Source organism: Cyprinodon tularosa, unplaced genomic scaffold (genome assembly GCF_016077235.1).
Source record: "Cyprinodon tularosa strain WSP-4 unplaced genomic scaffold, ASM1607723v1 ctg191, whole genome shotgun sequence".
Taxonomy (NCBI): domain Eukaryota; kingdom Metazoa; phylum Chordata; class Actinopteri; order Cyprinodontiformes; family Cyprinodontidae; genus Cyprinodon; species Cyprinodon tularosa.
In genome coordinates, this window is record NW_024038682.1 from 347855 (window position 1) to 417500 (window position 69646).

The 69646-nt window shown below is 37.0% G+C and overlaps 6 protein-coding genes across 10 annotated transcripts in view; 1 reads left to right on the plus strand and 5 right to left on the minus strand.

Moving 5' to 3' along the window:
* Positions 1-661: 661 nt before the first annotated feature.
* LOC119782296 (immunoglobulin-like domain-containing receptor 1) lies at positions 662-2733 on the plus strand. Its single transcript, XM_038283196.1, has 4 exons — positions 662-874; positions 1264-1434; positions 1923-2072; positions 2433-2733. Exons 1-4 carry the CDS (start codon positions 826-828, stop codon positions 2603-2605), a joined length of 543 nt encoding a protein of 180 aa, XP_038139124.1. The 5' UTR covers positions 662-825; the 3' UTR covers positions 2606-2733.
* A 3612-nt stretch (positions 2734-6345) lies between these two features.
* Positions 6346-27382, minus strand: LOC119782334 (immunoglobulin-like domain-containing receptor 2). 5 transcript variants are annotated; one of them, XM_038283264.1, is made up of 11 exons: positions 27229-27382; positions 23086-23460; positions 18357-18476; positions 15576-15632; positions 12520-12666; positions 12246-12413; positions 11036-11173; positions 10355-10700; positions 9368-10097; positions 6744-6776; positions 6346-6474 (listed from the first exon to the last, which is right to left on the minus strand). In XM_038283264.1, the coding sequence occupies exons 1-10, from the start codon at positions 27257-27259 to the stop codon at positions 6744-6746; spliced, it is 2145 nt and encodes a 714-aa protein (XP_038139192.1). In that variant the 5' UTR covers positions 27260-27382; the 3' UTR covers positions 6346-6474. The 5 variants fall into 5 exon arrangements, with proteins under 5 accessions (XP_038139192.1, XP_038139191.1, XP_038139194.1 ...); XM_038283263.1 differs by lacking the exon at positions 6744-6776; XM_038283266.1 differs by lacking the exons at positions 6744-6776; positions 18357-18476.
* A 7892-nt stretch (positions 27383-35274) lies between these two features.
* On the minus strand, positions 35275-51354 carry LOC119782315 (protein PRY2-like). Its single transcript, XM_038283236.1, has 2 exons — positions 50593-51354; positions 35275-35563 (listed from the first exon to the last, which is right to left on the minus strand). Exon 1 carries the CDS (start codon positions 51350-51352, stop codon positions 50642-50644), a length of 711 nt encoding a protein of 236 aa, XP_038139164.1. The 5' UTR covers positions 51353-51354; the 3' UTR covers positions 35275-35563; positions 50593-50641.
* On the minus strand, positions 35557-36177 carry LOC119782327 (polyribonucleotide nucleotidyltransferase-like). The gene is made up of 2 exons (XM_038283257.1): positions 36104-36177; positions 35557-35930 (listed from the first exon to the last, which is right to left on the minus strand). The coding sequence occupies exons 1-2, from the start codon at positions 36175-36177 to the stop codon at positions 35579-35581; spliced, it is 426 nt and encodes a 141-aa protein (XP_038139185.1). The 3' UTR covers positions 35557-35578.
* On the minus strand, positions 41187-60365 carry LOC119782328 (cell surface A33 antigen-like). Its single transcript, XM_038283258.1, has 7 exons — positions 60215-60365; positions 59127-59265; positions 45217-45223; positions 44921-45143; positions 44222-44386; positions 41400-41516; positions 41187-41308 (listed from the first exon to the last, which is right to left on the minus strand). The coding sequence occupies exons 1-7, from the start codon at positions 60243-60245 to the stop codon at positions 41187-41189; spliced, it is 804 nt and encodes a 267-aa protein (XP_038139186.1). The 5' UTR covers positions 60246-60365.
* Positions 60366-62941: 2576 nt separating this feature from the next.
* LOC119782313 (cell surface A33 antigen-like) overlaps positions 62942-69646 on the minus strand; it is a 13264-nt gene continuing 6559 nt past the window's right edge. Inside the window, exons 5-7 of the mRNA XM_038283234.1 lie at positions 68214-68330; positions 67990-68122; positions 62942-64288 (exon numbers count right to left, since the gene is read on the minus strand). Coding sequence (XP_038139162.1) covers positions 63913-64288; positions 67990-68122; positions 68214-68330 — 626 coding nt within the window. The 3' untranslated portion in view covers positions 62942-63912. The remainder of the gene's footprint in view (positions 64289-67989; positions 68123-68213; positions 68331-69646) is intronic.

Consider the following 69646-nt stretch of genomic DNA (forward strand, 5'->3'; position numbering starts at 1 on the left):
AAAATGTTTTCCTTTATGGCTGGATGTAAGTGTTGGCTTGGTTTCTGGTAAGAAGAAAATAGAACTTTTTCTTGACTTTGCATATAGCATAAAGTGTAGGTTTTGGATAAATTTGTTTTTACTGACTCATAGAATTGTGGAAGTGCCAAAATATACTTAAGTAATTTAATATTTAATCAAACAATTTTTAATCAGCACTTTTTTTCATGTGGATACCAGCCCAATATTGTTGATTGTATTAGACAAATTAATTAAAAAGTGAGCTTAGCACTGACAGTCTTGATAACAGCAAACTCTGCACATATATGAATAGGTTTACAATTATTCTCATCCGAATGTATGTAGCCTTTGATAGAAACAATTCAGCCCCAAGTTGAACAGTGAATTACTATTTAATTTGCCTGAAATAATTTGCATTAAACTATCAGGAAAAACAGATAATTCAAGAAAATGACTTATGAAAAAAAAAAAACTAAACAAATACTTTAAAAACGAAACACATTTTATTCAGGTCAAATATTTGTTTATATATTTTCGCATTTCTATGGGTTTACCTTCCTAAGGAGAATGTTGAGAATTCAATGTATCTGTAAATGTCACAGCTTGAGATGAGTTCACCTGTTTTGGGGCGTGGCCAGGAAAAAAACTCACACACAATCATAACTAGCTCGGCAGCTGAATTTCAGAGTGAGTGTGGAAGAACAACTAGCTGGTTTATGGTCAAGGTGGAAACAAAAGTCAGGTTTGTTTAATTTTCAAATAGACTCTTACAAATTTTATGGCTTAGGATCGGTCCTTCGGATTAGTTTTTTTGTGTCTTTTATCATGATGCAGAAACTACTTGGATTAGTTGTCCTGCTGTCACTGCTGAAAGGTAAAGAACATCCTTTGCTTTGGTTCTTTATGGTGTTTTATGACTAAAATAATGAAAAAACCCTGCAAATAAACTGGAGTCATTCGTCTATTTGTGCACCTTTTGTAAATAATATTTACAATTCCCTGCTTCTTGACCTCGATTAGATTTAAATCTAGATAATTTTTGTTCCACCGTTTTGAATGATGAGTTTGCATTTTTGCTGAGTTACTTTTGTCTGTGCTACTCGTCTTTCTTGTAAAGCCAGTTTGAGATGCACTGCTTCTTTGAGAGAGACGCCCATATTGTTTCCCTGTTACAACTTCCACACTGAAAAAGGAAAACCCAGGTCTCTGAATTAGCTTAATGTTCTATACTGTTTTTCATCTGAAACAGCTGTTTCTCCACAGGGTCTGCTTCTATCATAGTGACTGTACAGGAGACACAGCAGAACGCCACTTTGTTTGGCTCAGTGATTCTCCGCTGTGATTACTCCACCTCTGCAAACCCCCAGGAAGTTCTGGTCACATGGAGGTTCAAGTCCTTCTGCAGGGATCCTGTGCTGGAGTACTACTCCACAGGTAAAGCTGTGGAGCTCATTTCAACCCAACCTACTTCCAGTTATTATCTGTTATCAAAATATTAATGGCCATGTGCTTTACCAACTTAGATCAGTATATTTCTTTTCAGTATTTTGATAAATCACAGAGCCTGAAAAACAAAACAAATCTGGCATTCATACTTTAAACTCAAATGATATTTTCCAAGAATTTTCATCAACCTTAATATCTGGTTGTTGATCATTTAAATATGGTTCTAATATTTACACCCTGAAATGAGTGTAAAAACATTTCTCCTTTTGGAACTCTGTCTTATCTTGTGAGCTGTAAATCATTGTAAACAAATGTTAGTTAGTGACTGATTTAACCAAATGTGATCTTATTTTAAATGAACAGACAATTATGTCAATACATTAATCATGAGAGAATGGAAGAAGCAATTGCTTTTGTTATGACCTAAACAGTGTACACACATATAATGGATTTGATCAATTTTTTGTTTTTTACAGCTTACCAGGCTGCGCTGCAGCTGGGACAGGACCCATCAAATGATTGTCCTGACGATCAGCGGACGGTGCGGACGGTAATCCAGAAGAGAGGAAGCAGTAAGCCGACCCTTGGATCTGAATATCGGGAGCGAAAGATCACCATCCAAAACAGTGCGTACATGCAAGTACAGGCATAATGTCAGTCAGCTTATTTTAAATAGAAGATTATTTCATTTTCCAACTTGTGCTAATATTTTGCAATTTTTTCTAAATAACAAATTTTTCCATCAATTAAAATTATTAAAATACTTGTGAATACAGCAGGTTAACCCTTTGGCTATATATTATTCATTTTCCATATTTTAAGAACAAAGTTTGTCAGACAAACAAGTTAAGTATTGGACTTTCTTCACAATAGTTTAAAGCCCTGCTTTAACTGAACAATATAATCCAGAAAGAAGGTAGAAATTTCTAAAAATGTTTTTGTAACAATTGCACTATAATTGGGGACATATTTTTGTGTTTGCACAGAGGCAGACTTGGTGATACACGAGGTGATGAGGAGGGATAACGGGGTTTATTTTTGTGCTGTTGATGCCCCCGGGGACACCACTGGTGTCAGTTTGAAAGAAACCAAGCTCATCGTCTACCGTAAGAAGCAGAGAATGTCATATTGTGACCCTCCAGCAACCTTCTCTCCGTAATGTCTGTGCAAATTTTACAGGTCGTGGCATAATCTTCATAATCTTATGGTATTTGAAATTAGTGATGTCATTCACTTCAACATGGTCTGACATTTTGGAAGGTCCCAATGCATAAAATCATAAATCAATCAATTTGTTTTGTTTTTTTGTATTCGTGAATTTTCTGAAACACAAAGGTTGTGGTTTTTCTGTCTGAAATTTCTACTTCAATAAAATACACATTTATTTTAAGACTTGTGTGCTTCTTTACAAGAGATATCAATATGTTTTACTGAAAGCATATTTCTATTCTGTTTATTTGTCAAAATTTTTTTTATGGCCTTCCTCCTTAAATACATATTTTTAATAAATATAATAATAATGCATAAGTAATGAACAATGTGGCAGACATTTGTGCTTGGATGGCAAAAGAATGCGTGACTTTACACACAGCTGTGTAGTCACAACACAGGACTCCGTCATAATAACAAAGGACAAAGGACATGAGTCACACACTGCTTCTTTTTCAGAAAAGTAGAGTCATTTCTCTCTCCTTGTTGCACACACACACACACACAAAAAAAAACATACAGACACAGAAGTCAGAACTAATAGAAAGTCAGTACAAACAGAACATGTCATGTTAAAGTTATTCCACTTGTCTAAAGATGATCTGATTGGCATGGAGGAATTATTGCATTGATACAAACAAAAATAAAAGGCAATTCACCCAGAGGCAAAATAATAAAATAAAAATATCCAGTTATCCAGGCATATACCTACGGAAGAGGATAAGGGGCAATGAAAAAATAACAAAAAGTTGATTTTTAAATTTTATTTAAATTTGGTTTTAATTTTTTGATTTTATGTCAGTTTAAATGGGGGTAAAAAAGTCAGAGTACTGACTTTTCACATGGGTACGGCTAGATACTAACATCTTTGTTACCTATCAGAATTCAGTCAGAATTCTGAGATTAAATTCAGAATTCTGAGAAAAAAATCATAATTCTGAGAAAAAAAATCATAATTCTGAGAAAAAAATAATAATTCAGAGAAAAAATTCATAATTCTGAGAAAAAAGTCAGAATTCTGCCTTTTTTCCATGTTAAACTGAAATAATATTTAAAAATCTGTAAACTTTTTAATTTTTTCAGTGGCCCTAATCCTCTTCCATATATGCCTAATGCCAATCGACACATAAACACCTATCTCATCATTATTCTCCACAAATTGTAGTTAAAACCAGTTGCTATGAGAAATCTGTAACCCATTAAGTTTTTCTTCTGCTTGCCTGGTTTTCAAATAACAGAAAACGCCCCCTAGTGGGGATGCTAGGGAATAACGGGGGAAACCCAAGGGTTTTGCTGTGAAATTAAATCAGGTATTATAACTAAAATGAGAACATTATAGTTTTTATATATTGTTCCTTCCTGAGTATTGAATGCAGGGGTGTTAAGGGCTAAAACCCTTTTATAATGCTTTTAATGATATATAGTTTGTAATATATGGCAATGTTAAAAAAAAACAACAACAAAAAACTGTTGTTGCAAACCAATATTGTTATAAATCCCATTTCACTGTCATAAAATGTAAAGATTTTTGACCCATTTGTTGAGATGAGGGGAACTGAACTTCTTTTATTTTTTAAATGGGAAACGAAAGAGAAAATATCTGAGAAGCACAGGCATAACTCAGCCTGTTTCATAACAACCAAGTACTGAATAGAATAGAATTCAACTTTATTGTCATTACATTGTCACAAGTAAACAAGTAATTCACTCTCTGCATTTAACCCATCCCTTTGGGGAGCAGTGGTCTGCCATTGTGCGGTGCCCAGGGAGCAGCACATGGAAAAATACACTGAAAGCAAATCGTTTTTTTTTGTAAAGTTTAATTTCACTTCCAAAATCTAGATCTAGATCAGAAAAATGGCCAGACCTGTAAAAAAACAACAACACTAAAATATAACTTGTTTAACAAGATGAACATAACAAACAACACATCATGCCCTAGTCGAGAGCTTTTTAGAGATGAGAAATGCCTTTGAAATATTTCTGTCTACAAAGCGTAAAAAAGGTAGTTCAGTTTTTTATGACTCCAGTTAATAGCAGTGAGTGCAGTTATCCACTGATTAAGAAAAGATAGAAAGTGTCGAGCTTTTTTCAGAAGTGACTGGCCTTAACAAAATTACTCCAAGAGAACACTGATGATTCAGACAGGGGATCATAAGAGAAAATAACGCAACATCTAAAGCACCTAAGCTGTCTCAGTTTATTGATTGTTCATGATTCTTTATTAAAAAATTGCCTCTGTGGAAATTTTTAGGAAGGAAACCCCTTCTCACTGCTGGAAAGTTTGCCTCCTGCTACATCGGACCTAAAACTAACACAGTGTTGAGAAATATAACACCATACCAACAGTGGTTTGCTGCTTCAGCACCTCAATGACTTATAGCATGACTTCAACAGACCAATAATAAAAAAAACACACACAAGTTGAAGCAGAGTGGTCAAAAATACCAAGAATGTATTTCCAGTGTATTAGTGGCTGCAAAGGGTGGCACAATCTGTTAGAGGGCAATACCTTATTTTCATAGGGCCTTGCTGATTTAAATCTTTTCTATCATAATAGACACAACATTTCCCATTTTGTTATGTTTCTGTTTTATAATGCAAACAAGAATGTTTTAAATATACAAACATTTATTAGAGTAACAAACAAAATCATAACCATAACTTAAAATGTGCTCTGCGTTTGTGTATTTTCTATTTTTTTCTTTTTTGCAGTTGTGATTGAATGATACGCATCCAGTCATTTATTAGCTTTTCTAGTGATGCAATACAACATGCTCCTCTTTATTATTTTGCTTGTGTTAAAGCCTAGGTGATGTGTTAGTGGATAAAAGTACAGCACAATGCAAACCTCTTCTTTTGCTCTTGACTTTTTTTTTCTTCCCAGGGAAATGATTTTTATTTGTAAAGAATGACATAATTTATCACTTGCACTAGTTTTCATCAAAACAGTTAATAAAGTTTTAGGAATGAAACATTCTAAATGTTTATCCATGTCTTACAAAGATTATTTAGCTATTCTAGTAGTTTATATATAATAAAGAACTCTAAAACTCTTTAGTAGATGAATAGAAATATATGTACTGAGATGAAAATAGCTTCCTTGGAATGAAACTGCAAATAAACAAGAGATTTGCCCAGTGCTGTGATGAATTTATTAATTCAAGTGTTCATTAATCAAACATTTATAAAGGTGTTGATGTTTTTCTATGTAAATTAAGAATCTCACAAAAAAAATCTCTCAAACGTAAGTGCTTTAGTTGTTGAACGGTAATAAATTAAATCACGCCCATTGTTTTCCGATGCAGAGACAGAATATATTTTTTACATTGAGTGTTGTCATTTTTATCTATTATACAAGTGGACTCTTCAACTCCCATTACTCATTAAGTAGATATTAAAGCACCCATTGTGACTGAATGGTAACAAGTATTTCTGCAGAGCTTTTCTAAAGCGACAAAGGGGATAAAAACTGCATCTGAAGGAAAGAAACAGTCCAGGCCATTGGTCCCGCTGACATCATGTTAGTGCAGCAGAGATATACATGACACAGCCAGTGACTTCATCACATGGTTATATCACAACTGCAGTGCCACTGTCATCCTTCACTGGTTGAGCTGTCCTTGTGTTTCTCCCATGCAGCTCTTTCAGTAAGGCTTGGAAAACGCAGACCTAAAGTGCGTTTCATCGTTTTTTTTTCAGCTGATGTGTGGTTCCTGTTGGATTTCACAGCTGCAGTCTTTCTCTGCTTGATTCCTTTCGCTGCCTTTGTCTCCGACTTGGTCAGACGATAAGTGAGTCTCGGCTGAGAAGAGTGTTCTGGTAGAGACAACAGCAAGAAAACAAAAGTGAGTGTGAGCAGAGAAACAGTGAGAGCAAATATTAAGTAGATCTTTCTGAGTAGAGTGGTGTGGGGTTAATATGGTGAAGAACCTGGGACAAACTGCTCTTCAACTGTTGATTTTTCAATGAGGATTTAATTGAAGGCCAGAAGTTGAACACCAGTCTGTCCCAGGTTGGTCTGTAAGTCAACAACCAGTTATAAATGTTATGGGAAAAAAAGTAGAATACAGAACAGAGGATTCTACCTAGTTTTCATTCTGGTAGCTTCTGAATCTGACCTGTCAAAGGTACAACAACAACACTTACAGTAGGCTTGATAAAACATCTAACTCCCCATCCATCACAGAATCAAAGGAGAGTACACTTCAAAAGATTCCTTGACTTTTAAGCATTTGTGGAAGATATGTATTAAACTTATAGCAAGGAATGGGAATTGTGCCAAAAAGAAAAAAACAAAATAATGGTTATAAGTGTCAAAGAAGCATTCTGACCAGTCTTGCAAACTTGGCCAGCATTTACAGTAAATTGATTCTCTTACTTGAGTAATTAGGGGACTTCATTAACTAGCATATCTTTGATGCAGTGAAGAAGCTCCCAATTCATCACAGGGTTTTTATTGGTCTTTCTTTCAAAAAGGTGCTTTCTTAATACGGGGTGAGCTTGATGAGTATCAGCAAAACTCACCACATTAACCTATTTAATGCTTGAGAATGTATATGTGTATATGAGGCAACAAAAAAAAATACCAGCTGGAATAGCTCCCTGGAGTAGTCAAAAGGAATATTGGTACCTTACCTACAACAGACAGAAGGATTATTAAAGTGGGTTTGCATGATTACGGGGGATCATGCAAACATTTTACTGCAGTGGACTCCTTCCTTGTATTAGTAGACTAAACTGCTGCTTTCCCCTCTTTTGTTTGTTGCTGTTTTATAAGCAGAACACATATCTAATGATATTACTACAAAAACAAAACAGACCATGAGCTGCATTTTATGAGGAGATACGAGGATCTCTGCTTAACAAGGATATGAGAGGGGAACCGTGGGTAGATCGAAGGACAACAAGACAAAACGGATAAAGAAAAAGTCAGTGTGGAAGCTCCGTAAAGGGCAAAACTCTTCATTATTGTGCAGATTTTAGATTAGGCTAGTTTTGCACTCAGTTATCAAACCTGAAAAGATACTAAAGCTTATTTGTTTCAATGTTTCTAAATCCTCCTGTTACAACAGTTTTCTTTCTTCACAGAAAAAAATAGAGAAAACCCCTGACACTAAAGGTGCTCTGCCCAAATGTTACTCAGCTAGTCAACTTGGAGCCCACTTAAAAGAATGGTATATTCCAACTGATCTCACTGACAGAGACTCCAGAAAATATTGATTGATTCTATATCTGCAGCATATGGGTTACAACATACTGATATTTAACTCCACCTCATTTACTAAATAACACCTCATTTACTCAGACTGTATACCCAACAAGCAGAGCCAGATTATTGAAAGCCATTGTGAGTGAATGGCCAGCGTTCCTTCTTTGAATGTCTACCTGATCTCGGCCTCCATGATTTCTCTGTTCTGCATTGCCCTAGTTGGATATTCTCTTGGCTTCTGATCTCTGGATATCAACCTTGTTTCTGCCTCCTGACTGCCGCCTACTTTACTAATCCACAGATCCTGTTGCCCATTTCTGCTTCTATGGATTTAACACAGTTTCTATCTCCAGATCACTTACTCCTGCCAACCTCCTGGTTTGAGGAATCTGAAGATCCTTTCCTGATTGTTCCTGTAGTTTTTTTTTTTTTGGATCAAACCCTAATTCAAACCAATGTTTCCTATTCAGAAGATACACGTCCACAGCGATGCCACCAGCCTGCTATAGCGAGGAGACGAAATTCAGCATCCCTACTAACACAGATTCTGAGAAGAGGTTCCTAATCTTGCCGCTGGTGTATGAATACATATTTCAAGAAATCTTTAGGCATTTATCTGCTGTGTCCAGCTAAACTTTTGGGTCCACTTTGCTATCGTTACAGTCCCTTAATCTTCATCATGAAGTTTGCTCACTTGTTTTCTCTAACAAACTTCAAAGGCCTTTAAAGATCAGCTGGATTTATAAAAGTTGGCTTTTTTTTGGTAATGAATGTCTTCTGAAAGCAGGTTATGTGATGACAGCAAAGGGGCTGAATACATAAGCTACACTTTTCTCTGTGTTTTTATGGTTAAACATTTCAAAACCACTTTTTTTGTCTGAACAAAAAAGTGCAAATGTGTGAAATATCATTGATAAGTTAAAATACAAACCAAACCTCCTGGCACAGTATGAATACATTGCAATTTTTTTTATAACTTTCACAATAGCCTTGTCTGTAATTTAAGAGATGATCCACTTGATTAACTATCTAATATCCAGAGAATAATTATCTAAAGCAGGCATCCCCAAACTTGGTCCTCGAGGGCCGCTGTCCTGCAGGTTTTAGAGGTTTCCCTGCTTTAAAACAGCTGATTATAATGATTGCAGTAGAGCAAAAGCCTGTTAATTAGCTTTTAATTAAAATCAGCTGTGCAAGGAAACCTCTAAAACCTGCAGGACAGCGGCCCTCGAGGACTGAGTTTGGGGATGCCTGATCTAAAGTAAATTATCTGTCTCACATAAAAAATATTAAATTTTAGGAAATTTTATCTCTTTGTGAATCTGAAAGGAAATACATGATAAAATGCAGTAACTATCACTGTTAGATATATAAATAAATATTTCAGGTTTAAATCAATAAGAATCTTCAAATTGAATTCTAACCACATGTTGTACTTCTTGTTTTTAATATAAAAACATGTGGCACACAGAAACCTTATTTGTGTGTGATTTTCCTCACCACTTTCCGGGACTTGTCCCGCTGCTCCTCCCTATAAGCAGGCAGGGAATGAACAAGTGGGGAGGAGCGAGCGTTTGCTGGAAGCATTGGTGGAGACAGTCTTTCAGTTCTGGTTCTTTCTGAGTCAGATGGAGGCAGCGAGTCTGCCTCAGGCCTGTTACTGGGAGAGCGGCTACAGAGCCGACTGGATTCCCTGCTGCTCTTCTTTATGCCCCCCCTTGAAGGTGAATCTAAATCTTCCTCACACCGCGCCTCATTCTTTCTCTGGGAAACTCCTCGTAGTTTCTCCTTACGCTCCAACAAGCTATTCAGGAAAGTGGCGTCGTAGTCCCTGTCCTGAGAGGACTTTGATGGTGGGCTCATTACTAGGGGTGGTGGCTCAGGCCTCTCCCTTTCCCGTGTGCCCCCCTTCTTTTTAGGAGAAGGAAGAGGGCTTATGTTGTATCTGCTGTTGTTGTTTGCTCTGGTATAACCTTCTTGCACACTGTTATCATCAAACTGATCCTCATTGCTGTAATAATGCTGAGGAGGACCTTTGCGATGGGAGGGGTATCCATTGTACTCCAGATCCTCCATCTCATACTCCACCATTTCTTCCCCTCTCCTTTCTTTTCCTCTGCTTTCTCTCCGTTTGTAGGAAGCAGCAAACTCCTCCAGCTCATCCAGGGAGCCCGTCCGTCCAGAAGAGCGATAGGTCTTTCTCTGCAGATTTTCTGAACAAGGGTTCCATCTACAAGATATCAAAGAAGGTGTTTTAGACTTAGACTCAACTTTATTTATCCCTTGGATTACTCCTTCAGGGAAATTCTGGTTCCAGTAGCTCATATACGGTACAAAGAGTTAAAGCAAGATGTCATTAGACATAAAAATACGACAGACAATACAAAACAGTGTATATAGTACTATAGCAATTGTACCAAGTAATTGTTTTGCATTGTTATTATTAATAATAAACCCAAATTCAGAAATATTAACAAACATCAGCACCTGCCGTGAGTGTCCTCATCACTGGAGTTCTGTTGTCGCTTACTTCGACCGATCCTGTGTGAATGAGAGGAAGACGGAGGGTCATCACTGTATCGTCGTGGAAGTAGAGGCTCATCCTGGCTGTCAAGGTGGTCTGAATCTGGGTGATGGTAACGATGTGGTGATGAGGGGTTTTTACGGTGACGCTGCAGCTCTGGACTGCAGTTCTCACGGCGGCTCTGGGGTTCCTGACAAGAGGAGTCTTGATCAGGGATGGCAGGTAGGGCTTTCTTCTGGACGTTTCTATAAGTTTGGCGAAAGTTGGTGTCTACTTCATGGAGGGAGCTCAACTCTGACTGACTGCAGGCTGGATATGTAAAAAATGGATAGCAGATTATTGAGAAGGCAACCACTGAAAATAGTATCTTATAAGGAAGACACAGGAGTAGAATCCAAAGCTTGGAAACATAACCAGACATTTAGAATTACATTTGTTAAAACCAAGTAAATCAAGCTGGCATGCATATCTGCTACATGTTCATGTGTGAACAACAGGAAACCCAGCAGGCAGAAAGACTTAGAGCAGAGAGGCATGCTGTGATAGGCTCAAGAAAATGGGAATGCTAAACGGAAGCATCCAACCAGCACATAGCATCAGCAGGCTTCAGTAGCGAAGCTACAGAGCGGATTTATCAAGCTTACTCTGTCTGCTGCTGGACCTTGAAGGGTTGAAGTGAGCCAGCTGTTTCTCTACATACTGTAGAACCCTTAGAGAGTTTTGATCCTGTGGTGAAGGAACACGGTAGGGCATCCCCACAGCATGCATTGGCACTGGAGATACTGTAACAGTCATAATTGTAAAAGGACAGCTGAACGGTAGAAATACCAGTGATGCCAGAGGAGGCTTCTGATCATTACAACAAGTTAGTACCAGTACAATAAACTGATAACTCCAAAAACTGTCTGCAGTAAACAACAGATCTGTTTCAGTGAGTATATAAATTTCTTATTGCATTATTTCCAACCGGTGTCCAGAATCAGACCAATTTCAGCTTGAGGTGTTGCTGCCATTCAGCAGATCAGTCTCTCATACTGAACTTTAGATAAAGGACTAATGTGCATGAGTATTGGTACATTTTGATGAAACAGTTATTACTAATAAAGTAAAGAAATAAAGCTATTTTAAAAAAGTAAAAAAAAAAAACAATCCACTGGAGTTAGTTTCCAAGTTTGAAGACGTGTCGCTTCCCATCCAGGAAGCTTTTTCAATTAAAAACGTCAGAAATAGCTTTGAGTTCAAGGCTTTATAGAGTGGACCAAAACAACGCCTTGTTTTGGCTTAGAAAACATGCAAATTGAACCGGAAGGCATGTTTTCTATGCATGTTTCTTGTTCTTTGCATGTTCTTTGTTCTGTGCAATGAAAAACCTTCCTGGATGGGAAGCAAAACATCTTCAAACTTAGAAATTAAGTCCAGAGGATTGTTTTTTTTTTTTTTACTTTTTTAAAATGACTATGACCTGGATGACTGAGAATCTTCACCAGCATAAAGAATCAAGGGTTACATTACGCATAAGTTTAGCATAAACGTAGACTAGGATTTGCTAAAATCTGATATTAAAATCACTCTGGTAAGCTGCAATAAATTAATTTCTAATTGATCCAACAGCACAGAAAATAATGACTTCTTAATCTGGGTCATGTGCCTTAGCTAAATTTAAATTTTACATTAGTCAATAAAGGGGAGTATATTTATCAAAACATATCCTAAAAAGTGAAGTCATGGCTGCTTTAACTTGCTGTTATAAAAGAATATATTCTTAAATGTTGATCAGTTTTTATATTTGGTCTTTATCCAGCAATAAGGCTAATGATGCTCTTTTTAAGTAGAATAAATAAAGAAAGACTTTACCTGCTGCAACCAGGGTGCCATCTGAGGGGGGGGCAGAAGACACCTTGTCTACCAGTGATGGCGGGGCAATGGGGACCATGGCTGGAAGTCCAGACACAAAGTAGGGAGGGTAGGCTGGAGTTTGAAGGGTGGAGGTTCCAGTCTTTATGCCTTTACCTGCTTCGTACACTAAAAAGAAACCATTTCACACATCTTCAATACAACCAAATGATCATACATCACCAATAATCCTAGCCTGAAGCATTTTCCACTCTAAGTGTGTGTTAATCCTCACAGTGTCGGGGGCAGCAGCACGTGTCAGGGCAACACCAGCAGCTGACGTAGCAGCAGCAGGAGTGGGGACAGCACTGACACCAACAAACTCCAACCAGCAGCAGGAATAAAACACTGCCGAGCACCACAGCCACCACAAACACCCATTCTGCAAGGACACACAGCATAGGGGAAAAAAAACAAGCAGATTTCTTTTTTTTGCAGCTCGAACGTGCACAAGCAGATACATGATACATGTTTGTGCGAATGCTTAAATGAAAATCTTGTAAATGTAGTTGCTCTTCTATTAAAACTGCCCAAATATTCACCATCAGCTTGATCTTTCACACTGCTGTGGACAGATAAGATATCAAATGGAGCAGCTTTTAAAGTCTTGTCTTACTTATCAGCTTAATTATTTGACCTTTAACACATTAAGTTGAGAACTGAGCTAATCGCAGCTGGTTATTTGACAATATAAGAGCATGATATCTTTATTTGTCTGTAAAAAGCATGTTAGTTTATCACAGCTGATTTATTAGCTCCGCCAAGGAGGTTATGTTTTGTATCGGCGTTGGTTTGTCTGTCTGTTTTCAAAATAACAGATATAGATGAATTTTTTCTGAAATCTGCAGAGAAGGCGCATCTTGTGACTCTGTGAACACAAGTATTAACTTAAGGCGGAAGTCACAATATGTTGGAGGAAATGAGCTGCTCGGTGGAGGTCTGCACTCTTCCAGTGCTTTTCTAGATTTAATGTACAGTATGATCCTGTCCAGAACATGCTAAAGCTACTACCCACTTCTTACTCGTTTTATTCCGACAGATACTGTCGATGTTCAAAACTACAGTATGCATAAATCCTCACACAAAGCAGACCAGCAGCAATTTTGCAAAATACCACAGCACAATGTTGTTTACTCCCATTTATAGACACTGTTTAACCTATATGATTGGTGTCAACAAGGCATAACACTCTAAAAAACAGATAATTTTCAAGGTGACAGAATAGTGTGACAAATACCTTTTAAAATATTTCTTTTTAATTCTATTTAGCTTTTTGAATAACACAGAGTGAAAAAAACTGATTTGTTTTTTAACTGTGATCAATTGCGAAAATATCAAGCGGGAAACAAAGGATTAACACAAAAGAGAGAAGTCATTAACCTTAAAATAACTTAAATGAAAACATGTTTGCCTTTTCCAGCTTTTCTAAATATTTTATCAGTGTGAGAAAACGACAAAAAGGTGATAATTTTGCACAACATATTATGAAGAACAACAGATAGGCCCCCTCTATAACCTCTGTTTATGGAGACTACACAAAAAAGAGGGAAGGAGAGGAGAGATAAGGAAACCTTCAACAATGTTATATACGGCACCACATTCTCTCTGTGTCTCATAAACACAGGCCTACAGACTCAGACACCAAATACACCCTGGCAGGAAACCTGGCCCTGCTGCAGGAAGGAAAAGGTCCGTTTATGCTGCTCTCTACAACACTGAAAATCTGGCTGTTACAGCTAAATAACTTGTAATGTGATCTGATCTGCAGCCAACATGACTCCTACAAAAATACACAATCTTTCTTAAGTATTTTAGACTCCGGAGGAATGTTTGTGAGTCAATGCCACTAACGCTGAAGCAGCTGAAATGAGCAACTATCAACCACTCAGCCTCAGTGACGTATTGCATCACATCGGGATTATTTTAACACAATTCCTGCAGATTGTCTTTAATCTGATTACTAATATGTATGACATAAACACCACCTCCTTTAGAACTGCAGGCCTTTAACCAAATACTGCTAAATGACATGTTAACCAGAGCCATAAATAACTATAATGACCATAATGACTGTTTTCCAACACAGCTCATCTTAGCGGGAGCAATGGCCAGCTCATTACTTGATGGGTGTGGATCGGCCTGTTATCTACAGAATGACTCTGTTAAAGCTTCCTTAGAGCTAATTTACAGACATATGTTGTATTCAATGCATTTGTGTTACAATAAATGAAGTAAAATTGAAGAAAATTGCTCACCAGAACAATATATCACCAAGGAAAATGTTAAAAATCATGTTTTTGTTTCCGCCAAGGTGGCCCATTTAAAAGTTTGAATATACAAGATGTTCTCTGGAAGATAAAATAAAAGTGTGGGATATGATATAACCCAGTGGTTCCCAAAGTGTGGGGCGCGCCCCCTACGGGGGGCGCAATGCCATTGCAGGGGGGGGGGGGGGGGGGCGCGGGAAGCGGTATGGATGAATGAAGAAAAAAAAAAAAAAAAAGCGCTTGCTTGACTGAGCATAATGGACAGTTGTGACACTGCAACCCAGATTTGAGAAGATCTACAGCAAAAAGCAGGCTCACTACAGCCCCTGAAAAGATGGGAGGATTAAAGTACAAAGAAAAAACTCTCAGGGAGCTGTTAAATGTTTTCACTCCATTTTGCACAGAGGCTTTTTTAATGTATAGATTATAGCAAAGTTAAATATTGTTACAAATAAAAAAAAAGAAATATGTTTAAAATAACACAGACAAAAAAGAATCCTCTTCTAATCTACAGTATAGAACTATGAAAAAAAATACAGTTACACAAAAGTGTTCCACTGTAAAGATGGTGTAGTTTGTTTTGTTGCAACCTGAAGTGTGAAATAAACTTCAGTGGAGTTTGAAAACAAAATATGTGTGTAGATTTATTATATCTGGTTGAACGATGTGTGTGCCCAGTTGATTTTTTTTTTTTTTTTTTGGGGGGGGGGGGGGGGTTATGGGGGGGGGGGGGGGGGGGGGGGGTTATGGGGGGGGGGGGGGGGGGGGGGGGGGGGGGAGGCGTGGAAATTTTATTGTAATCCAAAGGGGGGCCCAGAAGAAAATCTTTGGGAACCACTGATATAACCAATCTGAACATTAACTTTTAATTTTTATTTGGATTTAATGGATGCTCCAGGTATGTTTGTTTGCCTGTATTTCTTCAGCAAAACTGCCAAAGAAAAACTCAGATGTAGTTAGCGGAAGAGTTAGTGGAACGCAGGAAAGCAGATACAGAGTAGAAGGCATTATGCCCCAACTGTACCTGGCATAATCTTCAAATCAAAGTCAGGAAGGAGATCTTCAGGCACACCTGAGAAACCTGGAGAGAGACAGAGCAAAGGTGACCAGAGCAAAGGAGTGCTGATCAAGATGAGCAAACTGAGAGATGGATATACTGAGGTGGAAGCCTGCATGCACGCTTTAAGGTGAGAAAACACAGCAAAGCAAGGAAAAGAAGAACAAGATGAGAGGTCAAAGCATGAAGATAGGATTCGTTTGTGATTTCAGAAAGTTATCATATCAGAGCTGTGCAACGACCATGAAATTTGTGATTTTAGAGGTCTGGAAATATTATCTATCTGATGATAGCGAAGACTGAAACTTCAAGTTATTCCCATGAAGATAAAAAAAACAGGCCATGAGAAACCGAATGTCCCAGTTAAGGATATATTTTTTTAAATTCTGGACAAGCAGTGAGGACAGTTTGATTTATTAGGCACTCCCAGAGTCTGATCAACATCATTAATTAAGTGCATTTAACTTGTATATCTTTTAAGAGAGGGTGGATGGTTTAATAGTCGTCTATGACAGTAGCTAGTGTACTTTTTCTATACCCTTGAAAGGAAGAGGTTTGATTAAACCAATATTGAGGATTATACGTTTTCTTAAATCATGTGCACACATAAACAAACTTCAGCAAGTTAAGAGGTGAAACCCCCACCCCCCCCACATATCCCTGTGGCGTAAACAGAACCTGTGTTTAGCAGTTGAGAGTGTGATTATTGGCAGAAAGGAGTGAAGCTATGCCTGCCGAGCCAAAAGCAAGGCAGCACAAACAGTGTGTAAGCTGAACTATTTTGGCCTGACTCCAACTGACAGCACACATACCTTAGTTCAATCTCTGTGGAGGATTAAAACTGGTCTTTGCTGGGTTGGAAAACAAAACATGTGTTTCAGTTAATGCAGAAAGATTTCATTAGGAAGATTTCAATAAACAAGATTTGTTCTCTTATTCTTTTTTTACATTTATTTCAGGAATACTTTGTTTTATTTTGTTATTTTTTTATTGCTTAGTTATTTTGGATGGACTCTTTGGGAATGTTTTTTGTAATCCCATATAGGCTGATGTATACAAACTGCTTGACTTAGTTTTTCTGTTTCCAGAAAAACCTTAAATAATGAAGTGAGTCTAGATTCAATTCAAAAGGCTTATAATTCCAGGACAGGTGATTTTTGAAAACAACTACAATTGATATCCTTCAGCTTAATGCAATCAAAAACATTTTTCTTTAAAGGTATGGTGGAGGGTGTTCTTTTTCCGGGTGGATCATCAAAATAAGTGGTCCTCCCAATTGTCAATCATTCTGCTGATATGTTTACGTAAGGCCGTCCTACGTGCTCGTCCCCATTTTCACATACCGGTGGTGAGTCTGACATAGTGGAAAAATTGCAAATCTTCATTTGGAAAGTAAGCTTGTATGAGCGAGTGAAACCAGCGAGTGTGCATGAGGAAAAATGGGCTGCTGCCTGCTCTTGCACATGTTTAATAGGTGTTTCCTCTTGGTGCCGGGTACAGGGCTGTGCATGTGCATTTTTTTTTAAGTGGAGGCGGCGGTTCTTTTTAAAAAAAATTGCGAAAATCCTCCAATATACCTATGAATGTTTAACCAAAAGCCAATATTTATATTTATGAGGCATGAGGTCACGGTATTAAACTAGATCATATGACTTAAAATAAAGGATGTAGCAGAGCAAAGGTTTAGTTCTAGTGTTTGGATGCAGAGTTTTCACCTATTTCTCTAAAATACCAGTGAAGTGTCTCGCATGGCATTACTCTGCACCTATTGTATCACTGTGCTCTGCCCTGCCTCCTCCACATCATTAAATCTTCCCTGCCTTCTTTTCTGTGAAGCCATTTGCTGAAAAGACAAAAGACACCCTGAGCGTGGCCTCAGCTGTTGTTATGGGAACACAACAAGTGCCTCAAACGGTGAAAAAAATCAGGAAATAGACAAATTCTGTGCCTATGATGGATTAATATGTAGATCCAATAACATATAAGGTCTGCTTATTGCTTGTTATAACCTGAATGTATTAGCTTTACACTTCGAGTCCGTTGGATATTAAACAAACAGAAGTTCAGTGTTCAGTGATGTTGAGGGCACCTTAGAGGTCAAATGGTGTCTCAGCAGTCTCTGTGGTAACGTTTACAACTAAAATGCACATACAACTCACACTCCTCATTGACCTATTAAAGTGTTGAAGTCTGTTTAGCACAAACTACATTTCAAAGCCCAGTAACATACTGTACAGCTGAACACAGTTGCTCTGGTTTCAAATAAAAGAAGAATGTGCAGGAAGAACTACTGGTTGTTGTAAATCAGCTCCACAATGAGCCACAGCTGCCCATTTTAAAAGCTCTGATATGCAGAAATGTACAATTTAAAAGTTTATTTTACAGTCATTACAAAAAGCACTTACAATAAAGCATAAAATATTTTAAATGTGTTAATGAAAGTAACCACAAAGAACAATCTGAAGGTTTAATGAGGGTATATTCATGACAAAAGTCAGTGACTCGCTCTGTCAGCAGATATGTGTGGTATATCTACTTACAGCTTAATTTCACAACCTCTGTTTCTTTTTAAGTATATATATATATATATATATATATATATATATATATATATATATATATATATATATATATATATATATATATATATATATATATATATATATATATATATATATATATATATATATATATATATATATATATATTAGTGCTAAAGGATAGAGTAGAAAAGTAGAAATGGCTTACCAAGAACCTGCAGCTCCACCGAAGCTTCATTCTGTCCTTCTATGTCATCAGCGATCGTCACTTGGCAGAAGTAAACACCACTGTCTCCCCACTGCACCTCTCCTATACGCAGATCTGCAGCTAAATGAACGAGTAAGTCAACGTTTTAAAGCAGCTCTCCCTGTTTTTAAACACACTTTATGTTTATATGGAGTGTTGAAAATAACTCCAGAATACAGTGTTAATAAATCATCTTCTCACTTCTTTTTACATAAAAATAATTAATTTAAAACCAACAACTAAGAAATATGATCGATTTGGAATGTTTAAAAAATAAACTGACCGGTAGGACTACCCCGTTCAGCAGGTATTATCATGTAATTGAATAAATGGTACACACTTATATCAAATTCTGTATTGCTTTGTATTGAAGGTACTTGGTTCTGATCCTCATTTGGAGTATGAAATTTTATAAATATAAAATATTATGACAACATACCAACCCCCTTATTTTCTGCTGGAAGATATTTATTGGAGCTTTTTGATACCAGTTACAGCAAAATACTTCGATCCCAAATAGGGAGTACTAAATTGCTTGCGAAAACCAAAAATTGCGTATGCTGTGAATGATGTGTTGGGAGTGATATGCTGAGTGTGTCTATGGATGATAACAGGTTCTGAAGAATTTTGCTTGTGCTACTGGCTGACATCACAGAGAGAGCAGGGTGGATTTATTTTGCCAGTGTGAAAAGCGGTGCAATTTTCAACAGCACTGAGCACAGATAGTAGGAATGTGGAAAAAATGCAGGTAGAGGAAAAGGAAATGACCTTGTCTGTTTCTGTAAAATGAAAGAAAACCAAGTGTTATGACTTGGAGGAACAAAAATAGTAGAGCAGCTTCTGCATCTGCATTATTCCAACTGTGACAACCAGTCTGAGCCATTGTTTCAGGTTTTGAAAACAATGAGTATCAGTAACGGCCGTCACATCATCTTTCTAGACACAGCGACACAATAAAACAGAAATATTTCATTTACTGGAAAGTTTCCTCAATTTTATTTTTTTTTATTATATATGAAAGTTTTTCATATAAAGAAATGGAAAAAATTGTGGTCCAGCAGAAGCTCTCAAAGAAAAGCTGTTGAACAATTGCAAAACAATAAAACATAGGACCAAACTTTTATTTGTCATCATGTCAATCGCATAACCTAAGTTACAAGAAAGACAGGCTAATATAATAACTGGAGATTGAGTGTTAACAGCACCACAGATGTGTGAACAGTAATAGTAAGATGTTAACATACTTTTATTTTAGAATTTATTAGCACATTTTGCACAAAGTTAGTCTGATTTTCAGATGTGCTAAATTTAGACAGAAACTACACCTGCAATCAGTTTTAAGTTGGATAAATCACACTGGAAGTTATTACACTAGCTTTACCTTCTCTGATTTTGCCACCTCTGTAAATTTATTAAGGGAAAAATACTTTTGCTTGCTGTTCTACTTTCTGTTCCACACCTCACAACATGTGGTTAGGAGATCTGCTTTCCTCACGCTATCAAGTTTTTTAATGTATGCAAATCTCAGGTAGATAAGGCCTATGGGAAAAAGATACAAAATTACCCAATTAATGAAGGTCAAAGCACACATGTCATTACTGTGTATACCAACAGAAGCATGGTCAGTAAAAATATCATTTTGCACTTTAGAAAAAAAATGAAGCACCACAAACTGACAAGACACAGTACAATGCATGATGGGAGGAAATAACGGCTGATAAAAGCCTGCACCAAGAAACGTCCTTTATTTTGTCAACTTTTTTAATTGCAGCTTAAGAAGAAGCAATATCTTGGGTCATCCAATAATACTTTCTTTACATTTTGCAATATGGACACACACCTTCTAGATCAATAGTTCTCCAGGCTTATAGAAAGTCTAGCATGCATTTCTTTAGAAGTTGACTCATATTCTACAAGTTATCAGGCTATTTATTAGAAACCAATCCAAAAATAATTTTTCTCCCTGATATTTTGTCAAAGAAATAGTTAATGAAACCATGTTGTTATAACTTTATGGCATTGCTCATTTACTTGATATGCATATCTTCTCTACAATGGGCAAGGGGTGCAATTTCAAACCCCACTTGCAAACACTTGCTGCAAGTATCATAGGAAATGTAAGCTAAGAAAAGATGCAAATGACCTCGGAATAACGGAAGTGTTCGGCACCACTAGGAAGAGACGACAAACTGGGATAAAATAAAGCCTTTATTATAAATGAATATCTGTGGACCAGACCCTTGGAAAAAACTTAAACAGGATGTTGTTGAGAGGAACTTGGAGGGAAGAAACATCAGTACATTTTCCTTTAAAGATTTTGAAAATGTAATATCTTTGAGCATCTGGTTTATTCCATTTTTAAGGATCGGGTGCTGTATAAGTTGAATTGTCTCATTTTTGTGGTCTGATCCAATTTTAAAGGTCATTTTTCAGTTTTTCTCGATTGCAATTGTTGAGCAGCATTTTCCCTTTGTAAGTGTTGTATGTGTTAGCATGATTCCTGTGTTGTGCTAGTTTTGTTGTCTTTGCTTGTCTCAATATTTTGTTTGCAATAATTTATAGAGTTGTAATGGTAATTGTACGGTAATTGTTTTTAACACTTTTTCAATGAAAAATAGAAAAAAACAAACAGGCATTCACATCTAAAGACTGCCTGAATAACACACGGGATGGATAAAATGTAAAAGTTCTCCTTTTTGGGAGAAAATTACATCGATAAAAAGAAACAGGTGTGGGTGGATATTTATTTAGTTTGGATGGGTACAGTTGATTCATTGATCTATTCATTTATTTGTAATATTAAGCAGTTCAAAAAATGTTGAGTGAGTTCCTGCTTAAAACAAACTTCATGTATTTTTTTTTGTGTTGTCATTTTTGTAAATTAAAACTATGGAAAAGCATACATATAAAAAAAATGAAAAAACATCAAATATAGGAAGGGACAGAATTCAGTCTATCTTGATGTATGAACGAGTCGGGCTATGGGTTAAACTTTAACAGGTCGGGTTTGGTAGTAATACTGACGGTTCGGACGGGTGCGGGTTTGTGAAACTGGAACCGTGCATTACACTGACTGTGTTCCTCTAGCTCAACGAGCTAACAAGCCAGGTTGTTATAAGTTAGGACAGGACGGTTAGCTCACTGCGTCAAGTGGAGGTGAAGATTCACCAGTCCAACATTTAAATTTGTCTGGTGGGATGAAAAAAATGTAATGAAGCCAGAAACTGCTACATAAACGAATCTTGCATCCAACAGTTTGGTACTCAATTGCGGCGAACAGAGAGATGCGTTCCCTTGGATTCTACACAAATCTACATACTATTACAGCCATAGTAATTTCTGTATTTGCTGTGTTTATGTATTTGCAATAAGTTTGCACCTCTAGACCACCATACTTTGACTTCCTAAACATATAAACTCCAGATTCTAGTGCTATAAAAAGCAGATATTCTTTTTTTAACCCTGAAACTTCTTTTTTTTCTCCACATTTTTTTCCTGCTTTCCTCGTGCTTAAGAAAAAAAAACAAAAAAAAAACAGCCAAGATCCAGAGGAAAATAGGATGCCCGAAAGCTCGAAGAGTTACAGACAAACACATCATCAGAAGATTTTAAAGGCAGCTGATTAAGTCCAAATGATCTTGGGAGTGGTTTAGAACGTTAAAACATTTGCTCAATAGTTTCATAGATCTCTGTTGGAATGATGGAAGTAGAAATGTTGTAGCTAATGTGCACGTTGTTTTGCAAACTAGCCTACTCTTGTGAACTCAACACAATATATAAACCTAAACTTCAACAAGTTATAGATGCACACTTTGATTTAAGTTGTGTGATAAAAATGTGATTTGAAGGGTTCAAATCTAACTGGCTTGCTGACAACCCTGGGTCAGTAACTCTATTGTAAGAGGGTCACATGCATAAATACACCAAGCAGGAAACACTTAGTAGAATTCCCTTCCTTTTCCTGTTAGGCAAAGATAGACGCAGTAGGACCGGTCTCAGATATTCTTGTAAAAGCTGTAAAGCAAAATCTCCTTTGATTTCCTTGGATTAACCTTTATATAATGAATCGTCTGAGATGTGTATATGTGGACTGTGAAGTGTTGAGCGTGTTAGCCATGTGATTACCAGAGCCCCCCTGCATAGAGCCTAGTCAGAGAGACTCCAACCTCACTGCGACCTTGAATAGGATTACATGTGTATGGATGACTGGATGTCTTCAACAGCAACATAGATTTTACTTTTTTCTGTCAGTTTACCAGATCTCTAGTACGCTTTAAAAAAAAAGAGTGGGAGAGGGAAAAAGACAGCAGTGTTATATTGAGGGGGGAGATGAAGGGGTGGACACTGAAATACATCAGAGGGAACAGAGCAGAGGTGGAGATGAATGAGGTACAGTGTGGAAGACTTTTCTTTTGTCCAAAATCCTGGCTCAAGGAGAGAGTTAGTGCTCCATAAATCTGAGACCAGCAAACAAGACCACCCTTCAGTGCAGAATAAGCCTTTCAAGACACACATGCATGGAAGAACAGCCTGTCTCTTAAGGTCTTTGAGACATTAAAGCAACAAAGCAGCGGAACATAGAAAACTAAAGGCATGTTTACATGGAGGCTGAAATGTCACCAAGCAAGAAAAGCAGACAGGGTTTACTGTATATGAGCACAGTTTTGATCTGCAGAGGAGAAATGCTTACTATTGATGATGGTAACATCTCTGTTCTTGTAGAACTCAGAGAGAGTGACCGAGGACCCAGAGATGGAGGCCACGTTCCTGACAGTCCTCCTGTTGTCAGAGCAGTCCAGGTGGCTGGCAGTTGTACCCGTCTCGTAGCGTCTGCCCGTCCCTACATTTCCACCCTGCAGCCCGCCTCCACTCAAGCTGTCTGGGAGGTTAAAGGAGTCCCTTGTGCGGTCCCTGCAGTACGATTTGTAAATCCACTTCACCATAGCTGGCTGTGTGGAAACGCTGGTGTATTGGCATGGTAGAACCACTGACTGGAACAGGATCGCATACCTCTTCTCATCCCTCACCATCACATGAAGGCCTAAGCCTGACGGAGGGAAGACACCTGTGACGAGCAGAGGGATCAGTGAGAGGATGGGAGGGTTAAAACATTAGATGGATGTTTATTGAATTTTATGCATATTCACCTAAAAGAGGAGTTTTTCTAAAATTATATTAGGGAAAATTGGCAAGTAAAGATGCGTTTCCGTGGACGCATAGTTTTCTGAAATTAGATATTGTGCCAAAACAAAAAGGTAACACTTTTTATTAAGTATTTCTTAAAACCCAGACCTTTGAGTCTTTTAATGAATTCTTTGATATCTTGAAACTAGTGCGTTCACTGAGTTTTGTAGCCACAGTTCAGTACAAGACAAAGCATTTTCTCTATATTCTGAAATAAAACTGATACTGAAGCTGTTTGCAGAGAATGGAGGAAGATTTTGAGCACTGAAAGCAAAAAATGCAAAAAAAAAAAAAAAAAATGAACAAGAGCAATATCTGTAGAAAAAAAGAAAAGAAAAGACTGTTGCAACAGTTAGAGCTTCTTGTGCTCCCAGAAACCCAGCAGGGGTTTATTGACCTGTTCTTTGCTTTCAAGCTCCTGAAGCCATGGGGGCTCTAAGTCTCAGGATGACCTGGAAGCTGTACTAACATGCTAGAAACTACGGTGAAGCAACAATAAGTGGAAAAAAAGAGAAGAAAGACAAGAAGCAAAACATACACACCCAGAAACATCTGTGCATGCAGCTCTGTTCCTTTTACTATTTGTGAGGCCAAACTCTAGGAGGAGGAATGATCTCCACCCGTAAAAATGACTGTGGGGTGAAGAGGGGATCTTTTGAGTGGGTGGGGTTAAAACAGACTACTTACATTTAGGATAGTTTTTTTTTCATGTTATCATGATTTGAAGATTAATCAGTTTAATCTACTTCTACAACATGTTTATCAATGATTTCCGTTTTTCTTTGAGTATAAATATGGGGAATAGAAAAGGCCTGTTTTAGTAATGCCAACAATAATGGCTTTAATAAATTAAGGCTTTCACAGTGGTGGCAGTATCTACAGTAAATTTAGCCATTAACAAACAATAATGTTAGTATTCCATAACAAACCAGGCTAAGCAAGGATGCAAGTTTATCCTGCCCTAAGCAGAGGTAGGTAGAGTCCCCAAAAATTGCACTTAATTAAGCGTAGCACTACTTTAACATTTTTTTACTCAAGTAAAAGTAAAAAGTAGTCATCCAAGAAATTACTCATGTAAAAGTAAAAAAGGATTTGGTAGAAAGGCTGCTTGAGTACTGATTAACTGTTGGTTAATAACATCAAATGTAATGTTTATAAATGATGAAACAAACAGGCTTTATGTATAAGATCTAGTATTTATAGACTAAAATGACTAAAGAATAAAAAATAAATGTCTTGAAAATAAAAGAAGAAATTTGTTCAGAAGAAATACTTTTTTTTTTACTTAGAAAACCAATCCTTACAATGAGAACTGTATATTTGTTAGGACATGCTAACAAACTTCCAATGTTAATATCTATTGTTTATTGAATGTTTAGCTGATTTTGGAATTGTTCAAATTCCTCACAGAGGTCAGAGAAATCACAGATACTTTAATAGCGAAGTAGAGATACTTCACAAGAATATAACTCAAGTAAAAGTAAAACGTTCAGCAAAGTAAATTTGCAGCTAGAAATATTTAAAAAAAAAAGTTTTACTTTAGTAAATGTAAATGGAGCCCAGCGGGAAGTTCAACTGAATAAACTGATTACTCGCCTTCATCCGCCTACAACACAGTCAATCAGCTTGAAACACGCCTCCATGAAAGCCAGTCAGCATTCCAAGGGAATTTTAAAAGGCCTCCGATCCGCAACTTGTCTACTACCTAGAAGTGGTTCCGCTGTCTGACTTCCTTCAAATGACCCGTTTAAATCCACCTTCAGCCCCTTTTCCACCATTGTAGCAAAAACTTCATCAGAGTTTTATTCCTCCCGGACTCTTAATGCATTCCGTGAGCCTGGTTCTGCCAGACGTTTCTTCCCAATGGGGAGTTTTTCCTCTCCACTGGCGCTTCATGCTTGCTCATCATGGACAGGTTCTCTAAACCTGTGTTATCCAACTGGACTCCCATCTTCCAGGTCCTTAAGTGAAGCTCTAGTATCAGCTCACACAGTCCACTGGATCTCCCCATAAAGCTCAGCATACCGTCTCACTAACCAGCAGTCTACAGACTGACCCTGTTCTTTGCTCCTGTTCATGCATATAAATAAAAAAAAATCAGCAATGTTTCCTGCCAAGGTCTGAGCGCCAAAGACTAAGTAATTGTATCAATAAATTATTTTTAATTGTCTTTTCTCTCCGTGTGAGTTTTTCAGATTGAATGGACTAAATATGACCAATTACTACCCACTTCTGACCCTAAGGCGCAAAAAAATAAACTATTTAAAAAAAATAACATGTCAACCTACTGTAGTTTGACAGTTTGCTAATAATCATGGGAGTCTTTACATTGTTTACATTAAATAAGTGATCTAAATCAATTCAACTAATGGCATATATACTCTGTTCTGAAGAAAAAAAGCAAATAACCAGATGAAGCTAATAAAACATTCAGAACTCAGAGTTTCAAATCAAGTTTTAAGCACATTCACATGATTGGCAAAACAGAACGGTGAGGCCATCCTGGATTTAACAAATACCTGAAAATGAAAGAAAGAGGAGGGTAGAAGACCAGACAGGGAAGCAATGGATGTTATGAAGGTGAGGTGAAGAAAACTTAATGCTTGTTTTTTTTTTTTTTTTTGTCCTTTTTTGCTGCCTTAAAGCTGCAGTCTGTAACATTGAGGAGAGAGCAGACTTCGACTGAAAATTTGAAGAAAAACAGGTTTCACGCCACTCCCCCACCCTCTCTGCTTCACTCATGCCTCACCTCCAAGCTCCACCCCTCTCACAGCATCTGCGCGGCTACCGCATGCGACCAGAAGGGGGGGGGGGATTCAGCGTGTGTGAGCTGTGATTGACACTCCATCAGACGCTCCTCTGGCTGTGATTGGTTGTTTTGACTCGTCCCGAATTATTCTTTCCAGATTGAAATACAGGCAGTATGCGGGACCAATTGAAGCAGTTTTTTTCACAGGTTACATATCACATGTACTGCTGTCTGGGCATAGGGACAGTTTTAGCCAATATGACAAAAAAGTGATTTTTAAAAACTTACAGACTTCAGCTTTAATTCTCTGGCGTCGAATAAAAATAGTTTTATTTTTTGACAAAAAATGACCACACTTTGCATGATGTAGAAATAACCAATTCAAGAATCTATTTATACCAGCAGTTTTGATATTTTAAATTGAACTGTGGCTTGTTTTCTGTATTTGTGTGTAACTGTTGGCTTTACTTTAATCCCCATAATATTACATGGAGTATTAACTTTCTTTACTCAGTTTTAAAATGTTGTTTCTAAATAAGATGAGTTCAAATAAGTTGTGAGTATCTAATTTTAACGCTCAGTGTTCTTGATTAATAATTTTTTTTCTGTTAGTCTTTTAAGAGTTTTTATGCTTGTTTTTTTTTTTTTTTTTTTTTTTTTTTTTTTTTAATGAAATATTTCTCCTGTCTGAAAAGACAAGTTAAAAAGTAAAAAAACAAACCCTGATCCCCAACCCCCAAAGCTTCAAGCCGGATTATTCATACATGACTCAATCCAACGGAAAAAAAATAGTTTTAGGACAGAAAACAGCGAGACTGGCCCCTAAATTCCCACCCTGCCTTTACCAATCTGTTTCCGCAGGTTGGATAACTGTTCCAGATTTAGCGCAGCTTCTCCTACCTGTCAGAAAAACTAGAGGAATCCACCACATTTCGGATCAAATCAGCTTCCAAATCCAGCCGGTGAATTTAATGAACATTTCAGGACACTCTCCTAGTTCAGTCCTGCTCCGTCTCATCCCTGGCTGGTGCTTCAGGATGGCAGAGGCAGCTTATAACGGGACACCAGCGCACGGGGAGAGGGAGATGCGTAAAGCTGCGTACATTTCAATGACTTCCGGCTTTTCCCTTCATAATAAACCATTCACTTACGCAGACAGTAAAATAAAAGAGAACATGTTAACACAATAATACATTTATCGAAATAAATAATAAAAAAATCTCAAAATTATTAAATTGGGGTCTAACTTGAATATTGACAAAAAAACTTCTGATCAGTATAATATGAGAAGAAAGTTAGAATTCTGACTTTTTCCTTAGAATTCTAACTTTTTTCTTGTAATTTATTTTTACTTTAATCTCAGATTTCTGACTTTAAAGTCAGAATTATGAGTTTAAAGTCAGAATTCTGAGATTTTTACATTTTATTTCAGTATAATATGAGAAGAAAATCAGAATTCTGACTTTATTTCTTGTAATTAATTCTTACTTTAATCTCAAAATTCTAAGTTAATCTCAAAATGCTGACTTGGAAGTCATAATTCTAAATTTTTAAATTTTATTTCAGTATATTATGAGAAGAAAGTCAGAATTCTGACTTTTTCCTCAGATTTCTAACTTTTTTTCTTGTAATTAATTCTTACTTTAATATCAGAATTTTGAGTTAAATCTAAAAATTCTGATTTTAAAGTCAGAATTCTGAGATTTTGAAATTCTATTTCAGTATAATATGAGAAGAAAGTCAGAATTCTGACTTAAATGTAAGAATTCTGACTTTACAGAATTGCTAATTCAGAGAAAAAAGTCAGAATTCTGAGAAATAAGTCAGAATTCTGACATTTTTCCCCTTATTAAACTGAAATAATATTTAAAAATCAGTTAACTTTTTATTTTTTATTTTTTGTGGCCTTAATCCTCTTCCATATTAAAGCTGAAGTCTGTAAGTTTTTAAAAATCACTTTTTTGTCATATTGGCTAAAACTGTCCCTATGCCCAGACAGCAGTACATGTGATATGTAAACTGTGAAAAAAACTGCTTCAATTGGTCCCGCCTACTGCCTGTATTTCACTCTGGAAAGAATAATTCGGGACGAGTCAAAACAACCAATCACAGCCAGAGGAGCATCTGATGGAGTGTCAATCACAGCTCACACACGCTGAATCCCCCCCCCCCCCCCCCCCCCTTCTGGGCGCATGCGGTAGATGCTGTGACCCCCAGATTCCACTCCGCTCCGCTCCGCCCCGCTGACGTACGTCGTGCGGAGCGCTTGTCTTTCATGGAAATCAATGAGAACGGTTCCACACCCACCGCTACTCCTCCGCACGTCTTCGTCCACGTACGTCTTCTCCGTCCGTCACCGACAAATTACGGAGCCGAGCTATTTTTTGCTCCGCTCCGGTCCGGCCAGGTCAAGATCCGCAATTGCAATCGCACCAAAGAGGAAAAAGAACCTCGACAAATTCCGGTTCGTCAAATTAAAATATAGTAGCAACAGATTGGTGACTTTGCGTGGAACTGTTAATAAAGCCGTATGTTCGGAAAGGAAGCTCGAGGCGGAGAAAAAGCTAGAGAATATATATAGCCTACGTATATATATATGTGTGTGTGTTTACATACATACAGGAGTCATGGAACTCTGCTTACAGCTCCTTCATATTTCATGTACACTAATAACATTTGTACATGGTTCTTGTTGATGGCATTAAAATCATTTCTAATAGCATTAAAATAGCATTAAATTAGAGTCACTCATTCCTGTATGAACCCTGTGAGCGCTTGATTTAATATGACATATTAAAAAAATCCCACCATCATCCAGCATATGTTCAGTTTCTGCCCAAATATATAAATATATATTTGTAGATTTTTGTAACGGGGATAAGGATAATTCAAAACTGCTTTTTTTTTAATGAACTTGTTCACTACTTCCAAACTCAGCATCTCTTTTCATTCATGTAATAAGAAGTTTCTTTTGAATGGATTTGATTAAACTTTAAGTCCCTCGGTATAAAATAAATATTTTAATGGAGATGAGAAATCTGCTTCCTCGTTGGTGAATAACCAATAGTTTGGATCCAATCATTAAAATAAACGGTGTTAGTTTTTTTTTTTTTTTTTTTTTTTTTTTTTTTAGATATTTATATATATTTATGGATATTTTTTAGATAATATCTGACGAAATTGTTTTTAGAAGCATTTTTATTAAAGAATCATAAATGCAACGATAAACATATTTAATTAATTTTAGTGCCAATTAAGGCCTTGATTAAAAAAAGAATTATGAATTGTAATTATTTTTAATGATCCGCGGAAACCCTGGTTCATCTGGCGCATGCCCTCTATGATCTCCAAGGAACTCAGAGCGGAGTGGACGGAGCAATAGCGGCGGCTGTAGGCTTTGCTTTGTGCAGGCGGTCTGGAGCGCAGCGGGGCGGAGCGGAGCGGAGCGCAGACGGAGTATGTGGGATTTCGGGGTGAGAGGGGTGGAGCTTGGAGGTAGGGCATGAGTGAAGCAGAGAGGGTGGGGGAGTGGCGTGAAACCTGTCTTTCTTCAAATTTTCAGTCGAAGTCTGCTCTCTTCTCAATGTTACAGACTGCAGCTTTAAGTAGATGGAACTAGATGAGTAGGACTGAATTTTTTAAGGTCGCCTTTGTTTTATTTTGAAATGTTGGTAACCCAGTCAGCTCCGTAGCTTGCTGCAGCAGAAACTCCCTCCTTTATATTCACACACAGTTGTGGGGTGGGGGTTGGAAATAAGGGTCTAGACCGGAGATTCCCAAACTTGCAAGCCTTTAACCCACAAAATTATGTCAGAGTTGACTCAGGACCCAAATAATTGGGTGACAATGCAAATGTTTCTACAAATTAACAAGCTGTAATAATAATGCATTGAAATCCTCAAGATAAATATTTTAGTTTAGCTAATTTTCATGGTGAATCTCAAGACTCCATCCTGATTGATCAAGGACCCATAATGGAGTCCCAACCCTAACTTTGGGAATTATTATTCTTAACTAAAACTCATTATTGCAATCCTACTTGGCAATAAGTTTGCACTGCTCCACTGAGTTTCGTCTTGAAAAATATATTGCAGCCTTCTTTCCTCCAATAGTCCGCCTTTGGGTTTTTTAGGATTAAAAAAAAACATTGTATAAACATGTATAAAATTTTTTTTTTTTTATGAAGTACATTTGCTTTGGTTTTAGAAGACATATAGGAAACAAGAATAGAAAAATCTGTTGCAAAAAGGACAAATATTGTATTGGTTGAAATAAAAAAAAAAAAAAAAACAGTTAAGGGAACCCCGTATTGCCATCTTGTGTCAATATTTAAAATTGTATGTTGATTTCATTTTAAGAAACATTCCCAAAGCTGAGGGCTTATTTAATATAATCTTTAATAAATGCTATTAAAAGCTATGTAGCACTTTTTGACATGGTGCTGCAGGTGGTATTTTGAGTTAATTTTCCATTCAAAACGTTGCAATGAAAAGATTTTTCTGTAAATTGAATGTTGGAATCTCAAACAGAAAAAACAACAAAATCACAGAAAAAATTAACAGGATAAGAGCGTAAGGATAATTTCAACATTCAGATGAAGATATAGTTCCAATTTTTATAGCGTGGTTAAAGAGGGAAACTGCAAACACCAAGAGCATTAAAGGTTACATTTGTACATGATACAAAGGGCAATACCCATGGTCTAAATAAAACAACATTTAAATGCACCAACATAAAGCCTTTATCCCTGCTGTGAAGGTAGCCTTTAAAATAATTCTAACTTAAAAGGTACCTTCTTTAACACCCAGTAGCAAAACGAAAAAAAAACAAACAAACAAACAAAAAAGTAACTTAAAATGCCAAGTAAGTAGTCACATACTGTACATCCTCAACTATTGCAGCATTTTGTTACAGCCTTGGTATTTGTACACAATGCCTCTGACAGGGAAGTGATAAAATATTAAATTTAGTTAGAACCCAAAGAAAAAAACACGGCCCTATTTAAAAAAACAACAAAAACAAACAGAACACATTTATATCACTCTGAAATAAGGTAAGCATCAAAGCATATTCAGTGAAAATGTATCTTTACAAATAGATCCTCAAAAATAAAATCCTGTGAAGATCAGTTAATATTTCACGGTCTAGTTACCTCACATGTACAGTCATGGCCAAAAGTTTTGAAAATGATCCAAATGTTAATATTTAAAAAGTCTATTGCTTCAGTTTTTATAACGGCAATTTGCATATACTCCAGAATGTTATAAAGAGTGATCAGCGTAACAGCAATTAATTGCAAAGTCAATATTTGCCTAGAAAATGAACTTTATCCCCCAAAACATATTTCAACGTCATTGCAGCCCTGCCTTAAAAGCACCAGCTAACATCGTTTCAGTGATTGCTTCATTAACACAGGTGTGGGTGGTGATGAGGACAGGGCTGAAAAAATAATGCAACAGTTTTTGGAATTTACTTAATAATATTTAGTTACTTTAACACAATTGTGACCCCGCCCATGAGAACCCGGCTTAAGTCGCAACGTCTAATTATTCAATAAAGGTCGTCAAAGCTGTCATATCGATAAAAATGTCAAACTTGTGCTATATGAGATTATTGCTGTAAATGATAGATTAAGTACTGAGGTTTATGGATGGCTTGTTTAAAAGTCAATTTCTAACATGATAAATATCGTATTTTGTGATTTTATAAACCTTACATCGTGTTGTTTTTGCTAAAAATTTCCGGAAGTTTGATGCATTCGCGCTGCTTTTTCTATGATCTTTGGGATTATTTTATGTGTACAAACAACGGTTAAATAGGGTGTGGTTTGGTTTAGGCACTGCATTTCTATCGAAAGACTTGTGTTTTCTATCATTAAAAAGTGTACAAACTTTGAGATCAATGCGCATCTGTTACGATGTTTCATGAAGAGGAAGCAATAACTTCCGATTTTAGCCGGTGCCACTTTCCCAGCTGTTTTGACTTCATTACGTTACGTACTGTACTTGAGCAAAATGCAAAGTGACATTATGTGATACTATTAAATTACTACTACTACTACGACTACTACTGTTGTGGCGAACGCCCCTTTTGTTTACATCAGCTGTTTAAGCGTGAGCGCGCAGTTTACCTGTGTGCAATCAATCAGTCAATCAAAAGGTGAGACAAACTTCCTAGTTCAAGCAGAGGATCGCAGCATGAAAATAAAAAGCCCCTGTTTACTCGGGCAGTGGAAGAAGCTGTGCAAAATGTGTATTAAGGAAGCAAAGGACTGAACAGACAGCCGGTAAGCTTGCATTTCTGTTGTGAAAAGAATGTATGCGCCGCGCTGATGAGGCGTTGAGACGTGCGGGAAATGTTTGTAGTTTTAAGCTTATAAATCCTCACACGGTACGTCATGAAAATTTTGGCTTGTAAGTCTTGCTTGCTTGCTTTATTTGGTTGGAAAAAATGCTGGTGTAACATTTTTTTTTCAGTGATTTAACATTGCGGTTGAACAATCCAAATTAATGTGTTTGTGAAACCGTTGCACGGGGTAATTTTTGCATCTTTCTTCTGTGTGTGATTAAAATAGACTTCTAACAGTTAAAATGAAATTTCATAGTCTATGTTATGCATATTTAAAACAAACTAAAAATCACTCACTGGTTATTTATTATTGCTATTTAAGAATTCATGTTATCTATGGAGTGAAATAACCTCCATAAATCTGCTTCGGTTAAAATGCGTTAATACGTTTTTTGATGCATTTTTTATGATAATTAAAAACTAAATGGTCTTAATTTAAAGTTAAAAACATAGTCTATTTTCATAAATATATTTAATGTTGCATTTCTCAGAACTATTACAATTTGCTATATGGTAAATGCTTTGTTTGTTTTCATTTCTTTCAAAGGTTTTTCACCTGCTTAATTAAATGATTCTGTAAACCTGTAAACAACACAAGAAGAAGAATAAAAAAGGGAAAAATGAAACAACAGTTTGGTCATTGAGTGGAATCCAGTTTAATGTTCAGCTTAATACAACCCTTCAAGTGTGGGAATAGCACAGCAAAGATCAAATCACTTGACAACTACTACTAATAATAATAATAATATAATAATAATAATATAATAATAATGAAATAACATGACTACATGATCTGATAGTAACATCATGGTATTGTGTTATGCAACTGCTTACATAATCAGCTTCATCTGGTACCACCTAGACTTTCATTTAGTGTAATTTGTATGCTTTTTCGCCATGATCATCATACTAAATAGATCCATTTTTATTAAACATGAACATTTTTATATACATCTGTGGGATATTACTTGAAAAAGCAGAATCTAAACTTGAATTTGGTGTATGACACACTGCCAGGATAATTGTGATTCCAAGATGCATCGGTGTTGAAAGTATTTTTAGTTTAGAATTTTGAGTTCCAAATCTTTACATTGGAATTTCTCAAAAGTCAGTTTTTCTGAACCCGTATGCAGCACAATCTTTGATATGGCCCTACTCTGTGAATTTTAGAGATATCAATCTGAATTTTTCAGAATACATTCTTAACATTGTGTAGAATGGTTTTATACATTAAGTTGAGATTCACCAAAAAATGACTTTAGCTGGGTTTTCATAGGCAGGGTCACAATTGTTTCACGTTAGCAGGGTAGGACATAAAACAATTGTGTTAAAATAACTAAATATGATTAAGTACATTATTTTTTTTCAGTGGGGCTGGAGATCAATCTGTCATGATTAAGTAAGAATGACACCACTGGACACTTTAAAAAGAGACTGGTGCTTGGCATCATTTTTTCTCTTCTGTGAACCATGGTTATCTCTAAAGAAACACATGCAGTCATCATTGTACTGCACAAAAATGGCCTAACAGGAAAGAAAATCACAGCTAGAAAGATTGTACCTCAGTCAACAATCTATCGCATCATTAAGAACTTCAAGGAGAGAGGTTCCATTGTTGCCAAAAAGGCTCCAGGACACCCAAGAAAGACCAGCAAGGGCCAGGACCGTCTCTTAAAAGTGTTTCAGATCGGGCTACCAGCAGTGCAGAGCTTGCTCAGGAATGGCAGTAGGTGTGAGTGCATCTGCACGCACTGTGAGGCGGAGACTCTTGGAGCAAGGCCTGGTCTCAAAGAAGGGCAGCAAAGAAGTCACTTCTCTCCAGGAAAAACATCAGGGAAAAACTGATATTCTGCAAAAGGTACAGGGAGTGGACTGCTGAGGACTGGGGTAAAGTCCTTTTCTCTGATGAATCCCCTTTCCGATTGTTTGGGACGAGGTGAGCGCTACCACCAGTCTTGTCTCATGCCAACTGTAAAGCTTCCTAAAAACCATTCATGTGTGGGGTTGCTTCTCAGCCAAGGGAGTCAGCTCTCTCACGATCTTACCTAAAACCACAGCCATGAATAAAGAATGGTACCAGAATGTCCTCTGAGACCACCGTCCAAGAGCAGTTTGGAGATGAACAATGCCTTTTATAGCATGATGGAGCACCTTGCCATAAAGCAAAGGTGATATCTAACTGTCTCAGGGAACAAAACATAGAGATTGTGGGTCCATGGCCTGGAAACTACCCTGATCTTAATACCAGTGAAAACTTGTGGTCAATCATCAAGAGACGGGTGGACAAAACGAAAACCTAGCAATTCTGACAAAATGCAAGCTTTGATTGTGCAAGAATGGACTGCTATCAGTCAGGATTTGGTCCAGAAGTTGATTGACAGCATGCCAGGGAGAATTGCAGAGGTCCTGAAGAAGAGGGTCAACACTGCAAATATTGACTTGCTGCATTAACTCATTCCAACTGTCATTAAAAGCTTTTGTTACTCATAATATGATTGCAATCGTATTTCTGTATGTGATGACAACATCAGACATATGCACATGAAAACCAGAGGGCAGCAGATCATGTGAAAATATAATATTTGTGTCATTCTCAATACTTTTGGCCATGACTGTACATCGTAATTTGAGCAAAAAAATGTGTGTTAATTACATTTTTGTCAATATTCAATAGTACAGTTCAGAAAAGCTCATCATTTGTTTTTGCCCTGCAACTGGTCTTTTCCCCCCAGTCTACTTGTTGATTAATGAATGATCAAGCAAAAGTTTTGTGTTAAGTTGTAAAATCCCAGGGAAATAATCTTAGGTAAATAATTTGCGTATATGGATAAAAAAAAGAAAAAACAGAGAATCTTCTGATTTCATGCACATGGATGGTCCTGGTCACCTCATTCCAGTTCCTCTAGGGTCTGTCACGATCATCATAGCGGTCATCATCAGAGCGAGGATCTCTGCGTTCATTGTAACGCTGCTCATGAAAGCGGCGGTCATCATCGTAGCGCTCATAGCGGTCACTGTGCTTGCTGTGTCGATCGGCGTAGTTGCTATGGCGGTCATCATAGTCGCTTCTGCGGTCATCATAGTCGCTTCTGCGGTCATCATAGTCGCTTCTGTGGTCGTCGTAGTCGCTGCGGCGGTCGTTGTAGTCGCTGCGGTGGTCATCATAGTCGCTTCTGTGGTCGTCGTAGTCGCTACAGCGGTCATCGTAGTAGCTACTGTGGCCGTCATAGTCACTGTTGCGGTCATCGTTGATGCTACGTCAGTTGTCGTAGTCGCTTCAGCGATTGTTGCATTCGCTTCTGCGGTCATTGTAGTCGCTTCTGCGGTCGTTGTAGTCGCTGCTGCGGTCGTTATAGTCGCTGTGGCGATCATAGTTGCGCTCACTCCTCTCCTCTTAGTCATCTTGTCGTTCAACTGGTTTGCTGACTCTGGAGTCTTGTGGGCTCCCCTTTCCATCAACGCTGCGACCCCCACTGTTTTCAACAACCTCCTTGTCTCCATCATTAACTATGAAAAGTAGACAGTCAAACAGTGAGGACAGAAATATGAGCTTGGTAGAGATGGTTACATTTCCTAAACTAGGAAAAGAAACATGTGTATTGTTAAAGAAAAATGATTATTTTTTAGACTTTAATACAGTTAATCTTATGGCATGTGTAAACACTCTCACTTGAACATATTTCTTAATTTTGAACAAGGCTGTGTTAATGATTTAAAACTACTAATGGATAAGTATTTAGACCACCAGCCCATAGAATGAGTATCTCCTGGGGGGTGAATAACAGTTAAGCCTGCAGGAGAGATTTCTGCTTGGTTTACAGAAGGTCAAAAGTGAGGCCCCCCGCATTCCACAAGCTGTCTGTGAGAGCTTATCTTGTGTTTTATGACTTTAGGAATGCTAGATGCCAGGACAAGCTTTCCGCCTTTTCTTGTTAAAACAAAGAAGCAAATGACCCCAGATGTTTGCAGTAAATAAGGGGAAGCCCTAGCAGTGTCAGAGATGGCGTTTGATTGGAGGACCGAGGGCCAGCCCCTTTTTGAATGGATTAGATACAAGAGGATAAAGCTTTCTAATTAGAAGAAAAAGATCAGATTTTTGCTCTTGCAAACTCTCCAAAGATGTCTTGTACGTCTTTGCTTTCTTTCCTCCTATGTCAGGTAATGGAATGTATGTCTCTGTTGTTCTGCAGTTTCTGGTGTAGGTTTGTGCATTGTCTTATTTCTAAGTTTATGCATTGTCTTATATTGGATTAAACTCTGTAATTCTGTGATGTCAACACGCAATGTTGGTTTTATTACCAAACGCAGCTCGCCGAGTGGACCTGGGGAAGGGAAGAATCAGAAGCCAACCTTTTTCCAAAGTTAACTATGTTAGAATATTTTCTTCCTTTACAGTATGTATAATGTTTAAGTGATTATTGTCATGTGTTTTTGTAAAATAAAATCCTGAATGCCCTGAGGTGAGTGGGTAGCTATACATTGACATGAACAGACTTTTTGAAGGGCAGGAGTGGGAAGGAAAGAAAAGGCACATAAAGCGAGTATTTACCCCTGTTCTTAAGTTTAGCAGACGCTGTGGATGCCAAGATGGCAGCTTAGCGTATATTTTTGATTAAGAGTAGGCAGTTTAGCACACGTTCTGGCTTCCAAGAAGAAAGTTTAGCATATTTTGGCAATGTGAGCTAAATACAGAATTGTTTCGTATTTAGAAGTAGAAGTACCTGTCCTGTATTTAGTGGAAAAGGAAAACACTTTGTCCCGTATTACTGTGAGAGTAAAAAAACATATGAAGTAAAAAGCTAATGGAAAATGAAGAAAAAGGCCATGTTAGATACAAAACTTATGATAAACTTGTTCCCGGGCCCTGTCCTGCTTTTTGACCAATGAGCTGACAACTATGTGTAACAATCCAGAAAGGCAGCTACCGTCCCAACATCCAAGCTGCTGTGTCCTTTCTCCTCAGCATCCCATCTTCCACTGGTTTTGTGGAGAGGATTTTCTCCTTAATGAAGAACAAATGGACTGATATGCGGAACAAATGTTCCACTGAATTGTTAGGATAATTACCATTGATAATGGGTGAGTTTATTACACCTTAATATTAGCTGCCCGTTGGGTGTTGTGATGTTTTCCACAATAGTTTATCAAATTAAAATAGTTCCTCTGTCCGGATATATAGTTATAATCTTCATTCTGTACTTATATATATTTGGGAATGGAATGAGAGCACTGTCCTTCAGGTAAGAACAAAGTGTAATGTTTTGATTAGGCTAACGTGTATGATGTAAAATGTGATGATGTGGCATACTGGAGATGTATAAAATGCCTCTTTATCTGTTAATCTGAGAGGTGAGCAGCTGCCTTATGTAAATTCTAAGCTACTTCTCTGATCTGATTAAGATTACAATTTGTATCAGAATCTGTTGTCATGTCTCCTGGTTATTTAATATAAGTTTTGATGTGTTATTTAAAGAGTTTGTCCCGAGTGATCTCTTTTCAGAGAAAAGAACCGGAGAGATAGAGCTCCAAGGTGCATACACATAGTTCATCTTTAACAGACTTAATTAAAGCTGAGCTCATAATCAGCCTTGATTATGAACTCTCTTGCTCAGAGTTTTACTCTGCAGCACTCAAAGACAAACAGCTTTTTACTGCTGCAAGAGCTCAGAGGAAATTTGTGGTCAATAAGTGGTAAAAGTAGACTATTGCCAATTAATATGGCATTGAGCTATTTTTTTTTCTTCCTGTTTTACAACTGTAGGCTACAGTCATTGAAATTAAGGCACGAATATGTTTACAATTTTGCCGTTGCAGCAAAAATGTGCAGTATTTATTTATTGTTTTCTATTCATTTTTCCAGTTCTAAGTAAAGCAGGACAGGCTTATGTTTAAGATACTTATTTTACAGGTGCTGGTCATAAAATTAGAATATCATGAAAAAGTAGATTGATTTCAGTAATTCCATTTAAAAAGTGAAACTTGTATATTATATTCATATATTACATACAAACTCATATATTTCAGATGTTTATTTTGTTTAATTTTGATGATTACAAATGACAACAAATGAAAATCTCAAATTCATCATATCAGAAAATTAGAATATTGTGAAAAGGTTCAAAATTGATGGCCCCTGGTGCCACACTCTAATCAGCTAATTAACTCAAACCACCTGCAAAAGCCTTTAAATGGTCTTTCAGTCTAGTTCTATAGGCTACACAATCATGGGGAAGACTGCTGACTTGACAGTTGTCCAAAAGACGACCATCGACACCTTGTACAAGGAGGGCAAGACACAAAAGGTCATCGCTAAAGAGGCTGGCTGTTCACAGAGCTCAGTGTCCAAGCACATTAATAGAGAGGCGAAGGGAAGGAAAAGATGTGGTCGAAAAAAGTGTACAAGCAAGAGAGATAACCGCACCCTGGAGAGGATTGTGAAACAAAACCCATTCAAAAATGTGGGGGAGATTCACAAAGAGTGGACTGCAGCTGGAGTGAGTGCTTCAAGAACCACCACACACAGACGTATGAAAGACATGGGTTTCTGCTGTCGCATTCCTTGTGTCAAGCCACTCTTGAACCACAGACGGCGTCAGAAGCGTCTTGCCTGGGCTAAAGAGAAACAGGACTGGACTGCTGGTGAGTGGTCCAAAGTCATGTTCTCTGATGAAAGTTAATTTTGCATTTCCTTTGGAAATCAAGGTCCCAGAGTCTGGAGGAAAAGAAGAGAGGCACTTCATCCACGTTGCTTGAAGTCCAGTGTAAAGTTTCCACAGTCAGTGATGGTTTGGGGTGCCATGTCATCTGCTGGTGTTGGTCCATTGTGTTTTCTGAGGTCCAGGGTCAACGCAGCCACATACCAGGAAGTTTTAGAGCACTTCATGCTTCCTGCAGCTGACCAACTTTTTGGAGATGCAGATTTCATTTTCCAACAGGACTTGGCACCTGCACACAGTGCCAAAGCTACCAGTACCTGGTTGAAGGACCATGGTATCCCTGTTCTTAATTGGCCAGCAAACTCTCCTGACCTTAACCCCATAGAAAATCTATGGGGTATTGTGAAGAAGAAGATGCAATACACCAGCCCCAACAATTCAGAAGAGCTAAAAGCCACTATTAGAGCAACCTGGGCTATCATAACACCTGAGCAGTGCCACAGACTGATCGACTCCATGCCACGCCGCATTGCTGCAGTAATACAGGCCAAAGGAGGCCCAACTAAATACTGAGTGCTGTACATGCTCATACTTTTCATGTTCATACTTTTCAGTTGGCCAACATTCCTATAAATCCTTTGTTTTTATTGGTCTTCAGTAATATTCTAATTTTCTGATATGATGAATTTGAGATTTTCATTTGTTGTCATTTGTAATCATCAAAATTAAACAAAATAAACATCTGAAATATATGAGTTTGTATGTAATGTATGAATATAATATACAAGTTTCACTTTTTAAATGGAATTACTGAAATCAATCTACTTTTTCATGATATTCTAATTTTATGACCAGCACCTGTATTCAGCAAAGTTTGTTGTTTTGTATTAAAAGTTTTGTAGAATTGCTGGATAATAATTTGTTTTCCGTGTGTTCATGTCACTCACAAATATGTATCTAATTCAATGAAGATTTGAGTCGAATAGTAAAAAAAAAAAATAGTTTCACACACAAAGGAGCATGGGTGGTTCTAGACAGGGACCAACGGGGGCCAGTGCCCCTTTAGATCATGTGCTGGCCCCTGTTATGGCCCCTGTGCTGAAGCCATAATAGTCAAAGAAATTCTAATGATGATATCTACTGGAACAGACATGGTTACTGATAGGTTATTTTACTAATTATCTAAAAACAATAAGGTGATAGCTTCAGTGGAGCCCAGTTTTAATCTGCTAAGTGTTTTTTTCAATACTGAAAATACTGAATTTATCAGTTTTTCTTGAGTTCTAATTCAGATTTTATAGAAAATAATTTAATTTAACATAAATTTAGTCAAATATATATAAATCATGATTGTATATTGACCTAATAAGACATAGAATTTTAATTAAACCTAATTCAATAGAAATTGTAATTCATGCAGCTATTTTAATATATTTAAATCCCTCGCCCTGTTTTCTAATTCATGCTTTTCTGTGAACCCATGAAAACACGCTGGCCCCCTCCTGGCCCCCTGGTACATTTGGTCTAGAGCCGGCACTGCAAAGGGGGAGTTGGCAACCCTAGTTTTGGCTTCCAATAAGGCATTTTAGCATGGGTTTTGACTCCTCAGAAGTTACTTAAGTAGGCATACACATTTTGGCTTTTGAGAGTAGTCTAGCACACATTTATGCTTCCCAGATGGCAATTTAGTGTGCATGCCATTGTTACTATAGCAACTGCTTATAGGGAAATACAAGACTTGAGCTACAATTTTAGAATCATATCAGTATAGAATTTGGATGGTTCCAAAAGCTAGCATGTCTTGTTAGGGTTAAGGCGTGAGTGAAATAGCAAAAGAACATACGGTGCCATAGTTTATTCTTCATTGTCCTTGTCCTTCTTTTGGCAGCAACAGTATTCGATAATAACGATGAATAAGATCAAAGCCAAAACAACTCCTGTAATGATCCGTGCAACTGGACCAACATTCATGGATGCTGCATAAAAAAAAGAAGAAGAGTTAAGACAACAATGCACAGGGGAATTAGTTACTATAACTGTCAGATCTGTTAAGAAGAATTAAGTTACGTGGCATGACTGTGAGCGTTATGTTACAGGTAGCAGAACGAATTTTGTTGCTTGATGTGCAGACGTAGAATCCAGAGGTTTCTTTGGAGATGTTATATAGGGACAGGGTCCCTCCGTCTGAAAGACAATCACAAAAGCTAGAAACTACAATCTTGTTTTCTGATGTCATTAGAATACCAGTAATCCCAGTAATCTTAAAATCAGTAATGAAGACATCTATTGCTTTAGACCAACCCTTTCCTTTCCATGGTGACCAAACTACTATCCATGATCTAAATAACTGCCAGAGATTATCATGTTTAGTAGATGATAGCTTTTTTCAGGGACTAGAGAGACATTATCTGATTTAACAGGTAAATATGAAATCAACAGATGGGGAAAAATCTTAAGAAAGAAATTGTGAAACTTGAAAGGAAACCATTTTAATTTCTTGCTAGTACTATATGAAAAAAGTTAATGGCTAGTATTGTTTCCTTACATCCTGCATACAACTTAAAAAATAAAGACCCTTATAACCAACAAATAAGAAGTTATACTTTATTTTTGATTTCCAGCCTCTAGATTCTCCATTATGATTATGTGAGAAAAAGAGTAAATGATAAAATAAATATTCAGGGCTGACTAATACAGATTGTTTTCCCTTTTAGCTATACCAGATGCCACACCTAAAGAGGACTATCTTTAAAGAAAAATGCAGAAAAGAAGAGTGATCTTAAATCTTGATTAACCAAAACTAGAGTTTCATAGTTAAATATGTTTCAGTCTTTAAATCCACCTATATTTTTTTTAATAATATGAAAAACTGCCATGACAATCCTGACCTCACTCAAAAAAAACTAATTCTAAATTTTCAAGACAGTACAAGAAACCAACATCCTAATTAAAGGGATAGAAAAGGATAAATTGTAGACAAACATTAAAAATGGTCTATATGCCTTTTCCTCTTGGTCTTTATATGACACACAGTAGATTAATACATATTTATTTTGGAAATAATATAGGTATTTCCTTGGTAGGAATTGTATAAAGTTTTAAACCAACTCTCAATAGGTGGAAGAAATAAATTCCTAAAATTTAGACAAAATGTGCAGCAGGAGCTGTTTTACAGCCACAATAAGAAGTGAGTTCAGAGACAGCAGAGAACAGAGAAGATGATGAGAGAGCAACGAGCTGCTGAGTGGAGCATGAGGCAGACAAAGATAAGAGTGCAAAGACAGATCACAGAGTGGTTTCTCAAAGTTTAACACGCACCACACACCTTTTGAAAAGCATATGCGAGGTTTAAACACATTGCAACCATCTCACTGTGATCAGGTAACGCTGAAGGAGGCGTATCAAAACAACAGGCAGCAGGTCTTCCTGGTACTGGATGCCACCCAACTTTACAGGAACACAGTACCAGAGCATACTTTCAACCCCAACCAAAGGCTTTGAAAATGTGGGAAACAGCTGTTTTCTACTTCTACAAGTTAAGTTTGGTCCATTTCAAGCTTGAAATCATTATTTCATCATGAATGAGCTGCCTGATATTTACATAATTTTGAAAACATCCCAGATTTAAACCACTTCTTCATCCGTTTGATGGTGTCCCCTTCTCCTCTTTCAGCCACCAGAGAAGAATCTTCTTTCTTTTTTTTTTTTATTTGAACTTTCTTCTGTGACAACATTAAATTATATCAATGCTTATAGCCAATAAAACATGCCTGCTTCCGTACAAACTATTCTTGGATCTTCTTGGATTGGTCAGACCATTGTCTTTGTGTTGCATTTAATGGAGATAGGAAATTACAAAACTTCATATAATTTAACATCGAAGGGCGGCTCAGTTAATTTCTTATTTCCTGAATGAAAAAAAAAGATCTAGGGATTGGTAAAAATCATTTGGGGATAGAGACGGGACTTCCCAGACCCAGTGGCACCACCAGGGGGTGCCAAAGGGTGGCCACCCTGTGCCATGCCCTGGCCACCCCACTGGCTACTGTAAATTGCAGTAGATGTAACATTAAGAATCACACAATACACCAAGACATGAGTATGTTTTCACTTAAGCACTTGAATTCTAGAGGCAGGTTTACCACAATAGTAGATTCAAGCCCTGAAATTATAGCTTTTGGTTTTAGTGTGCCACCCCAGGATTTTTAGTGGCCCCATCTGGCTCCCCTATGAAACATTTCCGAGGGCACCACTGCCCAGACTAGGCGACACCAATGCCTCTGTGCATAAAGGGAAGTAAAAATTCACCCAACTAGCAGAACAGATCCGTGTACTGAATGAGTGCAAGGCACTCAAAGTATAATAATATACCCAGTAATGGATCATGGCACTTTTTTGCTGTGAGAATATTGTGAAGATCATTGGGATTCAATATGCTGTGCAGCAATATATGCACAGTGTGCTCCAGAAAGCTACCGAGCTTTATCCATCAGCTCAGCTTGAAATCTTTATGAAACTATTGCTGCTCTCCATACAGAGAATATATGAATTGGTGTAAAACACATTTGCTCAGAGACTATTCTTATTGTATTGCAACATTATTATCATTACAAACAAGAGGCTATCATACTATATAATGTAAAAAAAAATTGTAATTAGGTGGTCAGCACATTGCAATACAAACATTAACCAAAGAGCATCTTCAACCTGTTGGCCTCTGATTCATCGATTAGGAGTGATAATTTCACAAGAAAGAAAACATTTCCCGAAAGTTAAACAATAAAACTATTTGGGTAGAATGTAAATTTCTTTCTAACATGAGCTTCCTCTTTGTTTTGCAAACATTTAAAAGGTAATGCTTATTAGTGAGAAATAAGTATCACACTTACTGTCAGTGGTTCTTGGCCATGGAGCCTGAAGCGTGTTACTAACATCACGACTCTCCCATTTGTAAGTGGGAGGAGGAGACCCTTCCTCAGAGTAACAGGTGATGTTGATGTTTTGGCCGTATTCTGCTTTACCTTCTATCTTGCAGATGGGAGGAGATGGAGCCACTTGGAAAAAAGAAGAGAGAAAAAAAAGAATTTTGTGATTTTATTATTTTTAAATGTGATTTAAATACATTCTTGAATTGTGCTGCTAACTCTGCTTATTTAATTTCTGTTTGGGATTAATAAAGCATTATATATACACACACATATATATATATATATTTATATATATATATATATATAGAGAGAGAGAGAGAGAGAGAGAGAGAGAGAGAGAGAGAGAGAGAGAGAGAGAGAGAGAGAGAGAGAGAGAGAGAGAGAGAGAGAGAGAGAGAGAGAGAGAGAGAGAGAGAGAGAGAGAGAGAGAGAGAGAGAGAGAGAGAGAGAGAGAGAGAGAGAGAGAGAGAGAGAGAGAGAGAGAGAGAGAGAGAGAGAGAGAGAGAGAGAGAGAGAGAGAGAGAGAGAGAGAGAGAGAGAGAGAGAGAGAGAGAGAGAGAGAGAGAGAGAGAGAGAGAGAGAGAGAGAGAGGTTTTAGATAAAAACATAAACTTTGTGTTTGGTTGACAATGACCCAAAAAAAACACAATTACCCATTACCTAGAACAGTCAAACGTGTTGCATCAATCGATTTTCCCTCATCATCTGAGGGGATCTGAACTTCACAGTCAAATTCCTTGTTGTCATCTAGTGTGATGGAGGAAAGCTTAAGGTCAGCTTTCCCAGAAGCTCCATTAATTTTAACATCTACAGTCACCCGTCCTTCATATTTTCTCTTGATGTCTGTGATTCCTTGGGGATGATAGTGGGTAAGTATCAGGTTCTGTTAAGAATAAGAGCATTCGAGAAACATGTCTGTTCATTCAGTTGAAAAAAAAAGGCATGAAAATACTAACATCTGCATCAGATTGTGGACCGTCAGCAGACCAAAAGATTACGGCCAGGTATATTTTGGATAGAGCACTTTGAAATGTGCAGGGAAGTGTGATGTTGTCTCTTCGGGCAAACTCATACGCTTCTTCAGGGATTTTTACTTGGATGGCTGCAGTATGACCACACTGGTATAGATAAAAACATGGTTGTTAACATCACATAATATCGTTTTTTTTGTTCAATATACATGAAAAAAAAAACTACATTCAGTGCACAGTTAGCACTCAGCAGATTTTTATCACCATAAATTTAATTGGCAATAAGCATTCGCATTTCAATTAATCATTAAATAATTTAGTATTAAAAAAGAGCCTATAATTAAACACTTAGTATAATATGATCACCCCCCCCCCCCCCCCCCCCCCCCCCCCCCCCCCCCAACCTAAACGAACCAACCTTTGAAATGAGCTTAATACTACTGATTCTACCTGCTCGGTATTTAAACTTTAATTATTGTTATCCAATGTACAGGGCTGTCAAATCTGGGAGTGAGACTCACCCATCTCAGTATCTTCACACGCTCTCACACCATATTCCCAATTTCTCACTCTAAAAAATGACAGACATTGAAACTCTACTCCGTTCCACCTATTTATGTATAACAATACCATGGTGATCAAATCCAGTCCGCGTTTTTAATACAACCTTAGTGCTAACACACACATGTTTTGCTCACAAGTCAAATAATTATTGCTCAGTCTAGTTTAATAATCTACCGTTGGCATTTAGGAGTAATTAAACTACACACCTAGAGGCTTTGCCCTCTCAAACCCATAGCAGATCCACAAAAAGAAAAAGATCCATTGCATTTTATTTTTCAAAAGATCAGCCACTAAAGAAAAGACCCACCACATCCAGAGAGGAATAGCTCACTTATCCTGGATTCATAAAGGAGAAACCACAGGGATGTTCTCATTTTATTACTTATCATCTTATTCATTTATCTTAATTTTGGTCCATTGAATGTGTAAAAACTTTATTTCCATCATACCTTCTAGATGAAACCTCCAGAGAAGTGCTGTCTCCTGTCATGGTGAGTTTTTTAAATAAAATCTACAGCCTCCTAGAAGGTCTGAATTGTTTAGCTGTTTTTCAAGTGTAAGAAAAACAAATAACATAATGAATGAAGCTTTTTAATTCTTAGCCTATTACCAAATATTCATACACACAGTGTAGTTTGCATAGGTTTCCATTGCTCTGGTTCCTGCATCAGTGCCAGTAATCCAGTAATAGTTTATTATTTTTTTTATTTACTTGGACTGCAGAGAATAATTAATGAACAAAGTTGTGAAATTCTTAGTTTAAAGTACATTTAAGGTGCAAGTATTTTTTTAGTAGGGCCCATTCTGCTTTACTTCAATTCTCTAAAAATTCACGAGAATGTAGAAACTAATGTATATTGTGAGAAGAATGTCCGACATAAGTACAGATCACTTATCGTTACTCTGTAACATTTACTGTGCTATAAATATTCCCTATTTTGCCACTTTGTTTCAGTTAAATCTTCTGAAAACCTCCAACTTATAGCTTCACCTGCTCATTTAACCCTGACAGGATTTCCTGTGCAAACTATTTCAAAATGTCACCGCAAGTTTTTTTTCCTATAGTCTTTTAAGAGTTTATATATAATAAACTCCAGTAATATAATATATAATATAATAAACCATTCACTTAAGCAGACAGTAAAATAAAAGAGAACATGTTTACATAATAATACATTTATCGAAATAAATAATTGAAAAATGTCTAAATTATTAAATTGGGGTCTAACTTAGTATTTCTTGATTTTACAGAACCCCTAAGCTTTACCTTTTCCATTGTGTAATTTTTATTTTACTTTACTTGAAGGTGAAGCCTAAAAACATTAAGTCATGGAAGAGGATTAGGCCACTGGAAAAAAAAAGTTTATATTTAGTATAATATAAGAAGAAAGTTAGAATTCTGACTTTTTCCTCAGAATTCTAACTTTTTTCTTATAATTAATTCTTACTTTAATCTCAAAATTCTGCGTTTAATCTCAAAACTCTGACTTTAAAGTCAGAATTGTGAGATTTTTAAATTTAGTTCATTATAATATGAGAAGAAAGTCAGAATTCTGACTTTAATCTCAGAGTTCTGACTTTACAAAATTGCTCATTTTCCCCTTATTAAACTGAAATAATATTCAAAAATCTGTTAACTTTTTTAATTTTTTCAGTGGCATTAATCCTCTTCCATATTAAGTAGGTAGAACTAGATGAGTAGGACTGAATTTTTTTGGGTCGCCTTTGTTTTATTTTGAAATGTTGGTAACCCAGTCAGCCCCGTAGCTTGCTGCAGCAGAAACTCCCTCCTTTATATTCACACACAGTTGTGGGGTGGGGGTTGGAAATAAGGGTCTAGACCGGAGGCTCCCAAACTTGCAAGCCTTTAACCCACAAAATTATGTCAGAGTTGACTCAGGACCCAAATAATTGGATGAGAATGCAAATGTTTCTAGAAATTAACAAACTGTAATAATAATACATTGAAATCCTCAAGATAAATATTTTAGTTTAGCTAATTTTCATTGTGAATCTCAAGCCTCCATCCTGATTGATCAAGGACCCGAAATGGAGTCGCAACCCTAACTTTGGGAATTATAATTCTTTACTAAACCTCATTATTGCAATCCTACTTGGCAATAAATCTGATTCTGATTCCAGTAAAGCAATTAATGTTTTAAGTGAATATGTAATGATGACATAAGCTTGTATTGCCATATAAATATTTTAAGGGGGGGGGGGGGCTGTGGGGCCCACAAGCTCCTGATTGGCTCACCGTCTTTTCTTGTGTGATTGGCAGTCCCTGCTGTCACTCCTGAGAAGCTCCCTTCATGGGCCACTGAACTGGGTCAGCGATTTCATTGTTAAACACCGCCGCCACACTTCTGAAATCAACATTTCGTCATTGTTGACAGCTTTATGTTTTTTTTATTTTAACGGTAAGGTTTGCACTGCTCCACTGAGTTTCGTCCGGAAAAAATATTGCAGCCTTTTTTCCTCCAATAGTCCGCCTTTGGTTGTTTTAGGGTAAAAAAAAACATTGTATAAACATGTATAAATAAAACATTTATGAAGTACATTTGCCTTGGTTTTAGAAGACATATAGGAAACAAGAATAGAAAAATCTGTTGCAAAAATGACAAATATTGTACTGGTTTGAAAAACAAATAGAACAGTTAAAGCTGCAGTCTGTAACATTGAGAAGAGAGCAGACTTCGACTGAAAATTTGAAGAAAAACAGGTTTCACGTCACTACCCCACCCTCTCTGCTTCACTCATGCCCCACCTCCAAGCTCCACCCCTCTCACAGCATCTGCGCGGCTACCGCATGCGACCGGAAGGGGGGGGGGATTCAGCGTGTGTGAGCTGTGATTGACACTCCATCAGACGCTCCTCTGGCTGTGATTGGTTGTTTTGGCTTGTCCCGAATTATTCTTTCCAGATTGAAATACAGGCAGTAGGCGGTACCAATTGAAGCAGTTTTTTTCACAGGTTACATATCACATGTACTGCTGTCTGGGCATAGGGACAGTTTTAGCCAATATGACAAAAAAGTGATTTTTAAAAACTTACAGACTTCAGCTTTAAGGGAACCCCGTATTGCCATCTGGTGTCAATATTTAAAATTGTATGTTGATTTCATTTTAAGAAACATTCCCAGAGCCGAGGGCTTATTTAAGATAATTTTTATTAAATGCTATTAAAAGCTATGTAACACTTTTTGACATGGTGCAGCGGGTGGTATTTTCAGTTAAAATTCCATTCAAAACGTTGCAATGAAAAGATTTTTCTGTAAATTGAATGTTAGAATCTCAAACAGAAAAAAAAAAACAAAATCACAGAAAAAATTAACAGGATAAGAGAGTAAGGATAATTTCAACATTCAGATGAAGATATAGTTCCTGTTTTTATAGCGTGGTTAAAGAGGGAAACTGCAAACACCAAGAGCATTAAAGGTTACATTTGTACATGATACAAAGGGCAATACCCATGGTCTAAATAAAACATTTAAATGCACCAACATAAAGCCTTTATCCCTGCTGTGAAGGTAGCCTTTAAAATAATTATAACTTAAAAGTGACCTTCTTTATCACCCAATAGAAAAACGAAAAAAACTAACAAAAAGAAACAAAAAAGTAAATTAAAATGCCAAGTAAGTAGTCACATACTTCCTCAACTATTGCAGCATTTTGTTACAGCCTTGGTATTTGTATACAATGCCTCTGACAAGGAAGTGATAAAATAATAAATTTAGTTAGAACCCAAAGAAAAAAACACAGTCCTATTAAAAACAAAAACAAACAGAACACCTTTATATCACTCCGAAAAAAGGTAAGCATCAAATCCTATTCAGTGAAAATGTATCTTTACAAATAGATCTTCACAAATAAAATCCTGTGAATCCAGTGAAAACTTGTGGTCAATCATCAAGAGACGGGTGGACAAACGAAAACCTAGGAATTCTGACAAAATGCAAGCATTGATTGTGCAAGAAGTTGATTGAGAGCATGCCAGGGAGAATTGCAGAGGTCCTGAAGAAGAGGGTGTCAGGTTTATTCAATTATGATTATAAAGTTAATGTATTTGCATATGGAACTTTGAAGAAATGAGATGCTTCACTCTGTTTACTGCAAACTGTCATGTAACTGTGGTAGAAAATTGCTGATGTTTGTGCAAGGCTAATCACAGTTATCAGGAGACCACTCTATTCTGTGATTCAATCAGAGGAGCATTTTGTCATATGACCTGATCGATTGCCTTGTCAGAAGAACACTATGATCTGCTAATAAAAAGGCTTTGCAGAAGAAGTCAGTCAGAGAGTAGATGTAGCTGAACGTGGCCCTCTCCTTCTGCAGAAGCTAAAAATCCCTCTTCTGTGTGGACTCAGTTTCTTTTTTATGAACCTACATTTTTGAACGCAACTCATAATATGATTGCAATTGTATTTCTGTATGTGATGACAACATCAGACATACACACATGAAAACCAGAAGGCAGCAGATCATGTGAAAATATAATATTTGTGTCATTCTCAATACTTTTGGCCAGGACTGTACATCGTAATCTGAGCAAAAAAAATGTGTGTTAATTACATTTTTTTCAAATTTCAATAGTACAGTTCAGAAAAGCTCATCAATTTGTTTTTGCCCTGCAACTGGTCTTTTCCCCCCAGTCTACTTGTTGATTAATGACTGATCAAGCAAACATTTTGTGTTAAGTTGTAAAATCCCAGGAAAATAATCCTAGGTAAATAATTTGTGTATATGGATAAAAAAAAAGCAATAACTGAGAATATTCTGATTTCATTCCCGTCACCTCATTCCAGTTCCTCTAGGGTCTGTCACGATCATCATAGCAGTCATCATCAAAGCGAGGATCTCTGCGATCTCTGCGTGTAACATTGCTCATGAAAGCGGCAGTTGTCATAGTAGCGCTCATGGCGTTCACTGTGCTTGCTGTGTCGGTCTTCATAGTCGCTACAGCGGTCATCGTAGTCGCTTCTGTTGTCGTCGTAGTCGCTGCAGCGGTCATCGTGGTCACTTCTGTGGTCATCGTAGTCGCATCTGTGGTCGTCGTAGCCGCTGCGGCGGTCATCGTAGTCACTTCTGTGGTCATCGTAGTTGCTTCTGTGGTCGTAGTCGCTGTGGCAGTCATTGTAGTGGCTGCGGCGGTCATTGTAGTCGCAGTTGTCGTAGTCGCTGCTGTGATTATTGTAATGTGTTTTTGCTGCTGTGGTCGTCGTAGTTGCTACGGCGGTCAACGTAGTCGCTTCTGTGGTCATCGTAGTTGGTGCTGCGGTCGTTGTAGTCGCTACGTTGGTCATCGTAGTCGCTTCTGTGGTCTTCGTAGTCGGTGCTGCGGTCGTCGTAGTCGCTACGTCGGTCATCGTAGTCGCTTCGGCGGTCGTCGTAGTCTGTGCGGCGGTCGTTGTAGTCGCTGTGGCGGTCGTTGTAGTCGCTGCGTTGGTTATCGTAGTCGCTGCAGCAATCATAGTTGCGCTCACTCCTCTCCTCATAGTAATCTTGTCGATCAACTGGCTTGCTGACTCTGGAGTCTCGTGGGCTCCCCTTCCCATCAACGCTGCGACCCCCATTGTTTTCAACAAGCTCCTTGTCTCCATCATTAACTGTGAAAAGTAGACAGTCAAACAGTGAGGACAGAAATATGAGCTTGGTAGAGATGGTTACATTTCCTAAACTAGAAAAAGAAACATGCATGTATAATGTATAAGTGATTACTGTAATATGTTTTTGTAAAATTAAATCCTGATGGATGCCAAGATGGCAGCTTAGCGTGTATTTTTGCTTAAGAGACAGCAGTTTAGCACACGTTCTGGCTTCCAAGAAGAAAGTTTAGCATATTTTGGCAATGTGAGCTAAATACGGAATCGTTTCGTATTTAGAAGTAGAAGTACCTGTCCTGTATTTAGTGGAAAAGGAAAACACTTTGTCCCGTATTACTGTGAGAGTAAAAAAAAAAAAAAAAAACAGTGAAAAGCTAATGGAAAATGAAGAACAAGGGCCAAGGGCACGTTAGATATAAAACTTATGGTAAACTTGTTTCCGGTCCTGCGTTGTGACCAATGAGCTGACAACTATGTGTAACGATCCAGAATACTCTCATCCCATTGGTTGAGCCAAGTGTTGCTCACGGAGAAGATAGCGGGAGACAACAGAGCAGTATGGGGGACGAATGGACCGATTAAAATGCCAAAGAATGTGTAACTGCAAGGAGTCCTGGCAGTCCAAATATATATATAGTTATAATCTTCATTCTGTACTTATATTTATATATTTGGGAATGGAATGAGAGCACTGTCCTTCAGGTAAGAACAAAGTGTAATATTTTGATAAGGCTAATGTGTATGATGTAAAATGTGATGATGTGGCATACTGGAGATGTAAAAAATGCCTCTTTATCTGTTAATCTGAGAGGTGAGCAGCTGCCTTATGTAAATTCTAAGCTACTTCTCTGATCTGATTAAGATTACAATTTCTATCAGAATCTGTTGTCATGTCTCCTGGTTATTTAATACATATAAGTTATGAAGAGTTATTTAAAGAGTTTGTCCTGAGTGATCTCTTTTCAGGGAAAAAAAATGGTGCATACACAGAGTTCATCTTTAACAGAATTAATTAAAGCTGAGCTCATTGTCAGCCTCAATTATAAACTCTCTTGCTCAGAGTTTTACTCTTCAACACTCAAAGACAAAAAACTTCATACTGTTGCAAGAGCTCAGAGGAAATTTCTGGTAAATAAGTGGTAAAAGTAGGCTATTGTCACATAATGTGGCATTGAGCTAGTTTTTTTTTTCTTTTTCCTGTTTTACAATTGTAGCCTACAGTCAGTGTATATAAGGCACGAATATGTTTACAAATTTGCTGTTGCCCCAAAAATGTGCAGTATTTATTTATTGTTTTCTATTCATTTTCACAGTTTGAAGTAAAGCAGGAAAGTCTTATGTTTAAGATACTTACTTTATTCAGCAAAGATTGATGTTTTGTATTAAAGTTTTTAAAGAATTGCTGGATAATAATTTGTTTTCCATGTGTTCATGTCACTCACAAATATGTATCTAATTCAATGAAGATTTGGAAAAATAGTAAAAAAAGAAATAAATAAATAATTCCACACACAAACGGGGGCAAAAAAAACAAAAAAACAAAAAAAAAACAAACATCAAAATGCCAGGAGGGGTAAGGCAATCGGGTCAGCACATGAGGTGTCCCTTTTTTTTCCAGGGAGTTGGCAACCCTAGTTTTGGCTTCCAAGAAGGCATTTTAGCATGGCGTTTGGCTCCTTAGAGGGCACTTAAGTAGGCCTACACATTTATGCTTCTGAGACTGCAGTTTAGTGTGCACGCCATTGTTACTATAGCAACTTTTATAGTGAAATACAAGACTTCAGCCACAATTTTAGAATCATATTTGTATAGAATTTGGATGGTTTAAAAAGCTAGCGTGTCTTGTTAGGGTTAAGGCGTGAGTGAAATAGCAAAAGAACATACCGTGCCATAGTATATTATTCATTGTCCTTGTCCTTCTTTCGGCAGCAACAGCAATAGATAATAACGATGAATAAGATCAAAGCCAAAACAACTCCTGCAATGATCCCTGCAATTGGACCAACATTCATGGATGCTGCATAAAAAAAGAAGAAGAGTTAAGACAACAATGCACAGGGGAATTAGTTGCTATAACTGTCAGATCTGTTAGGAAGAATTAAGTTACGTGGCATGACTGTGAGCGTTATGTTGCAGGTAGCAGAACGAATATTGTTGCTCAATGTGCAGACGTAGAATCCAGAGGTTTCTTTGGAGATGTTATATAGGGACAAGATCCCTCCCTCTGAAAGACAATCACAAAAGCTAGAAACTACAATCTTGTTTTCTGATGTCATTAAAATACCAGTAATCCCAGTCATTTTAAAAGGTATTGCTTTAAACCAACCCTTTCTTTTCCATTGTGACCAAACTACTATCCATGATCTAAATAACTCCCAGAGATTATCATTTTTAGAAGATGATAGCTTTTTTCAGGGACTACAGAGACATCTTCTGATTTAACAGGTAAATATGAGATCAACAGATGGGGAAAAATCTTTAGAAAGAAATTGTCACTCTTGAAAGAAAGACATTTTAAATCCTTGCTAGTACTATATGAAATAAGTTAATGGCTAGTATTGTTTCCTGACATCCTGCATAGATCTTAAAAAATAAAGACCCTTGTAACCAACAAATAAGAAGTTATACTTTATTTTTTATTTCCAGCCTCTAGATTCTCCATTGTGATTATTTGAGAAAAAGAGTAAATCACAAAATAAATATTCAGGGCTGACTAATACAGATTGTTTTCCCTTTTAGCCATACTGAAGCTGATGTCTATGGAGGACAAACTCTGCCATATTTAAAAAAAAAATACAGAAATAAATAAATGCTCAATAAATAAATAAGCATACAATTAATTGCCACCAAAAATACAATTCACAAATAAATATAAGTAGATATTAAATTATACAGTGAGACATAAATGTATATGTCTTTTAATTAGCTTCTTTATTCATTTGCCTTTGTAATACCTTATTTATATTTTGTCCTTTATAATCTTCAACTTTATTTTTTTATTACTTATATTTTTAAGTATTTATTTATGTGCATGTTAAAATATTTTTGTCTGTTTTATTCTTCCTTTGTATTTTTTTACCCTAGTTATTTCTTCGCTGCTATTTATTTCTGCCTACCCTTTTTACATTTCTGTATGCATTTGAATCTGAAAAACTCACACAGAGAGAAAAGATAATTAGAAGAATTTATTGATAAGAAAGTATAGTCTTTGGCGCTCAGACCTCGGCAGGAACATTCATGCTGAATTATGCTTTAACATGCATGAGTAGATGAATGTGAATAGGGATGTTCCCCCCCGGCCTGAAACTGGTGGTGGTTTGATCCAAGCTGGTTGACAAGGTGATCTGCTGGGCAGAATTGTGGGACTAGAAGACTGAGGAGCTGACGCCGGGGCTTCACTCAGACTCGGGATATATAGGTCCTGCTCGGTGATGCAGGTACCGTGAACTGTCCATGATGAGCAAGCATGAAGCGACAGTGGAGAGGAAAAACTCCCCCTTGGGAAGAAACCTCTGGGAGAACCGGGCTCAACATGGTGGTCTTCTGCCGGACCAATGCGATGAGACGAGGGATGGTGACAACTGGGATTAATACTCTCTGATGAGGTTGAGGTGGAGTCGTGTCATGAAGGACGATTCAGCTGCGATGGCGGAGAAGGGGATGGAGGTGGGTGAATTGTCGTCTGAATCGAAATCCGACATTGCGATTGCAGGATAGCGGCTGGGGTGAGATTTGAAGGAGTTTATAAAGTGGAAGCAGGACGCTGATTGGGCTTCGGGGTGGAGTAGTTCGAAGCTGATTGGCTCGCTTCAGAGACGGATCAGCTCCCGATTGATGGAGGTAAGTCAGAGTTTCTTCAATTGAACTTCCGCTAGAGCTTCATTTCTGTCTCATTATGCAAATGAGGAAGGGGTGTGTCCTAGAGAGTCAACTTCTGCTCATTGGTTGGCGGCCCATCTTCTTAACTCACAGAGCTCATACTAAGTAAAATGTTCTCTTTTCTGTTGCTGTTGTTCAATAAAAGTATGTTTTAAGATTATTTGAGGCGAGAACATTATACTTTTAAGCATCACCATATGGCCCATTCACAGATTTAATGTGTAATTTAAAAGAAAATGTTCCGAACTTGAGAGGACCGCTGCAACCAGAGGAGCTCCGAAGCTAACGGCAGCCCGTCTGCAGCGGCCCTCTCTCAGCATAGCCGTGTGTGAAGGACTGCTGGCTATGATGACGATTTTTTGTTGTATTTGGCAAAGTTTGTCCTCGCCAAGAACATACTTGGCGAGGACACGAGTCCCTACTCGCGTTCTAATGACTTCAGACTCGACTTCAGACTCTCCTCTCCTCCTGTAGATTCGACCGCTGTAGTAAAATGCTCACCAACCAATGAACAGAAGTTGACTCTCTAGGACACACCCCCTCCTCATTTGCATAATGAGGCAGAAATGCATACAGAAATATAAAAAGGGCAGGCAGAAATACATAGCCGCGAAGAAATAAATAGGGTAAAAAAATACAAAGGAAGAATAAAACAGATAAAAATATTATAACCTGCACATAAATAAATACTTAAAAATATAAGTAATTAAAAAATAAAGTTGAAGATTATAAAGGACAAAAAAATAAATAAGGTAAATATTACAAAGGCAAATAAACAAAGAAGCTAATTACAAGAGTTATATATATTTATGTCTCACTGTATAATTTAATTTCTACTTACATTTATTTGTTTATTGTATTTTTCGTGGCAATTAATTGTATGCTTATTTATTTATTAAGCATTTATTTATTTCTGTATATATTTTTAAATATGGCAGAGTTTGTCCTCCATAGTGCCACACCTAAAGAGGACTTTCTTTAAAGAAAAATGCAGAAAAGAAGAGTGATCTTAAATCTTGATTAACCAAAACTAGAGTTTCATGGTTAAATCGGTTTCAGTCTTTAAATCCACCTATATTTTTTTTAACAATATGAAAAACTGCCATGACAATCCTGACCTCACTCAAAAAAAAAACTAATTCTAAATTTTCAAGACAGTAAGAGAAACCAACATCCTATTTAAAGGGATAGAAAAGAAATATAAATAGAAATAAATTATAGACAAACATTCAAAGATGGTCTATTTGCCTTTTCCTCTTGGTCTTTATAAAATGACACACAGTAGATTAATACATATTTATTTTGGAAATAATATAGGTATTTCCTTGGTAGGAATTGTATAAAGTTTTAAACCAACTCTCATTAGGTGAAAGAAATAAATTCCTAAAATTTAGACAAAATGTGCAGCAGAAGCTGTTTTACAGCCACATTAAGTAGTGAGTTCAGAGACAGCAGAGAACAGAGAAGATGATGAGGGAGCAACGAGCTGCTGAGTGGAGCATGAGGCAGACAAAGATAAGAGTGCAAAGACAAACCACAGAGCAGTATCTCAAAGTTTAACACGCACCACACACTTTTTGAAAAGCATGTGCGTGGTTTAAACACATTGCAACCATCTCACTGTGATCAGGTAACGCTGAAGGAGGCGTATCAAAACAACAGGCAGCAGGTCTTCCTGGTACTGGATGCCACCCAACTTTACAGGAACACAGTACCAGAGCATACTTTCAACCCCAACCAAAGGCTTTGAAAATGTGGGAAACAGCTGTTTTCTACTTCTACAAGTTAAGTTTGGTCCATTTCAAGCTTGAAATCATCATTTCATTATGAATGCGCTGCCTGATGCTCACATAATTTTGAAAACAATCCAGATTTAAACCACTTCTTTGTTTACCCGTTCGATGGTGGCCCCTTCTCCTCATTCAGCCACCAGAGATGAATTATCTTCTTTTTTTTTTTAAATTTGAACTTTCTTCTGTGACAACATTAAATTATATCAATGCTTATAGCCAATAAAACATGCCTGCTTCCGTACAAACTATTCTTGGATCTTCTCAGATTGGTCAGACCATTGTCTTGTGTTGTATTTAATGGAGCTAGGAAATGACAAAACTTCATATGATTTAACATCAAAGGGCGGCTCAGTTAATTTCTTATTTCCTGAATGGAAAAAAGATCCAGGGATTGGTAAAAATCATTTGGGGATAGAGCCGGGACTTCCCAGACCCAGTGGCACCACCAGGGGGTGCCAAAGGGTGGCCACCCTGTGCCATGCCCTGGCCACCCCACTGGCTACTGTAAATTGCAGTAGATGTAACATTAAGAATCACACAATACACCAAGACATGAGTATGTTTTCACTTAAGCACTTGAATTCTAGAGGCAGGTTTACCACAATAGTAGATTCAAGCCCTGAAATTATAGCTTTTAGTTTTAGTGTGCCACCCCAGGATTTTTAGTGGCCCCATCTGGCTCCCCTATGAAACATTTCCGAGGGCACCACTGCCCAGACTAGGCGACACCAATGCCTCTGTGCATAAAGGGAAGTAAAAATTCACCCAACTAGCAGAACAGAACCGTGTACTGAATGAGTGCAAGGCACTCAAAGTATAATAATATACCCAGTAATGGATCATGGCACTTTTTTGCTGTAAGAATATTGTGAGGATCATTGGGATTCAATATGCTGTGCAGCAATATATGCACAGTGTGCTCCAGAAAGCTACCGAGCTTTATCCATCAGCTCAGCTTGAAATCTTTATGAAACTATTGCTGCTCTCCATACAGAGAATATATGAACTGGTGTAAAACACTTTTGCTCAGAGACTATTCTTATTGTATTGCAGCATTATGATTATTACAAACAAGAGGCTATCATACTATATAATGTAAAAAAAATTGCAATTAGGTGGTCAGCACATTGCAATACAAACGGTAACCAAAGAGTGTCTTCAACCTGTTGGGCTCTGATTCATCAATTAGGAGTGATAATTTCACAAGAAAGAAAACATTTCCCGAAAGTTAAACAATAAACCAATTTGGGTAAAATGTAAATTTCTTCCTAACATGAGCTTCCTCTTTGTTTTGCAAACATTTAAAAGGTAATGCTTATTAGTGAGAAAAAAATATCACACTTACTGTCAGTGGTTCTTGGCCATGGAGCACGAAGCGCGTTGCTCACATCACGACTCTCCCATTTGTAAATGGGAGGAGGAGACCCTTCCTCAGACTTACAGGTGATGTTGATGTTTTGGCCGTATTCTGCTTTACCTTGTATCCTGCAGATGGGAGGAGATGGAGCCACTTGGAAAAAAGAAGGAAGAAACAAAGAGGATTTTGTGATTTGTGTGTATATATATGTATATATATGAATATATATGTATATATTCATATATATATATATATATATGAATATACACATATATATTCATATATATACATATATGTACACACATGATTTTAGATAAAAACACACACTTTTTGTTCGGTTAATAATGACCCAAAAAAACCACAGTTAACTATTACCTAGAACAGTCAAATTTGTTGCATCAATCGATTCTCCCTCATCATCTGTGGGGATCTAAACTTCACAGTAAAATTCCTTGTTGTCATCTAGTGTGATGGAGGAAAGCTTAAGGTCAGCTTTCCCAGAAGCACCATTAACTTTAACATCTATAGCCACCCGTCCTTCATATTTTTTCCTGATATCTGTGATTCCACTAGGATGAAAGTGGATAAGTATCAGGTTCTGTAGAGAATAAGAGCATTAGAGAAACATGTCTATACATTCAGGTAAAAAAAAAAGGGCATGAAGATACTAACATTTCCATCAGATTGTGGACTGTCAGCAGACCAAGAGATTATGGCCAGGGGTATTTGGGATAGAACACTTTGAAATGTGCAGGGAAGTGTGATGTTGTCTCCTCGGGCAAACTCATACGCTGCTTTAGGGATCTCTACATTGATGGCTGCAGTAGATGACCATACTGTTATAGAGAAAAACGAATGGTTGTTAACATCACATATCTTTTTTTTTTTGTTCAGTATACATGAAAAAAAAAAAAAAATACATTCAGTGCACACTTAGGATTCAACAGCATTTTATCACCATAAATTTAATTGGCAATAAGCATTCACATTTCAATCAATCATTAAATAATTTAGTATTAAAAAAGAGCCTATTTTTAACCCCACAACCTAAATGAACCAACCTTTGAAATGAGCTTAATACTACTGATTCTACTGCTCTGTATTTCAACTTTAATTATTGTTATCCAATGTACAGGGCTGTGAAATTCTTAGTTTAAAGTATATTTAAGGTGCAAGTATTTTAGTAGGGCCCATTCTACTTTACTTCAATTCTCTAAAAATCACTAGAATGTAGAAAATAATGTAGCCTATATTGTGAGAAAAATGTCCGACATAATTACAGATCACTTATCGTTACTCTGTAAAATTTACTGTGCTATAAATATTCCATATTTTGCCACTTTGTTTCAGTTAAATCTTCTGAAAACCTTCAACTTATAGCTTCACCTGCTCATTTAACCCTGACAGGATTTCCTGCCCAAACTATTTCAAAATCTCACCGCAAGTTTTTCTTTTTTCTTTTAGTCTTTTAAGAGTTTATATATATATATATATATATATATATATATATATATATATATATATATATATATATATTTCTTTAAATATATATATATATATATATATATATATATATATATATATATATATATATATATATATATATATATATATATATATATATATATATATATATATATATATATATATATATATATATATATATATATATTTCTTTAAATTAAATATTTCTCCTGTCTGAAAAGACAAGTTAAACATGGTCTGTCGGAAAAAAGTAAAAAAGAAGTTGGATAACTTTTCCAGATTTAGCGCAGCTTCTCCTACCTGTCAGAAAAACTAGAGGAATCCACCACATTTCGGATCAAATCAGCTTCCAAATCCAGCCGGTGAATTTAATGAACATTTCAGGACACTCTCCTAGTTCAGTCCTGCTCCGTCTCATCCCTGGCTGGTGCTTCAGAATGGCAGAGGCAGCTTATAACGGGACACCAGCGCACGGGGAGAGGGAGATGCGTAAAGCTGCGCACAGTTCAATGTCGTCCGTCCTTTCGCTTCATAATAAACCATTCACTTACGCAGAGAGTAAAATAAAAGAGAACATGTTAACATAATAACACATTTATCGAAATAAATAATTGAAAAATCTCCAAATTATTAAATTGGGGTCTAATTTAGGATTTCTTGATTTTACTGAACCCCTAAGCTTTACCTTTTCCATTGTGTAATTTTTATTTGACTTTACTTGAAAGGTGAAGCCTAAAATCATTAAGTCATTGAAGAGGATTAGGCCACTGAAAAAAAAGTTTACAGATTTTTAGTATAATATGAGAAAAAAGTTAGAATTCTGACTTTTTCCTTAGAATTCTAAGTTTTTTCTTGTAATAATTCTGACGTTAAAGTCAGAATTCTGAGATTTTAAAATTTTATTTCAGTATAATATGAGAAGAAAGTCAGAATTCTGACTTTAATCTCAGAGTTCTGACTTTACACAATTGCTCATTCTGAAAAAAAAAAAGTCAGAATTCTGAGAAGTAAGTCAGAATTCTGACTTTCCCCTTAAACTGAAATAATACTTAAAATCAGTTAACTTTTTTAATTTTTTCAGTGGCCTTAATCCTCTTCCATATTAAGTAGGTAGAACTAGATGAGTAGGACTGAATTTTTCAAGGTCGCCTTTGTTTTATTTTGAAATGTTGGTAACCCAGTCAGCTCCGTAGCTTGCTGCAGCAGAAACTCCCTCCTTTATATTCACACACAGTTGTGGGGAGGGGGTTGGAAATAAGGGTCTAGACCGCAGGTTCCCAAACTTGCAAGCCTTTAACCCACAAAATTATGTCAGAGTTGACTCAGGACCCAAATAATTGGATGAGAATGCAAATGTTTCTACAAATTAACAAGCTGTAATAATAATACATTGAAATCCTCAAGATCAATAATTCAGTTTAGCTAATTTTCATGGTGAATCTCAAGACTCCATCCTGATTGATCAAGGACCCGAAATGGAGTCGCAACCCTAACTTTGGGACTTATTATTCTTTACTAAACCTCATTATTGCAATCCTACTTGGCAATAAATCTGATTCCAGTAAAGCAATGAATGTGCTAAGTGAAAATGTAATGATGAAATAAGCTTGTATTGCCATATAAATACTTTGACAGTCATGGATGTAATTTAGGGGGGGTTTAAGGGGGGGACTGAAGCCCACTACCTGAGGTAAGGCCACCCGCAAGCTCCTGATTGGCTCACCGTCTTTTCTTGTGTAATTGGGATTCCCTGCTGTCACTCCTGAGAAGCTCCCTTCATGGGCCAATGAACTGGGTCAGTGATTTGAGTTCTCCCATATGTTTTCTGACGAAAGCAAATTTTGCATTTCCTTTGGAAATCGAGGTCCCAGAGTCTGGAGGAAGACAGGAGAGGCACAGGATCCACGTTGCCTGAAGTCTAGTGTAAAGTTTCCACCATCAGTGATGGTTTGGGGTGCCATTTCATCTGCTGGTGTCACTCCACTCGGTTTCCTGAGATCCAGGGTCAACGCAGCCGTTTTAGAGCACTTCATGCTTCCTGCTGCTGACCTGCTCTATGGAGATGGAGATTTCAGGTTCCAACAGGACTTGGCGCCTGCACACAGCGCAAAATCTAACCGTGCCTGGTTTACGGACCATGGTATTTCTGTTCTAAATTGGCCAGCCAACTCCCCTGACCTTAGCCCCATAGAAAATCTGTGGGGTACTGTGAAAAGGAAGATGCAGAATGCCAGACCCAAAAACGCAGAAGAGTTGAAGGCCACTATCAGAGCAACCTGGGCTCTCATAACACCTGAGCAGTGCCAGAAACTCATCGACTCCATGCCACGCCGCATTAATGCAGTAATTGAGGCAAAAGGAGCTCCAACCAAGTATTGAGTATTGTACATGCTCATATTTTTCATTTTCATACTTTTCAGTTGGCCAACATTTCTAAAAAAAAATCCCTTTTTTTGTATTAGCCTTAAGTAATATTCTAATTTTGTGACACATGGAATTTTGGATTTTCATTTGTTGCTACTTCAAATCATCAAAATTAAATGAAATAAACATTTGAATGCATCAGTCTGCGTGCAATGAATAAATATAATGTACAAGTAACACCTTTTGAATGCAATTACTGAAATAAATCAAGTTTTTCAAAATATTCTAATTTACTGGCTTTCACCTGTATTTTGCAGCCTTTTACCTCCAATAGCCTGCCTTTGGTTATTTTAGGGTTAAAAAACATTGTATAAACATGTATTAAAATTTTTTTTAAGTACATTTGCTTTGGTTTTAGAAGACAAAGGAAACAAGAATAGAAAAATCTGTTGCAAAAATAACAAATATTGTATTGGTTTGAAAAAACAAAAACAGTTAAGGGAACCCCTTATTGCCATCTGGTGTCAATATTTAAAATCGTATGTTTTCATTTTAAGAAACATTCCCAAAGCTGAGGGCTTATTTAAGATAATCTTTATTAAATGCCATTAAAAGCTATGTAACACTTTTTGACATGGTGCAGCGGGTGGCATTTTCAGTTAAAATTCAATTCAAAACATTGCAATGAAAAGATTTTTCTGTAAATTGAATGTTGGAATCTCAAACAGAAAAAAACAGCAAAATCACAGAAAACATTAACAGGATAAGAGAGTAAGGATAATTTCAACATTCAGCTGAAGATATATTTCCTGTTTTTATAGCGTGGTTAAAGAGGGAAACTGCCAACACCAAGAGCATTAAAGGTTACATTTGTACATCATACAAAGGGCAATACCCATGGTCTAAATAAAACATTTAAATGCACCAACATAAAGCCTTTATCCCTGCTGTGAAGGTAGCCTTTAAAATAATTCTAACTTAAAAGTTACCTTCTTTAACACCCAGTAGCAAAACCAAAAAAACAAAAGTGAACTAAAATGCCAAGTAATCTGTTCACATACTTCCTTAACTATTACAGCATTTTGTTACAGCCTTGGTATTTGTATACAATGCCTCTAACAAGGAAGTGATAAAATATTACATTTAGTTAGAACCCAAAGAGAAACACCTATTAAAAAAAAACAACAAAACCAAATAGAACACCTTTATATGACTCCAAAATAAGGTAAGCATCAAAGCATATTTTGTGAAAATGTATCTTTACAAATAGATCCTCAAAATAAAATCCTGTGAAGATCAGTTAATATTTCATGGTCTAGTTAGCTCACACGTACATCGTTATTTGAGCAAATAAAATTTGTATTAATTAAATTTTTGTCAATATTCAATAGTACAGTTCAGAACAGCTCATCAATTTGATATTTTTCTGCAGCTGCTCTTTGCCCCCCCAGTCCACTTGTTGATTAATGACTGATCAAGCAAAATGTTTTGTGTTAAGTTGTAAAATCCCAGGAAAATAATTTAAGGTAAATAATTTGTGTATAGGGATTTAAAAAAACAAACAAAAAAGCAAAAAGTGAGAATCTTCTGATTTCATGCACATGGATGGTCCTGGTCACCTCATTCCAGTTCCTCTAGGGTCTGTCACGATCATCATAGCGGTCATCATCAGAGCGAGGATCTCTGCGATCGTTGTAACGTCGCTCATCATAGCGGCGGTCGTCATCGTAGCGCTCATGGCGGTCACTGTGCTTGCTGCGTCGGTCGTCATAGTCGCTCCGGCGGTCGTCGTAGTCACTTCTGCGGTCGTTGTAGTCGCTCCTGCGGTCGTCGTAGTCGCTTCTGCGGTCGTCGTAGTCGCTGCGGCGATCATAGTTGCGCTCACTCCTCTCCTCATAGTCATCTTGTCGTTCAACTGGTTTGCTGACTCTGGAGTCTCGTGGGCTCCCCTTCCCATCAACGCTGCGACCCCCACCATTTTCAACAACCTCCTTGTCTTCATCATTAACTCTGAAAAGTAGACAGTCAAACAGTGAGGACCAGTGGTGTCAAAAGTTCACACGTTTGTTACTTCAGTAGAAGTATAGATACTGCAGTTTAAAAACACTCTGGTAAAAGTTGAAGTATCAACTTGACCTCTTTACTCAAGTAAAAGGGAAAAAGTATGTGCTCCTAAAACTACTCAAAGTATAAAAGTATAAAGTAACCTTTAAAAAAACAGCCAGATGCCACTATATGAACTGAAAGCTCAATTTTTCGACTATTTCTAAAAATTCTCTGAGATAGGGCCAAGGATGAGGGAGGTCTTGTTGGTCTCCGTCTCCCGATATGCTTTCGTCTGTGTCCCACCTTTCAGACATTTCAACATCTTTTTCTGAATCCAACATTGCAGCATGGCATAGACAATTCATGTTAGCAGTTTGAAGAACACCTGCTTGCTTCTGATGATTTCTTTAAGCTAACCAATGAGTGTTTGCGTTATATGACTCATCCAATCACACCAGTTTTCACTAGATGTGGATGGAGCCAATGATCTGCATTGGATGGAGCACATGACAGGAAATAAATATTTAGAAACATTAAACCAGGAGTAACCAATTAAAAATCAGTGGGGTCCAAATAAAGAAAATCATCAACCAGTAAAGGTCCAGAGACATTTTTAATGATCTGTTACTTTAAACAGAATTTAACACAGAAATAAAATGAGGTGTTTATGCATCCATACATATAATTTGTAAATAAAAAAAAAAAAAAAATATATATATATATATATATATATATATATATATATATATATATATATATATATATATATATATATATATATATATATATAAATTTCCATTTTAAAATCTAAAGTGTTTTTTTGAAGTAGAGAATAACAATCGTTCAGTTTGGGTAATAGACAATTTCCTGATTCACATGATATTTTTAAGCAGTCATATTAAATTAAGCGTTCATTTCTGCATGTTTTGCTCATACGCATTTAATGATAATATTGCACATTCTCTCCTCGAGCTTTGAGGATAAGTCGGAGCGCAGCAAGACGGGAGGAACAGCAGAGGCTGTATACTTTGCTTTACAGGCGGTCTGGAACGCAGCGGGGCGTGGCAGAGACAGAGGATGAGGGATTTCAGGGTAACAGGAGAAGCTGCGCGAGTGAAGTTTAGACACTGTCGTCATCTGACAACGTTTAATGATTAAACCGAAGCCAAGAGTAACAAGTAACGTTTGTTTTAAAAATGTAAGGAATAGAAAGTACAGATACTTGTGTGAAAATGTAATGAGTAGAAGTCAGAAGTAGGAAGAAAAATAAGTAATGGAGTAAAGTATAGATACCTAAAAAGTGTACTTAAGTACAGTAATGAAGTATTTGTAATTCGTTACTTGACACCTCTGGTGAGGACAAAAATGTGAGCTTGGTAGAGATGGTTACATTTCCTAAACTAGAAAAAGAAGCATGTGTATGTATAATGTTTAAGTGATTATTGTAATGTGTTTTTGTAAAATAAAATCCTGAATGCCCTGAGGTGAGTGGCTAGCTATACATTGACATGTACAGACTTTTTGAAGGGCAGGAGTGGGAAGGAAAAAAAAGTCACATAGAGCAAGTCCTTACCACTGTTCTTTAGTTTAGCAGATGCTGTGGATGCCAAGATGGCAGCTTAATGTGTATTTTTTTTTGCTGAAGAGACGGCAGTTAAGCACACGTTCTGGCTTCCAAGAAGAAAGTTTAGTATTAAAAAGTTTAAAAGTTTAGTACGGTATTTTAGTAGGCAGATTAGGACATGTTTTGGCTAGGTGAGCTAAATGCCGAATCGTTTAGTCGTTTTTTAGAAATAGAAGTACCTGTCCCGTATTTAGTGGAAAAAGGAAAACACTTTGTCCCGTATTACTGTGAAAGTAAAAAAAAAACAAAAAAAAAAAACAGTAAAAAGCTAATGGAAAATGAAGAACAAGGGCACGTTAGATATAAAACTTATGGTAAACTTGTTTCCAGTCCTGTGTTGTGACCAATGAGCTGACAACTATGTGTAACGATCCAGAATACTCTCATCCCATTGGTTCAGCCAAGTGTTGCTTACGGAGAACATAGCGGGAGACAACAGAGCAGTATGGGGGACACATGGAACGATTAAAATGCTGAAGAATGTGTAACTGCAAGGAGTCCTGGTAGTCCAAAGAAACAGCAGAGAGGTGGATGGAGGTTTTTCAGGCAGCTGACCTTCCCAACATCCAAGCTGCTGTGTCCTTTGTCCTCAGCATCCCATCTTCCACTGGTTTTGTGGAGATGATTTTCTCCTTAATGAAGAAAAAATGGACTGATATGTGGAAAAAATGTTCCACTGAATAGTTAGGATTATCATCATTGATAATGGGCGAGTTTATTACACCTTAATATTAGCTGCCTGTTGGGTGTCAGAACTGATGTTTTCCACAATAGTTTATCAAATTAAAATAGTTCCTCTGTCCAGATATATACTTATAATCTTCCTTCTGTACTTGGCAAATATTTGGGAAAAGAATGAGAGCACTGTCCTTCAGGTAAGAACAAAGTGTAATATTTTGATAAGGCTAACGTGTATGATGTAAAATGTGATGATGTGGCATACTGGAGATGTATAAAATGCCTCTTTATCTGTTAATCTGAGAGGTGAGCAGCTGCCTCATGTAAATTCTAAGCTACTTCTCTGATCTGATTAAGATTACAATTTCTATCAGAACCTGTTGTCATGTCTCCTGGTTATTTAATACATATAAGTTATGAAGTGTTATTTAAAGAGTTTGTCCCGAGTGATCTCTTTTCAGAGAGAAGAACCGGAGAGATAGAACTCCAAGGTGCATACACAGAGTTCATCTTTAACAGAATTAATTAAAGCTGAGCTCATCGTCAGCCTCTATTATAAACTCTCTTGCTCAGAGTTTTACTCTTCAACACCCAAAGACAAACAACTTCTTACTGCTGCAAGAGCTCAGAAGAAATTTGTGGTAAATAAACGGTAAAAGTAGGCTATTGTCACATAATGTGGCATTGAGCTATTTCTTTTTCTTCCTGTTTTACAACTGTAGCCTACAGACATTGCATTTAAGGCACGAATATGTTTACAAATTGGTTGTTGCACCAAAAATTTTCACTATTTGTTTGTTTTTTTTTATTCATTTTTACAGTTTTAAGTAAAGCAGGACAGGCTAATGTTTAAGTTACTTATTTAATTCAGAAAAGTTTGTTGTTTTGTATTAAAGTTTTGAAAGAATTGCTGGATAATTTATTTTCCTAGTGTTCATGTCTCTCACAAATATGCATCTAATTCAATCAAGATTTGAGTCAAATAGTAAAAAAAAAAATAATTTCACATATAAAGGGGGGCTAAAAAAATTAATAAAATTACCACGCTAGGTGGGGTAAAGGCAATCGGGTCAGCGACACGCACATAAGGGGGCCTTTTTTTTTTTTTTTTAACAGTGAGTTGCCAACACAACTCGCTGTAAAAAAAACACAATTTTGGCTTCCGAGAGTAGTTTAGCACCAATTTATGCTTCTGAGATGGCAGTTTAGTGTGCACGCCATTGTTACTATAGCAACTTCTTACAGGGAAATAGAAGACTTGAACCACAATTTCAGATTCATATTTGTATAGAATTTGGATGGTTCCAAATGCTAGCATGTCTTGTTAGGGTTAAGGCGTGAGTGAAATAGCAAAAGAACATACCGTGCCATAGTATATTCTTCATTGTCCTTGTCCTTCTTTCGGCAGCAACAGCAATAGATAATAACGATGAATAAGATCAAAGCCAAAACAACTCCTGCAATGATCCCTGCAATTGGACCAACATTCATGGATGCTGCATAAAAAAAAGAAGAAGAGTTAAGACAACAATGCACAGGGGAATTAGTTACTATAACTGTCAGATCTGTTAAGAAGAGTTAAGTTACGTGGCATGACTGTGAGCGTTATGTTGCAGGTAGCAGAACGAATTTTGTTGCTCGATGTGCAGACGTAGAATCCAGAGGTTTCTTTGGAGATGTTATATAGGGACAGGATCCCTCCGTCTGAAAGACAATCACAAAAGCTAGAAATTACAATCTTGTTTTCTGATGTCATTAGAATACCAGCAATCCCAGTAATTTTAAAATCAGTAATGAAGACCTCTATTGCTTTAGACCAACCCTTTCCTTTCCATGGTGACCAAACTACTATCCATGATCTAAATAACTGCCATAGGCTATCATTTTTAGAAGATGATAGATTTTTTCAGGGACTAGAGACATCATCTGATTTAACAGGTAAATATGAGATCAACAGATGGCGAAAAAAAATTAGAAAGAAACTCTTGAAAGAAAGCAATTTTAAATTTCTTGCTAGTACTATATAAAAGTTAATGACTTGTATTGTTTTCTTACATCCTGCATACATCTTGAAAAATAAAGACCCTTATAACCAACCAATAAGAAGCTATACTTTATTTTTGATTTCCAGCCTCTAGCTAGTAAATTATAAAATAAATATTCAGGGCTGACTAATCTAGATTTTTTTTTTTTCCTTTTTAGCCATACTGAAGCTGAACTTTAGGTGTGGCAAATGCAGAACAGAAGAGTGATCTTAAATCTTGATTAACCAAAACTAGAGTTTCATGGTTAAAGCTGTTTAAGTCTTTAAATCCACCTACATTTTTTTAATAATATGATACACTACCATATATTACATAAAAATCCTGACCTTATTCATAATTTTCAAGACAAGAAACCAACATCCTAATTAAAGGGATAGAAAAGGATAAATTATAGACAAACATATTCAAAGATGGTCTATTTGCCTTTTAATGAAGTTAAACCAACTCTCATGAGGTGGAAGAAATCACAGATCACAGAGCGGTTTCTCAAAGTTTAACACGCACCACACACCTTTTGGAAAGCATATGCGAGGTTTAAACACATTGCAACCATCTCACTGTGATCAGGTAACGCTGAAGGAGGCCCATCAAAACAACAGGCAGCAGGTCTTCCTGGTACTGGATGCCACCCAACTTTACAGGAACACAGTACCAGACCATACTTTCAACCCTGATCAAAGGCTTTGAAAATGTAGGAAACAGCCGTTTTCTACTTCTACAAGTTTTGTCCATTTCAAGCTTGAAATCATCATTTCATTATGAATGAGCTGCCTGATATTCACATAATTTTGAAAACATCCCAGATTTAGACCACTTCTTTATCCGTTTGATGGTGGCCCCTTCTCCTCATTCAGCCACCAGAGAAGAATTATCTTCCTTCTTTTTTTTTAATTTAAACTTTCTTCTGTTACAACATTAAATTATATCAATGCTTATAGCCAATAAAACATGCCTGCTTCCGTACAAACTATTCTT

Bases quoted from the DNA above. Each gene is read 5' to 3' on its own strand.
- LOC119782327 (XM_038283257.1), bottom strand. From the start codon at position 36,177: ATGGAGACAAGGAGGTTGTTGAAAACAGTGGGGGTCGCAGCGTTGATG. The intron at 35,931-36,103 runs GTCAGCAAACCA...CAACTGACGTAG, and splicing joins GGAGCCCACAAGACTCCAGA to CATCAACGATGACCGCAACA.
- LOC119782296 (XM_038283196.1), top strand. From the start codon at position 826: ATGATGCAGAAACTACTTGGATTAGTTGTCCTGCTGTCACTGCTGAAA. The intron at 875-1,263 runs GTAAAGAACATC...GTTTCTCCACAG, and splicing joins CCTGCTGTCACTGCTGAAAG to GGTCTGCTTCTATCATAGTG. The intron at 2,073-2,432 runs GTGCGTACATGC...GTGTTTGCACAG, and splicing joins AAAGATCACCATCCAAAACA to AGGCAGACTTGGTGATACAC.
- LOC119782334 (XM_038283263.1), bottom strand. From the start codon at position 27,259: ATGTGGTGGATTCCTCTAGTTTTTCTGACAG. The intron at 23,461-27,228 runs GTAGGAGAAGCT...TGCTCGTCACAG, and splicing joins TCCTCTAGTTTTTCTGACAG to GTGTCTTCCCTCCGTCAGGC. The intron at 10,701-11,035 runs GTAAGCTTGATA...TTACATATCCAG, and splicing joins AAGGTCCAGCAGCAGACAGA to CCTGCAGTCAGTCAGAGTTG.
- LOC119782315 (XM_038283236.1), bottom strand. From the start codon at position 51,352: ATGGGAAGGGGAGCCCACGAGACTCCAGAGTCAGCAAGCCAGTTGATC.
- LOC119782328 (XM_038283258.1), bottom strand. From the start codon at position 60,245: ATGTGGTGGATTCCTCTAGTTTTTCTGACAG. The intron at 59,266-60,214 runs GTAGGAGAAGCT...TCTCTATAACAG, and splicing joins TCCTCTAGTTTTTCTGACAG to TATGGTCATCTACTGCAGCC. The intron at 44,387-44,920 runs GTAATGGGTAAT...CTTTTTTCCAAG, and splicing joins AACACGTTTGACTGTTCTAG to TGGCTCCATCTCCTCCCATC.